Source organism: Oncorhynchus masou, chromosome 22 (genome assembly GCF_036934945.1).
Source record: "Oncorhynchus masou masou isolate Uvic2021 chromosome 22, UVic_Omas_1.1, whole genome shotgun sequence".
In the NCBI taxonomy this organism is placed as follows: domain Eukaryota; kingdom Metazoa; phylum Chordata; class Actinopteri; order Salmoniformes; family Salmonidae; genus Oncorhynchus; species Oncorhynchus masou.
This window is the reverse complement of record NC_088233.1, coordinates 57,071,968-57,144,056: the sequence shown is the minus strand read 5'-3', so window position 1 is coordinate 57,144,056 and position 72,089 is coordinate 57,071,968.

Sequence of the window (72,089 nt, the reverse complement as noted above, 5' to 3'; positions counted from 1 at the left end):
AACAGTAACAACAATAACCAAGGGTCAAAATAACCATACATTCAACAATAACAATAAGCATACAGTAGAGTGCATGTGCAGGTTGATTGGTCTGTCAGACACTGTCCCTCAACATATGGCAGGCAGCAATGTAGTGCGCTGCCAACCCACAGCTCTCTGCGTCCTCCCCCAACAGGACGGGTAGCCTATCCTCATCAAAGAGGTCTTTGAAACCTTGGATAAGGGTTTCAAATTTGGGTAAGTTACATTCTCTAATTGTTTTATATTTTTGACATTTTGTCAGGAAATGCAGCTCCGTCTCAGGTTCTGCTGTTGTGCAGTGGTTGCACAGCCTTTCCTCTACAGGGAGCCAGGTTTTCCTGTGTCTACCATTCTCAATGGCAAGGCTGTGCTCACTGAGCCTGTACTTTGTCAAGGTTTTGATCAGTAACCATGGTCAAATATTTAGCCACGGGGTACTCTCTTTATAATTTATTTATACTATATATATTTATACTTTATTGATATGGCAAGTTAAATTCATTTATTTTCAAAGTACACATATAACAACAATGATAGATCTAACAGTAATAATAATAATCATAATAATAGTAGTAGTAGTGGTAATGATATCATTAACAGCAATTACAAAAACAATAGTAAAGAGAATAGTAATGAAGAAAAGTAATAGTAGCAGGATCCTTTTAACCTCTCTAGGGTATGTGGGACGCTAGGTCCCATCTGGCCAACATCCAGTGAGATTGCACAGTGCCAAATTCAAATACAGAAATACACATTATAAAAATTCAGAAAACAAAACATATTTTACATAATCTTTAAACCTAACTTCTTGTGAATCCAACCACGGTGTCAGATTTTCAAAATGCTTTACGGCGAAAGCATACCTTACAATTATTTGAGAACATAGCCCAGCTGTCAAATTATTACAAACAGTAACCAGCCAAGCAGAAGCGTTACAAAACTCAGAAATAGAGATCAAATTAATCCCTTACCTTTGATTTTCATATGGTTGCACTCAGGAGACATTCAATTACTCAATAAATGTTCCTTTTGTTCAATAAAGTCTCTTTATATTCAAAAACCTCCGTTTTGTTTGCGAGTTTTCTTCAGTAATTAACAAGTTCAAACACAGTCAAAACAGGCAGACAAAAAAATCCAAATTGTATCCGTAAAGTTCATAGAAACATGTCAAACGATGTTTATATTCAATCCTCAGGTTGTGTTTAGCCTAAATGATCTATAATATTTCAACCGGACAATAACGTCGTCAATATAAAAGGTAAACAAGAAATGCACTCTCTCGGGATTGCGCATGAAAAAGCTCTGTGACACGTCAGGGTCCACTCATTCAGACTGGTCTTACACCCTCATTTATAAGAATACAAGCCTGAAACAATTTCTAAAGACTGTTGACATCTAGTGGAAGGCATAGGAACTACAAATTGAGTCCTAAATCAATGGATACTGTAATGGCATTGAATAGAAAACTACAATGGATTACTACAATGGATTTTTTCAGGTTTTCGCCTGCCAAATCAGTTCTGTTATACTCACAGACACTATTTTAACAGTTTTGGGAACTTTAGAGTGTTTTCTATCTATATGCATATAATATCTTCTGGGCCCGAGTAGCAGGCCATTTAATTTGGGCATGCTTTTCATCCAAAATTCTGAATGCTGCACCCTGCCCTAGAGAAGTTAACATGAATGAAAAGCCACATGGCTTGGTATGAAAGCCAAAACAAACTTACATACTACTGTTACATTGTATTTTTCACTGGATGTCACTCAGGTTGTGGCAGGATGCCACATATTTGGCTGCCAAAACTGCAATTTTGTGAAAGAAAGATTATCATAAGTCTGAGTATTTCTAACAGTGTAATAGGAAATGCAACTCTCTATCTCCTCTCAAATCCTCTCTAACCCTGTCTTCTCCTCTCCCTCCTTCTCTGCCTCTACCTCTCCATCAGAATTGTACAGGAATGATTATGGTCAATTGGTTCTATAACTGATTGAAACATTTTGAGCCAGATTCTAATTGGAATTTCGATTTTAATGTTCCTTTTAATGATATAGAATGCTCTTCTTGCTTTGACTCTCAGCTCATTCACAGCCGTTTGAAAGCTACCTGTGTTGCTGATATTTAGTCCTAGATATGTGTAGTTTCTGGTGTGTTCTAATAGAACTGTGTCCAAATATAATTTATATTTGTCATCCTTATTTCCGGACCTTTTTTGGAATATCATTATATTTGTTTTTTGGGGGTTAATGGGCCCAGGTCTGACAGAACCTGTGAAGACAATCCAGGTGCTGCTGTAACCCCTCTTTAGTGGGAGACAGCAGCACCAGGTCATCTGCGTACAGCAGACACTTGATTTCAGTGTTGTGTAGGCTGATACCAGGTGCTGCCGATTCTTCTAATGTTTTTGCCAATTCATTAATGTAGATGTTAAATAGTGTTGGACTTATTGGGCAGCTCTGTTTCACTCCCCTTCCCTGAGAGAAGTATGTTTGCTTGTTGCCAATTTTAACCGTACATTTGTTTTTAGTGTACATTGATTTCATAAAATCATGTTTTCCCTCCAATACCACTTTCTATTAGTTTATAAAAATACCTTCATGCCAAATTGAATCAAATGCTTTCTTGAAATCTACAAAACACGAGTAGATTTTGCCTATGTTTTGGTTTACTTGTTTATCAATTAGAGTGTGGAGGGTATAAATGTGGTCTGTTGTACGATAATTCTTTAGAAATCACTTAACACAGCATGGTTGCAATACAAGGCAATAACATGGTAGCAGCACTAAACATGGTACAAACATTATTGGGCACAGACAACAGCACAATGGGCAAGAAGGTGGAGACAACAATAATCACGCAAAGCATCCACAACTGTCAGTAAGAGTGTCCATGGTTGAGTCTTTGAATGAAGAAATTGAGATAAAATTGTCCAGTTTCAGTGTTTGTTGCAGCTTGTTCCAGTCGCTAGCTGCAGTGAACTGAAAAGAGGAGCTACCCAGGGATGTGTGTGCTTTGGGGACCTTTAACAGAATGTGACTGGCAGAACAGGTGTTGTATGTGGAGGATGAGGGCTGCAGTAGATATCTCAGATAGGGGGGAGTGAGGCCTAAGAGGGTTTTACAAATAAGTGTCAACCAGTGGGTCTTGCAACAGGTACACAGAGATGACCAGTTTACAGAGTACAGAGTGCAGTGGTGTGTTCTATAGGAGCATTGGTGGCAAATCTAAAGGCCGAATGGTAAAGAGCATCTAGCTGCTAGAGAGCACCCTTACGTGCCGCTCTAAAAATTATGTCTCCGTAATCTAGAATGGAAGGATGGTCATCTGAATCAGGGTTAGTTTGGCAGCTGGGGTGAAAGAGGAGCGATTATGATAGAGGAAACCAAGTCTAGATTCAACTTTAGCCTGCAGCTTTGATATGTGCTGAGAGAGGGAGGGTGTACCGTCTAGCCAAACTCCCAACTACTTACTTATATGAGGTGACTACCTCAAGCTCTAAACCCTCAGAGGTAGTAATCACACTTGTCGGGAGAGGGGCATTCTACTTACCAAACCACATGACCTTTGTTTCGGAGGTGTTCAGAACACGGTTGAGGGTTGAGAAAGCTTGTCGTAGAGCATTTAACACAAAATCCGGGAGGGGAAAGCTGAGTATAAGACTGGATCATCTGCATATAAATAGATAAGAGAACTTCCTCGTGCCTGAGCTATGTTGTTGATGTAAATTGAGAAGAGCATTGGGGCCTAGGATTGAGTCTTTGGGTACTCCCTCGTGACAAGCAGTGGATGAGACAGCAGATTTTCTGACTTTATACACCGCCTAAACAATAATGGAATGGTCTACTGCATCAAAAGCTTTGACCAAGTCAATAAAAATAGCAGGACAACTTATCTAAGAATCAAGGGTAATGGTGACATCATTGAGGACCTTTAAGGTTGCAGTGACACAGATTCTTCAAAGTAGCCACCCTTTGCCTTGATGACAGCTTTGCATATTCTTGGCATTCTCTTAACCAGCTTCATGAGGTAGTTACCTGGAATGCATTTCAATTAACAGGTGTGCCTTGTTAATAGTTAACATGTGGAATTTTGTTCCTTCTTACTGAATTTGAGCCATTCAGTTGTGTTGTGACAAGGCATGGGTGGTATACAGAAGATAGCACTATTTGGTAAAAGACCAAGTCCATATTATGGCAAGAACAGCTCAAATAAGCAAAGAGAAATGTCAGTCCATCATTACTTAACACACGAAGGTCAGTCAATCCAGAAAATGTCAAGGACTTCTTCAAGATCAAAAACCATCAAGGTCTATGATGAAACTGGCTCTCATGAGGACCGCCACAGGAATGGAAGACCCAGAGTTATCTCTGTTGCAGAGGATAAGTTCATTCGAGTTACCAGCCTCAGAAATTGCAGCCCGAGGAAATGCTTCATAGAGTTCAAGTAACAGACACATCTCAACATCAACTGTTCAGAGGAGACCGCGTGAATCAGGCCTTCATGTTCGAATTGCTGCAAAGAAACCACTACTGAAGGACTCCAATAATAAGAAGAGACTTGCTTGGGCCAAGAAACACGAGCAATGAACATTAGACCGATGGAAATCTGTCCTTTGGTCTGATTAGTCCAAATTTGAGATTTTTGGTTCCAACTACCATGTCTTTGTGAGACGCAGAGTAGGTGAATGGATGATCTCCGCATGTGTGGTTGGCTACTTTGAAGAATCTAACATCTAAAATATATTTTGATTTGTGTTTCCCTTTTTTGGTACATGATATGTGTTATTTTACAGTTTTGATGTATTCACTATTATTCTACAATGTAAAAAATAGTACAAATAAAGAAAAACCCTTTAATGAGTAGGTGTCCAAACTTTTGACTGGTACTGAATATAAATGCAAAGTGTTGGTCCAATGTCTCGTGAGCTGAAAAAAAAGATCCTAGAATTGATCCATACGCACAAAAAGCTTATTTCTCTCTAATGTTGTGTATAAATGTGTTTACATCCCTGCTAGTGAGCATTTCTCCTTTGCCAAGATAATCCAACCATCTGACTGGTGAATAAACTGATTAAACAGCATGATCATTACACAGGTGCACATTGTTCTGCGGACAATAAAAGGCCATTCTAAAATGTGCAGTTTTGTCACACAACACAATGTCACTGTTGTCTCAAGTTTTGAGGGAGCGTGCAATTGGCATGCTGACTGCAGGAATATCCACCAGAGCTGTTGCCAGAGAATTGAATGTTCATTTCTATACCATAAGCCGCCTCCAACATGGTTTTAGAGAATTTGGCAGTATGTCCAACCGGCCTCACAACAGCAGACCAATTGTAACCACTAAAGCCCAAGACCTCCACATCCGGCTTCTTCACCTGCGGGATCGTGTGAAGCAAGCCATCCGGACAGCTGATGAAACTGAGGCGTATTTCTGTCTGTAATTATGCAGCTTTTTGTGGAAAAACTAATTCATGTGAAATCCATAGATTAGGGCCTAATGAATTTATTTCAATGGGCAGTTGTATGTCTTTTCATGTCTCCACAATGTTTCCTCTACCTAAATAAATGTTTTAGGAACTTTCAAAGAGCATAAAAAATGTGTTCTGGGAACATTCTTGTAACATCAAATGAATGTTTTTTACACCCTAAAATAAACATTTTATAATCATCCGCACAACCGGAAAGTGTTTGTGTTTTGAGAACATATTTTTTGTGATGTCTGTACAATGTTCTCACCAGACTGTTCCCAGAACCTAATGAAACATTCTGGAAACCTTTAAAGAACAGATTAAATGTGTTCTGGGAATGTTCATGTGTCATCGGGTGAGTGTTTTTGCATCATAAAAGAAACATTGTAGAGTCATCTGCACAACTGAAAACGTTTTGTGTTTTGAGAACTTATTTTGTGATGTCCCCACAATGTTCTCACCAGATCTGCCCCACAACCTAATGAAACATTCTGGGAACAGATTAAATTTGTTCTAGGAACGCTCTTGCACTATCAGGCAAATGTTATTTAATCCAAAAACATTCTATGATCATTATCCCAACTCAACAGTGTTTGTGTTATGAGAACATTTGCCGTGACCTAAATAATGTTCTGGGAACCTTCACAGAACCAATTTTGTTTTTCTGGGTTTCTGAGTCAAAATGCAAGCTAAGATCTAAACCTCACAATTTCTTTCAAAAGGCCTAAAGATGGCCTTTTTATTTAACTAGGCAAGTCAGTTAAGAACAAATTCTTATTTTCAATGACAGCCTAGGAACAGTGTGTTAACTGCCTGTTCAGGGGCAGAACGACAGATTTGTACCTTGTCAGGTAGGAGGTTTGAACTTGCAACGTTCCGGTTACTAGTCCAACGCTCTAACCACTAGGCTACCCTGCCACCTAAAGATGACCTAAAGATGACCTAAAGATGTAAGCCTATGCAACATTAACCTATAAAACATGAATTAGGTTTGTGCAGTAGGTCTAATATATTGTTACTGCATATTGGCTATGGTTAAGTTAGCCTGCCATTGTCGTCCTCAGACCATATTTCAATTATATTACAAAACCTGAGCTATATGATAACACTGGAAATAGATCAGTTGTGTTATTACTTGTGAGTCACAGCTAAGCATAAAAACAATCAGCTTTTTTTTTACTGGACTGATAGTACCTGTGTAAAGGATATCACACTGATTACTTAACGAGTACTACTTCCTCCCGATTGAGCCCATACCTGGGCTCAAACTCAGGACCTCTGCCTCACAAACACACATAGCAGCTCTCCTCAAGTGTCTCAGCTGATCACTCCACCTCAAAAGCTAGCTAATGTGACAACGCAAGCGGGACACATAAGGCTGATAAGTCAGTTTCACGCATCCTCATGTGCCACACCAGTATCTACTGGTCAGTCTCAGCAGAGACAGGGGGGGAGAGAGAGCAGCAGAGTCTTTTAACTCACCATCCACCACCCACTCTCTCCATCCATTTAGACTGGCCAGAGAGGGGACACAGTCAGACACAGTCTTCCATCTGATAATGAAATTCAAGTCACAACACAATATTTCTGCCTCATGCACAAATTCTTGTTGTTATTATGACCAGACAAAATACTCCTCCATATTAGAAAAGACAAACAGGAGCCGCCATTAGACCTAAGAAAAAACGCAGGCCTATCGATACACTTGGCTCATTGCATTTGCCGTGTTGATTGAAGCGTGAGTGGGAGTAGCTTAGAGAGAAGTGCATTTTATGGTTTAGAAAAGTGTTAAATAGAAACATTGTTGACAGTCCTGAATAGAAATTAAACATGATCTCTCTCTAGCCATGGGTTTGAAATCTCCCAGCATCTACTTTGCTGTGGGCTTGTGAGAGAGAGAGAGAGAGAGAGAGAGAGAGAGAGAGAGAGAGAGAGAGAGAGAGAGAGAGAGAGAGAGAGAGAGAGAGAGAGAGAGAGAGAGAGATGAGGGATTCAATATGTCTTCTGGCATTAAAGAAATGGGTCAGAGGAGGCAGAGCCACAGAGAGAGTGTTTATGCTGTTTACACATTGTTATTTTAACCACCCACACATGCAAACACACACACTGCCCCAATCAGTTTACCCTACAGAGGAAGTATAATTATTTTATATTAGAAAGACTCACAAACAGGGTTTATGAGTTAGTGAGGGATAATGTATGTTTGATGCACTTTCTCAGAATGTAATGTTTTTTTTAATAAACTTTCTCAGAAGAGCAGTTCGTTTCATCCAGACCCACACAGATGGTAATAGAGAGATCAGGTCTAGCCTAAATGTTTGAAAGTACAGACATGGTCTGACTCTTTCTTGTCTCCTGAGGGCCACACACACACACACACACACACACACACACACACACACACACACACACACACACACACACACACACACACACACACACACACACACACACACACACACACACACACACACACACACACACACACACACACACACACACAACTGCAGGTCCACTGGACTGTGACATGGATCTGTATTCATCACAGGGTCCTCTTACCAGAGAGGTGGATAGTTATGCTTATTTTTTTTATTTTGGGGGGGGAGTGGGAGGTGGACAGTGACACACATAGCAATGAGTGAGAATTGGGGTCTGGGGCTCCCAAATGCCACACACGTGTCATTCTAAAGACCAAAACAGCATGCAATGTCAACATGGCATGTCAACACTTCTCACCTCCATGCAAGAAGACATTGACACTTCACTGTTGACACATAGTTGACACTTCACTGAAACAAATGCAGAGAGTCAAGATGTCCATCCTTTGTTTTATGTACAATTAGAGTCATTGGTCAAAACGAGGTGGAATGGAAAACAGAGCTCAATGTCCAATGCTTCTCTCAGACCGATAGGGCTAAGTTGGGCACATTTTGTTTGATAAATAGTAATGAAAGGACATGCCTGTAACGATGTGCGCTGAGAGTCGGGAAGCAAGTTCAGAAAGTGAGTGATTTAATCAATAAATGAACAAAACAAGAAACACGAACAACGTACAGACAGGAAACTAAAAAGGAAATAATGACGCTTTGGGAAGGAACCAAAGGGAGTGACATATATAGGGAAGGAACCAAAAGGAGTGACATATATAGGGAAGGAACCAAAGGGAGTGACATATATAGGGAAGGAACCAAAGGGAGTGACATATATAGGGAAGGAACCAAAGGGAGTGACATCTATAGGGAAGGAACCAAAGGGAGTGACATCTATAGGGAAGGAACCAAAGGGAGTGACATATATAGGGAAGGAACGAAAGAGAGTGACATATATAGGGAAGGAACCAAAGGGAGTGACATATATAGGGAAGGAACCAAAGGGAGTGACATATATAGTGCAGGTATTCAAGGAGGTGATGGAGTCCAGATGAGTGTCATAATGCGTTGATACGCGTAACGATGGTGACAGGTGTGTGCCATAACGAGCAGCCTGGTGACCTAAATACATTTGATTTGGGATTGGTACAGCACATACAGCCCCATATACTACCCACCTTTGCGACCTGTATGCTCTCGTTGGCTGGCCCTCGCTTCATACTCGTCGCCAAACCCACTGGCTCCATGTCATCTACAAGACCCTGCTAGGTAAAGTCCCCCCTTATCTCAGCTCGCTGGTCACCATAGCATCTCCCACCTGTAGCACATGCTCCAGCAGGTATATCTCTCTAGTCACCCCCAAAACCAATTCTTTCTTTCGCCGCCTCTCCTTCCAGTTCTCTGCTGCCAATGACTGGAACGAACTACAAAAATCTCTGAAACTGGAAACACTTATCTCCCTCACTAGCTTTAAGCACCAACTGTCAGAGCAGCTCACAGATTACTGCACCTGTACATAGCCCACCTACAATTTAGCCCAAACAACTACCTCTTTCCCTACTGTATTTATTTGATTTATTTATTTATTTTTTGAAAGTGTTAGGTCTCCCGGTAAATACAATCACAGGCTACAGTCCAAACCATATGTATTTGGTCAATGAAGCTAAGTTGTACATTTTTGGCTGTGTTCCAGCTATTTGGATTTGAGATCCAATGATCAATATGACACGATAGTACAGAATGTTAATTCATTTTAAATAATACATCTTCTATTCTCGCTTACAGAAAAAGTCTCTCCAAAATTACAACAGACATAATTCACTGATCAGTTACTATTGGGCAAGACATGACCCAAATCAAGCTGCAAATGCACCTTCCTTGACCGTCCCTCTGATTTGTATTACCCTGTTCAATGGGTACTTACTGGTCTTCCCTAGAGCACCAAACCAACCCACAATATTAACAACTAAATGGTAACGAGAAATTGTTGGCTGGGTATTTGGAATATCAAGGCACAAGGTGAGACCCAAATGCAGACACAGGAGACAGATGGTTGGAGTCTTACACTGTTTATTAATCCAAAAAAGGGTAGGTCGTGGACAGGCAAAAAGGTCAAAACCAGATCAGAGTCCAGGAGGTACAGAGTGGCAGACCAGCTCGTGGTCAAGGCAGGCGGAATGGTCAGGCAGGCGGGTACAAAGTCCAGAAACTGACAAGGGTCAAAATCGGGAGGACTAGAAAAAGGAGAATGCAAAAAAGCAGGGGAACGGGAAAACCCCTGATTGATTTGGAAACATACAAGAAGGAACCAAAGGGAAAGGTAACATTAAAAGAGACAAGAGAGAGACAAGAAACACAGGGATAAATACACTGGGGAAAACAAGCAACACCTGGAGGGGGTGGAGACAATCACAAGGACAGGTGAAACAGATCAGGGCGTGACAGGAATCATTTTCAAATACCCAACATTAAATGACCCCTGGAATCGATAGAACATCGATCAGAGATGCACAAAAGTGATATTGGAGCCTTCAGAAGACACTGCTATCAAAGCTGAATCACCAAAACCTTACCAATAGAAGGAATTAAGGAAAGGAATTAATGGCAGGCCTGGCTTCATCTACTCACTGGTAACCACTGAATATAGCTAGTTCTTTGACAGGGTCTGTCACAATGTGGCCATCACTAGACTCCTAGACATTTGGCTTCAACCATCACTAGTCAGTTGGATTGATAACTTCATAACAGGCACCAGGCAGTAAAGTACCATGGCTCCATGTCGGACTGCGTCAGAGCTCTATCTTCATAACTTGACTGCTGACATGCACAGTTTTTGGAGATTGTATTAACAGTAGACAAATGACCAAAATACTCCAAATATAGTTTGAGTGAAATATCCCTTCAAACCCTAAAATGTACAGATTTCTTGTTTCATAGATAAATAGTTTCATTGCTTTTCGGGAGAACACATCTCTTTCCTAAACTCTCCCCAGTGAAACCTCATGTGTACATATAGGAATCACATGTGTACACCACCTCTGGTGCAGATTTCAACATCGTCCAGCGTTGTGAACATTTGGCCATTTGTAGGCTTTTGTTTATGTTTTGACAGGACAAGTATTGTTGTGTAGCAACGGAACCATTTACATAATTTTGCAATCGCGTAAGGCCTTGCATAACGACCCATTCATCTGGATTGAACTGCAGCTCCCTGCATGGCCCCTGGGTCCGGAGACACTGCAGGACACACACACGCACACTGTACACACACAGAGAAGATGTTCTTCACTATGAAAGCACTAGGTTTACTGGAAGTTGGATCCCCCAGAACGCACCAGGGATTCACAAATCAACAGACTGACAAATAAATGAGTCAGACAGAAATAAGTAATAGACACGTTGGAATAAACAATTGAGGAAATATTGTGACCCAGATGGTGCAGATTGCGCAGATGGTTGGGGCAGCTTAATTCTTGTGTGGGACTTACAACTGAGTATATGTTTAAACAAAAGTGTAAAGCAGTGGTTCCCAAACATTTTTGAAGTTGCGCACCTCGATGGGATATAACATTTTGCAGCACACCTAAAATGTTCCAATTCATTTATTTGGTGGTAATTACCTCCATCTCATCTGATCCATACTGCAAATCAACTATTTTCTGTGAGATAAAAAAGAAAGATTAAATAGGGTATATTTGAAGTAGTTCCTTAATCATGATGGTTCATTTGTGTGCACCCTTTTAATAGCGTCCAGCTCCGTTAAAATACTGGTAGGTCTTTAGTTTTGAACTGTTTGGTCTAAAGACGAGCAGTTTTATGCATTGTAAAGGTGCAACCACGGACACAAAGCCATGCTGCGCTTGTTTCTATGGCAGAGGCACCCTGACAGCATCACAACTCCTCCTCCATGCTTCACGGTGGGAACCACACATGCAGAGATCAACCGTTCACCTACTCTGTGTCTCACAAAGACACAGCGGTTGGAACCAAAAATCTCAAATTTTGACTAATCAGATCAAAGGACAGATTTCCACCGGTCTAATGTCCATTGCTCGTGTTTCTTGACCTAAGTCTATTCTTCTTCTTCATGTTGGTGTCCTTCAGTAGTGGTTTCTTTGCAGAAATTCGACCATGAATGCCTGATTCACGCAGTCTCCTCTGAACAGTTGATGTTGAGATGTGTCTGTTACTAGAACTAGCATTTACTCAGCCTACACATTTTTGAGGCTGGTAACTCTAATGAACGTTTTCCTCTGCAGCAGAGGTAACTCTGGGTATTCATTTCCTGTGGCGGTCCTCATGAGAGCCAGTTTCATCATAGCGCCTGATGGTTTTTGTGACAGCACTTGAATAAACATTCAAAGTTCTTGATATTTTCTGGATTGTTTGTCCTTCATGTCTTGCAACCTTCTGGTTTCTAGTCCAACGCTCTAACCACTAGGCTACCCTGCCACCACATGGACCTTTGTTTCTCTTTGCTTATTTGAGCTTGTCACGCCCTGGCCTTATCTTTGTTTTCTTTATTATTTTGGTTAGGTCAGGGTGTGACATGGGGGATTTATGTGTTTCGTCTGGTCTAGGGGTTTTGTACGTTTCCTTTCTAGGTAGTTTTGTATGTCTATGGTGCCTAGATTGGTTCTCAATTAGAGGCAGCTGTCTGTCGTTGTCTCTGATTGGGAACCATATTTAGGCAGCCATGTTCTTTGGGTATTTTGTGGGTGATTGTCTTCTGTCTTTGTGTCATTGCACCAGATAGGACTGTTTCGGGTTTCACTTTCGTTGTTTTGTATTTTGTAGTGTTCTCGTTTATCGTCGATATTAAAGATGTTGAACACTAACCACACTGCATTTTGGTCCTCCCACAATGCAGTGTGGTTAGTGTTCAACATCTTTAATATCGACGATAAACTCCTTCAGTGGAAGAAAGCCGTTATAGAGCTGTTCTTGCCATAATATGGACTTTAACCAAATAGTCTGTATACCACCCCTACCTTGTCACAACACAATTGATTGGCTCAATGCATTAAGAAGGAAAGAAATCCCCAAAATGTACTTTTAACAAGATTCACCTGTTAATTGAAATGTGTTCCAGGTGACTACCTCATGAAGCTGGTTGAGAGAATGCCAAGAGTTTTTGAATAATCTCAAATGTAAAATATATTTTGACTTGTTGAACACTTTCTTTGTTCATGATTCATGATTTTGATGTCTTTACTATTATTCCAAAATGTAGAAAATAGTTATAAAAAATAAAGAAAACCCATTGAATGAGTAGGTGTGTCCAAACTTTTGATTGGTACTGTATGTTCCTACTGTATGTATAAAAATCCTTAATAATTTACATCAAATCTTTAGATTTTTCCTGTCCCATAATTGCATCATTGACCTCATTATTGCTGAGTTCTGTTTAAAAGTGATCTGCCATCATTGATGCTTTTTCATCCCACGACATGAACACTGTTTTATTTGGAGACTGTTATAGCCACACACGTACACACAACACACATGCAGGCACACAGACAAACAAAAAAGTACAATAAAAACGTGTCTCTCAGACAGAGTGAGAAGAGTATTCCTGCTCTGTGGTTTCAGGGTGGAGTGGACTGGACCAAGGCTGATATAAAATTAGAATCATGTCATATAAGAATGACGTCAACCTCAAGTTTAGAAAAACACTGGTAGATACATTGTAACGCAATCCAATTTCCAGTCATATCACTCTAACTTGACCCCTCTGTCATGGGGCCGGCGTGCCATAAGCTATGGTACGTTAAAGTCACTAACCAGTCCCTCCAGGGTTCAGCAATTCTGCGATCGCAAAATTATTAGGAAAATCAATAATTACCTGTTTATTATGCGATGGCTTGCCAATTTGACCAATCACCGCACTATTTCCTCATAAAACAGTAAAATCATTATTGCATAAAGTGGAATCATCGCTGTAGTACAAAAAGGGGGCTCACAATTTCAACCAATTTACTGCATATGGTTCAGTCAAGCCACATGTCAACAAACTTTTTCCTTTTTTCAGCACATTTTTGCAACAAATTGGACAAAATCATTGCACATTGCCACATAAAATATCAGAATTGCAACAGAAAAATCAATCATATTTGCCTGCAAAAATCACAAAAATCCAGAGAAATCCTGAAGGACAGATTAACAGTCAAGACTGGTGCCGTCAGCTTATGTCTAGGGCGAGGGGTTTTTCCTGACTGCGTGGCCTGATCAGGAAAATATCTGGTCCGGAAAAGGTCTACAGTATATAATCTTTATTTTTTAAAGTGGAACAGAATTCCTCTCTCCTTTCATATTTATTGTGAGAGGAGGAAACAGAGTACTTACAGTATAGCTATGTTCCCTATTTAGATTTGAAGAGGTCGAAACAGGGATTGTATTCAGTTCTCTCACTGGGCATGTGTAGCCCAGAGATGGCAAGACCAAACTCCGGCACTATACGGTAATTCTGTGATAATAATAACAGATTCCACAAACTGATGATGTCAGTTTATGACTACATAATTAGAAAAAACATTTCTTCAAGGGATATTTGGTAAGGGGGAAGGTTCTATTGCCCTGCAATGGTTTTTGGCATTCCATAAAAAGGGTTCTTTCCTCTTTTAGTGATAGTAAAAATGTGAAGCAGCAGCTCATTATATTATTTGGGGGGCGTGTGGTTTGCTCACAGCTGTTTTTGTGTCATTCCAGTTTGTCATTCCAGTGTATCTGTTGTGTTATGCCATTAAATGTTGAACATGACTATGGCCATTAACGGTGTCTTGTTGCAAGCTCACGTAAGGTCTTGTGTCAATTAAAGGTGACAGGCAAAGGTCTCCATATAAACTATAACACTTAACCCCCTAAATTCGATGTCCGTGCCCCACAGAAAACTAATTAGCATAAATATCAGTCAGTTTAAGCTCGAGATATTTCCGCCTATGTCGCACTTCCCGATCTGCGGTGAAATGTGACAGAGCTGGAACGGTATTTGTCAGACCTAAAGATAAAAGTATCTGTAGCTTCCGAACGGTGTGGTCTACAGACTAAAGATGAGACTCTCACGAACACGATTGTGTTTTCCGTTTTGCTCTAAGACCCCCACAAGCACCTTGGGCCTTGTCTGAAGTCAGTACAGTCAATCTGCCAACTTCTGTCTGTAGTGTTTGGGCTACATACTAATATGACCCCTCTGTGAAATGGTGAGATTCTCACGAACACGTATAGTACCAGTCAAAAATTTGGACACACCTAAGGGTTTTTCTTTATATTTACTATTTTCTACATTGTAGAATAAAAGTGAAGACATCAAAACTATGAAATAACACATAAGGTATCATGTAGCAACCAAAAAATTGTTAAACAAATCTAAATAAATTTGAGATTTTAGTTTCTTAGACCAGTTGTGGCTTATAGTTAGCCAAGAAGATCCATGATCTCTCCTGGCAAAATTGCTTTGAAAATCATTTTCTTGACCACAAATACACTCACCACAATTCAAATTGCGAAAGGTGTAAAATTAAAAAAAATATCTATAAACTTCTGCATAAAGACTGTTTAGATGGAATATCATCAACAAAAATATAAACGCAACATGCAACAATTTCAATTTTTTGTACTGAGTTTACAGTTCATTTGAGGAAATCAGTCAATTGAATCAAATTCATTAGGTACTAATCAATGGATTTCACGACTGGCAATACAGACATGCATCTGTTGGTCACAGATACCTTAAGAAAATGGGCATCACATTGAGCAATAGGATCTAAACATTATAATTTTTTTTTTCAAATTGTGATTGATAAAATGTAATTGTGTTCGTAGTCCATAGCTTATGCCTGGCAATACCATAAGCCCACACCATTATTTTTAAACCTTTTATTTAACTAGGCAATTCAGTTAAGAAAAAATTCTTATTTACAATGATGGCCAACACCGGCCAAACCCAGACGACGCTGGGCCAATTATGCGCCGCCCTATGGGACACCCAATCATGGCCAGTTGTGATATAGCCTTGATTCAAACCAGGGTGTCTGTAGTGATGCCTCTAGCACTGAGATGCAGTGCGTCAGACCGCTTCGCCACTCGGGAGCACTCTGTTCACAACGTTGACATCAGCAAACTGCTGACCCACATGACGCCATGAACATGGTCTGATGTTGTAAGGCTGGTTTGGCGTTATGTCAAATTATCTAAAACAACGTTGGTGCTTGCTTATGGAAGAGAAATTAACATTAAATTCTCTGGCAATAGCTCTGGTGGACATTCCTGCAGTCAACATGTCAATTGCATACTCCCACAAAACTTGAGACATCTGTGGCATTGTGTTGTGTGACAAAACTGCACATTTGGGGACAATTTATTGTCCCCAGCACAAGGTGCACCTGTGTAATTATCATGCTGCTTAATCAGCTTCTTGTTATGCCACACTTGTCAGGGGGATGGATTATCTTGGCAAATGAGAAATGCTCACCAACAGGGATGTAAACAAATTGGTGCACAAAATTTGAGAGAAATAAACTTTTGTGCGTGATGGAAAATTTTGGAGATATTTTTATTTCAGCTCATGAAACCTGGGACCAACACTTTACATGTTGCGTTTATATTTTTGTTCAGTAAATTGTTAGATTTGTGGAAATATATTGTGCAACCTGCACTTTAACACCGTCAGAAAATACACTCTGTGTTCTGTTTGTCAGGTCGTTTCTAAACCAATTACATGCAGCCTGATTGAGGCCAATTTCGGACAACCTTTGAATTAATAATGAATGGTCAACAGTGTCAAAAGCTTTTGACAGGTCAATGAAAAGGGGAGCACAATGTTGCCTTTTGTCCATACAGTTAACTATATCATTTTTAACGAGTAAAGCAGCAGAGATAGTGCTATGACTCGACCTGAAGCCAGATTGATGAACACTTTTCGTTGATGAACACATTTCGTAGATAAGAAAGATATTAGCTGAGAATTTATTAAAGGTTCTAATATTTTTGCTAGGCAAGAAAATTTAGAAATAGGGTGATAATTATTTAGGTCACAAGGGTCACCACCGTTGTGGAGAGGGAGCACATGCGCCACATTCCAAAACCTGGGGAGAGTACCAGATATAATCGTCAGATTAAAATATGTGTTGAAGATTCAGCAATCATGGGGGCGAAGTGCTGCAGTAGAAATACAGGTCCAGCATATCAACCCCAGTGTATTTTTTTGCTTCAATCGTCAAAAGAAAGGTTTCTTACAGCACCATAAGGGTTCCATAAAGAACCATTCAAAATGTTATATTCAGGAGCAGAAAAGGTTTGTAACCAATATTGTTTTCATTCCAGTCCACTGTTCCGACCAGCAAAATAAAGTTCTGAACCTGTTCGAAAACAAAAAAAGTACAGATTTATGGCGTTCCCTTCCGTTCCTTTTTTAACCTCTGAAATCTACATTTCTTTTACATTCAGCTTGACATTAAATTACTTCACCAATCAGTGCAGATAGAGCAGCTTGCTATGGATTAAGCAATGTAATCTGTATAGGAAAGTCATTAAGAACAAATTGTGTTTTATTGTAACAACATGGTTTAATCATAACGAAAGACAAACACACACACTGTGTGTGCATGAGATGCAACTCAAATTGTGAGGGTGATGAGAGAGCGAGAGAGGATGGAGGAAGCATGCCTTAAAGCACTGGGCATGTTGTTATGGCATGCATTATCTAAATTAGGCCCACAGAATTATACCTACGGAGGAGAGGCTTCTTGAAGGAATTTTGAATGTCTTTGAACTTCTGAGTTGGTTTAACGTTTTGACCAGAGCAAACGTTAAAAACGTTAGCTAGCTAGCTAACAAGCTTGAGTGTGCAGAACAGCACAATACATAAAAACACGTCTTACCTTGTTGTAGTTAAAACCTCAATGTATAAGCCATATGGAATTGTTTTAAGATGGTCATACCATGGAGCTATTTGATTTAGAATTTTAGGACCCCTTTAGGTATCAAAAGCAAAAATGGTAAAATATTGAATATGCAAATACTACCATAGCCAATAAAAAAGGGGCCAAAGGGTGGGCTGCCTTCTGAGAATTCGTAGGCGATTGAATAAACCCCCACTTCCTTCCATTCTGCTAACAAACGTGCAATCTTTGGAGAATAAAATAGATGACCTACGCGAAAGATTAAACTACCAACGGGACATACTGTAATGTCTTATCGAAACTGTAATGTCTTATGCTTCATGCAGTCGTGGCTGAATGATGACACTATCAACATACAGCTGACTGGTTATACTCTCTACCGGCAGGATAGAACAGCGGCATCTGGTAAGACAAGGGGCTGTGGACTATGTATTTTTGTAAATAACAGCTGGTGCACGATATCTAAGGAAGTCTTAAGCTATTGCTCGTCTGAGGTAGAGTATCTCATGATAAGATGTAGACCACAGTTTCTACCTAGAGTCAAACTAGAATTTTTTTGCAGCTGTTTACATACCACCACAGTTAGAGGCTGGCACTAAGACAGCATTGAATGAGCTGTATTGCGCCATAAGCATACAAGAAAACGTTCACCCAGCGGCGGCGTTCCTAGTAGCCGGGGACTTTAATGCAGGGAAACTTAAATCTATCAACATATCAACATGTTAAATGTGCAACGAGAGGGGGAAAAAAACTATGGACCACCTTTACTCCACACACAGAGACGCATACAAAGCTCTCCTTCACCCTTGGCAAATCTGACCATAATTCTATCCTACTGATTTCTGCTTACAAGCAAAATATAAAGCAGGTAGCAGCAGTGACGAGATCAAGAAAAAAGTGGTCAGATGAAGCAGATGAGATGAGGAGTACACCAGATCAGTCATTGGCTTCATCAATAAGTGCATCGATGATGTCATCCCCACAGTGACGGTACGTACATACCCCAACCAGAAGCCATGGTTTACAGGCAACATACGCACTGAGCTAAAGGCCAGAGCTGCCACTTTCAAGGAGCGGGACTCTAACCCAAAAGCTTGTAAAAAATCCCGCTATGCCCTTCGACGAACCATCAAACAGGCAAATCGCCAATACAGGACTAAAATCAAATTGTACTACACCGGCTCTTTTATTTATTTATTTATTTATTTTTTTTTTCAACTTTATTTAACTTCTTCGATATAGGGGGTGCTCTTTTAATTTTTGGATAAAAAAACGTTCCCGTTTTAAACAAGATATTTTGTCACGAAAAGATGCTTGACTATGCCAGCTATTGACAGCTTTGGAAAGAAAACACTGACGTTTCTAAAACTGCAAAGATATTGTCTGTGAGTGCCACAGAACTAATGCTACAGGCGAAACCAAGATCAAATGTCATACAGGAAATGCCCCAGATTTTGAATGCGCTGTGTTCCAATGTCTCCTTATATGGCTGTGAATGCGCCAGGAATGAGCCTACACTTTCTGTCGTTTCCCCAAGGTGTCTGCAGCATTGTGACGTATTTGTAGGCATATCATTGCATATCAAGATTGACCATAAGAGACTACATTTACCAGGTGACTGCTTGGTGTCCTCCGTCGAAATTATTGCGTGCACTTTTCCATTTGGTTCAGAGGAGAAAGGCAACTGCCACGAATGATTTATCATTGAATAGATATGTGAAAAACACCTTGAGGATTGATTCTAATCAACGTTTGCCATGTTTCTGTCGATATTATGGAGTGAATTTGGAAAAAAGTTTGGCGTTGTAATGACTGAATTTTTGGGGTTTTTTCTTAGCCAAACGTGATGAACAAAACGGAGCAATTTCTCCAACACAAATAATCTTTTTGGAAAAACTGAACATTTGCTATCTAACTGAGACTCTCCTCATTGAAAACATCCAAAGTTCTTCTCAGGTAAATGATTATATTTGAATGCTTATCTTGTTTTTGTGAAAATGTTGCCTGCTGAATGCTAGGCTTAATGCAATATTAGTTATCAATACTCTTACACAAATGCTTGTGTAGCTATGGTTGAAAAACATATTTTGAAAATCTGAGATGACAGTGTTGTTAACAAAAGGTAGAGAAGTAGAAGTAGAGAAGTGCAAGTAGAGATACTGGAGTGCAAAAGAGCAAAAAGATAAATAACAATATGGGGATGAGGTAGTTGAGTGTGCTATTTACAGATTGGCTGTGTACAGGTACAGTGATCGGTAAGCTGCTCTGACAGCTGATGCGTAAAGTTAGAGAGGGAGATATAAGTCTCCCGCTTCAGTGATTTTTGCAATTCGTTCCGGTCATTGGCAGCAGAGAACTGGAAGGAAAGGCGGCCAATGAAGGCGTTGGCTTTGGAGATGACCAGTGAAATATACCAGCTGGAGAGAGTGCTAAGGGTGGGTGTTGCTATGGTGACCAGTGAGCTGAGATAAAGCGGGGCTTTACCTAGCAAAGACTTATAGATGACCTGGATCCGGTGTGTTTGGTGACGAATAAGTAGCGAGGGCCAGCCAACGAGAGCATACAGGTCGCAGTAGTGGGTAGTATAAGGGGCTTTGGTGACAAAACGGATGGCACTGTGATGGACGACATCCAGTTTGCTGAGTAGAGTGCTGGAGGCTATTTTGTAAATGACATCGCCAAAGTAAAGGATAGGTAGGATAGTCAGTTTTACGAGGGTATGTTTGACAGCTTGAGTGAAGGAAGCTTTGTTCTGAAATGGGAAGCCGATTATAGATTTAATTTTGGATTGGAGATGCAAAAGAGGTTAATCTTGATACTCCCCATCCCAGATCCGGGATCGTGAATACAGCCTCAGGCTCATTAGCATAACGCAACGCAACGTTAACGATTTCTGAAAATCGCAAATAAAATGAAAATAATGCGCCTGCTCTCAAGCTTAGCCTTTTCTTAACAACACTGTCATCTCAGATTTTCAAAATATGCTTTTGAACCATAGCAATTCACTAATTTGTGTAAGAGTATGCTAAGCTAGCTTAGCATTTTGAGTAGCATTTAGCACGCAACATTTACACAAAAACCAGATAACCAAATAAATAAAATAATTTACCTTTGAAGAGCTTCGGATGTTTTCAATGAGGAGACTCTCAGTTACATATCAAATGTTCAGTTTTTCCTGAAAGAATCTTTGTGTAGGAGAAATCGCTCCGTTTTGTACATCACATTTGGCTACCGAAAACGAACCGAAAATTCAGTCACCAACGACGTCAAACTTTTTCCGAATTAACTCCATAATATCGACCGAAACATGGCAAACGTTGTTTGGAATCAATCCTCAAGGTGTTTTTTCACATATCTCTTCATTGATATATCGTTCGTGGAAGCCTGCTTTCTTCTCTGAATTCCATGGAAAAATACTTGCAGCTGAGATTTGCGCACCAATTTCGGCGCAGGACACCGGGCGGACACCTGGTAAATGTGGTCTCTTATGGTCGATCTTCCAATGATATGCCTACAAATACGTCACAATGCTGCAGACACCTTGGGGAAACGGCAGAAAGGGCAGGCTCATTCCTCTCGCATTCACAGCCATATAAGGAGACAATGGAAAACGGAGCCTCAAAAATCCTGCTGATTTCCTGGATGCCGTTTCATCTTGGTTTTGCCTGTAGCTCACGTTCTAAGGCACGCACAGATAACATCTTTGCAGCTCTGGAAACGTCAGAGTGTTTTCTTTCCAAAGCTATCAATTATATGCATAGTCGAGCATCTTTTTGTGACAAAATATTGCGCTTAAAACGGGCACGTCTTTTTATCCAAAAATGATATAGCGCCCCCAGAGTTTCAAGATTAATGTGAGTCTGATGCTCGTCGGATGTGGCAGGGTTTGCAAACCATTACAGACTACAAAGGGAAGCACAGCCGAGAGCTGCCCATTGACACGAACCTACCAGACAAGCTAAACTACTTCTATGCTCGCTTCGAGTCAAATGGCACTGAAACATGCATGATAACATCAGCTGTTCCGGAAGACTTTTAAACAGGTAAACATTCACAAGGCCGCAGGGCCAGACGTATTGTGCAAAACAACTGGCAAGTGTCTTCACCGACATTTTCAACCTCTCCCTGTCCGAGTCTGTAATACCAACATGTTTTAAGCAGAATACCATAGTGCTTGTGCCCAAGAACACTAATGTAACCTGCCTAAATAACTACCGACACACAGCACTCACGTCTATAGCCATGAATGGCTGGTCATTAATCACATCAACACCATTATCCCAGAAACACTAGACCCACTCCAATTTAAATACTGCCCCAACAGATCCACAGATGATGCAATCTCTATTGCACTCCACACTGTCCTTTCACACCTGGACAAAAGGAACACCTATGTGAGAATGCCATTCATAGACTACAGCTCAGCATTTAACACCATAGCTCCCTCAAAGCTCATCACTAAGCTAAGGACTCTGGGACTAAACACCTCCCTCTGCAACTGGATCCTGGACTTCCTGACGGGCCGCCCCCCAGGTGGTAAGGGTAGGTAACAACACATCTGCCACGCTGATCCTCAACACATGGGGCCCCTCAGGGGTGCGTGCTCAGTGCCTCCTGCACTCGCTGTTCACTCATGGCTGCATGGCCAGGCACGACTCCAACACCATCATTAAGTTTGCCGATGACACAACAGTGATAGGCCTGATCACCGCCAACAACGAGACAGCCTATAGGGAGGAGGTCAGAGACCTGGCCGTGTGGTGCCAGGACAACAATCTCCTCCTCAACGTGATCAAGACAAAGGAGATGATTGTGGACTACAGGAAAAAGAGGACCGAGCACGTGCCAATTCTCATCGACGGGGCTGCAGTGAGCAGGTTGAGAGCTTCCAGTTCCTTCTTGTCCACATCACCAACAAACTAACATGGTCCAAACACACCAAGACAGTCGCGAAGAGGGCACAACAAAACCTATTCCCCTCAGGAGACTGAAAAGATTTGGCATGGGTACTCAGATCCTCAAACGGTTCTACAGCTGCGCCATTGAGAGCATCTTGACTGGTTACATCACTGCCTTGTATGGCAACTGCTTGGCCTCAAACCGCAAGACACTACAGAGGGTAGTACGAATGGCCCAGTATATCACTGGGGCCAAGCTCCCTGCCATCCAGGACCTCTATACCAGGCGGTGTCAGAGGAAGGACCTAAAAATGGTCAAAGACTCCAGGTAGCCTAGTCATAAACTGTTCTCTCTGCTATCGCACAGCAAGCGATACCGAAGCTCCAAGTCTAGGTCCAAGATGCTTCTAAATAGCTTCTAACTCCAAGCCATAAGACTCCTGAACACCTAATCAAATGGCTACACAGACTATTTGCACCCCCCCCTCTTTTTTATATACATATTACCTGGACCAATGCCCCCGCACATTGACTCTTTACTGGTACCCCCAGAGTCAACCTAGGCCAACTGAATTGAACAAGGGAAGTCGAGCTGTCAGCCAGAACCACCACCGGAGGGGTCGAAAACAACCGAATGCATCCGGTTTTCAAGGGAAATAGAAAGAGAGCCTGTGACTTCCACTTCTGGACGTAACAAGGCAACTCCTCCACATTTACATGAATGGTTCATCAGTGCGGAAAATAACCTTCCTGACAGTTTTATTTCTCGGCAGGATCAGAAAGAAATAAACTCTTCTTTTACACCTACTATGTTACTGTAAGATAGCCTGAACAAAGGTGAAGTGAATTTGCCTAACATAAATTGAATCATAAGCAATTCACCTTTACTTAACTTAATATAACAATTCAATTATAACAAAAGTCCCCTAAATAGAGGACTTAATGTATACGAGGTAAAAAAAAGAACAAATCAAATCCAATTTTATTTGTCACACACATGTTTAGCAGATGTTATTGCGGGTGTAGTGAAATGTAATGAGATGGTGCTTGGACATGCTTGGGCCATCAGAAAGTATTCATACCCCTTGTCTTATTCAACATTTAGTTGTGTCTCACCTATCTACACACGATACCCCATAATGACAAAGTGAAAACATGTTTTTAGAAATGTTTGCTCATTTTTTGAAAATTAAATATAGAAATATCTAATTTACGTAAGAATTCACACCCCTGAGTCAATACTTTGTAGAAGCACATTTGGCAGCGATTACCGCTGTTAGTCTTTCAGGGTAAGTCTCTAAGAGCTTTACACACCTGCATTTTGTAACATTTGACCTTTGTCACGACTTCCATCGAAGTCGGCTCCTCTCCTTGTTCGGGCGGCGTTCGGCGATCGACGTCACCGGCCTTCTAGCCATCGCCGCTCCATTGTTCATACAGTGGCCAAAAAAGTATTTAGTCAGCCACCAATTGTGCAAGTTCTCCCACTTAAAAAGATGAGGCCTGTAATTTTCATCATAGGTACACTTCAACTATGACAGACAAAATGGAAAAAAAAATCCTGAAAATCACATCGTAGGATTTTTTATGAATTTATTTGCAAATTAAGGTGGAAAATAAGTATGTTCAGGTGTAGAAAACATACACATAGTTGCCAAATCTACAAAAGAGCTAAATGAGATCATCTGAAAATAAATAGGTAAGATATTAAACCTCTTGATACTCCCCATCCCGAATCCGGGATCGTGAATAAAGCCTCAGGCTCATTAGCATAACGCAACGTTAACGATTTCTGAAAATCGCAAATAAAATGAAAATAATGCGCCTGCTCTCAAGCTTAGCCTTTTCTTAACAACACTGTCATCTCAGACTTTCAAAATATGCTTTTGAACCATAGCAAATCACTAATTTGTGTAAGAGTATGCTAAGCTAGCTTAGCATTTTGAGTAGCATTTAGTACGCAACATTTTCACAGAAACCAGATAACCAAATAAATAAAATCATTTACCTTTGAAGAGCTTCGGATATAATATTGACCGAAACATGGCAAACGTTGTTTAGAATCAATCCTCAAGGTGTTTTTTCACATATCTCTTCATTGATATGCAGTTCGTGGAAGCCTGCTTTCCCCTCAGAATCGCATGGAAAAATACCAGCAGCTGAAAAAGACACACCAATTTCGACGGAGGACACCGGGCGGACACCTGGAAAATGTAGTCTCTTATGGTCAATCTTCCAATGATATGCCTACAAATACGTCACAATGCTGCAGACACCTTGGGGAAACGACAGAAAGGGCAGGCTCATTCCTCTCGCATTCACAGCCATATAAGGAGACAATGGAAAACGGAGCCACAAAAATCCTGCTGGTTTCCTGGATGCCGTTTCATCTTGGTTTTGCCTGTAGCTCCCGTTCTAGGGCACCCACAGAGAATATCTTTGCAGTTCTGGAAACGTCAGAGTGTTTTCTTTCCAAAGCTATCAATTATATGCATAGTCGAGCATCTTTTTGTGACAAAATATTGCGCTTAAAACGGGCACGTCTTTTTATCCAAAAATGAAATAGCGCCCCCATAGCATCAAGAGGTTAATCCTGGTTGATGCGTCAACAATCATCTGCAAGCTAATAGCATTCAGCAGTTGACACACCAAGTAGGCTACTGGGAAGACAGGCAGCACGTAAAGTGGATGACCCTAGCTAGCAAAAAGACAGCACTAGACAACAACAGATAAAGACAACATTATACTTCTCACTCCTGGAGAAAACAGGAGTCCTCTGGCTATAGATTGGAACATTCTCATGTAACCTGCCTAAAACATTAATATCTTAGGTTCTGAGAACACGGTTCTATGTATGTTTAAAGGGACTTCAATGGAATATTCTCCTAACCGACAGAAAACTGGACACATAAATGTTCTTGCAACGTTCCCATTAAACGTGTCTACAAATATTAATATCTTAAGTTCGGAGTATATGGTAAGCACGTTCTGGGAAAATTCTATTTGACATTAAGGGACTGGTCTGTAGGAAACATTCCTTGCAAATCACGGGAACATTCCTATGAAAAAGTTAGTTAATGACCTAATGAGACTCTTGCGGGAACATTCTCTAAAGTTGTGGGAACTTTTGTTGTTATCTGGGCCAACTCTGGCCTAATACTGACTCTAATCAAAATTATCCTTTATAAAAAAAATGGTAACATTTTGACTGTGGTATCAAATCATTTTTAAACACACTTTTGCATTTGAGCCATTAATTCTTGATACTACCCATCCCACATGCGGGAGCGTAATCATCGCCTCAAATTAATTAGCATAACGCAGCAGACATAAATATCCCTAGAAAATGTTCCTATTCATGAAAATCACAAATGAAATATATTGAGACACAGCTTAGCCTTTTGTTAATCACACTGTCATCTCAGATTTTCAAAATATGCTTTACAGCCAACGCTAGACAAGCATTTGTGTGAGTTTATCATGGCATAATGCTATGCTAGGCTCTGCTAGCAGCAGGCAACATTTGCTGGGAAAATAAGAAAAGCAATCAAATTAAATAATTTACCTTTGAAGAACTTCAGATGTTTTCACTCTGGAGACTCCAGGTTAGATAGCAAATGTTCCTTTTTTCCAAAATTCTTATTTTTGTAGGCAAAATAACTCTGTTTGTTCTTCACGTTTCAGCTGAGAAATCGACCGGAAAATGCGGTCACTACAACGCCAAACTTTTTTCCAAATTAGCTCCATAGTATCGACAGAAACATGGCAAACATTGTTTAGAATCAATCCTCAAGGTGTTTATCACATATCTATTCGATTAAATATCCACGGGGACAATTGGTTTCTCATAAGAAGCGATTGGAATAATGGCTACCTCAGTACTTTAAGCAAGATTTTCTGCGGGAGCCATCATGTGACCACTTGCTCAATGTGGTCCCTTACTGCTATTCTTCAACATAAATGCGTAAAAAGACACAATGCGGTAGACACATTGGGGAATACGTAGAAAGTGTAAGCTCATTCGTAGCCCATTCACAGCCAAGGAGTCATTGGCATGCAGGGCTTTCAAAATATGGGGGCACTTCCTGGTTGGATTTTTATCTGGGTTTCGCCTGTAACATCAGTTCTGTTGCACTCACAGACAATATCTCTGCAGTTTTGGAAGCGTCAGAGTGTTTTCTATCCAAAGCTGTCAATTATATGCATAGTCGAGCATCTTGTCGTGACAAAATATCCCGTTTAAAACGGTAACGTTTTTTATCCGAAAATGAAAATACTGCCCCCTAGTTACAAAAGGTAGTATTAGTAAAGTTATCAGTACTGGTGCTGTCCGTTGGTGCGGGCATAGAAAAAAATGTTGTGCAGCAAGTTATTGGAGGGAGGAAGTTAAAAGAAATCCTGGCATATTTAATAATGGAATGCAAAACATACTACTCTGGCTACCATGTAGAGACCTAGGCTAATCTTATTTCAAAGTTTATCTATGTTTTTTTGTGCATTTTAACTAGCTAGCTACCTACCAAACATAGAGCTTTAAAAAATTAAATGCTCTGCACTCGGCTGCGCTATCCTTTCCCATTTCTCCCGTCCAAGGGGGGGGGCTGTCGTTTGCCTTTGACTGAGGAGTGGCTTCCGTCAGGCCACACTACCATAAAGGCCTGATTGGTGGAGTGCTGCAGAGATGGTTGTCCTCCTGGAAGGTTCTCCACAGATGAACTCTGGATCTCCATCAGAGTGACCATCGGGTTCTTGGTCACCTACCTGACCAAGGCCCTTCTCCCCAGATTGCTCAGTTTGGTTGGGCGGCCAGCTCTAGGAAGAGTCTTGTTGGTTCTAAACTTCTTCCATTTAAGAATGATGGAGGCCACTGTGTTCTTGGGGACCTTCAATGCTGCATAATTTTTTGGTATGCTTCCCCATATCTGTGCCTCGACACTCCTGTCTCTGAGCTCTTCAACCTCATGGCTTGGTTTTTGCTCTGACATGCACTGTAAACAATATAGACAGGTGTGTGCCTTTCCAAATCATGTCCAATCAATTGAATTCACCACAGGTGGACTACAATCAAATTGCAGAAACATCTCAAGGATGATCAATGGAAACAGGATGCACCTGGATGCACAGGATGCACCTGAGTCTCATCGTAAAGGGTCTGAATACTTATATAAATAAGGTATTTCTGTTCTTGATTTTAAATACATTTGCAAACATTTCTAAAAACGTGTTTATTATTTAAACTTGTTTAAGAATAAAGCTGTAACATAACAAAATGTGGAAAAAGTCAAGGGGTGAATACTGAATACTTTCTGAATGCACTGTATGATAAACTATTCACACTGACGCGTAGCATCAGCGACAGAATGAAAAACCTGTGACATTTTTAGAACGATACTTTTTGCATTTTAATTGCATTTTAATGTAGGCCTAAAAGGACGTTCCTATCTTGTTGAGTAAGATTAGTACAGATTTTCTCAGGAGACGCCTCCAACCCCAAGTTTGGGAACCACTGTACTAACTGCTGTATCTGCTTGCTTCGTCTCTCTCTCTGTCTCTGCTTCCTCCTGCATACACTTAGCATCACATTACTTCCTGTCTACTCTGTAGCCTACTCTTTAAAGCAAAGTTATGAGAACTTAGTAGCGTATTTTTTGCTCTTACTGAGATAGTCTCCGTTTAACGTTAGCTTCTTACATCGTCCTTCTAGCTGGTACTGAATTATCTATAAGCGACTATTTAGCAAATTCAGGGAATGCAAGCGAACATAAACAAACAACGGTTCATGATTCCACTAATTTGAAAATAGCAAGGTGGGAATATTTAGATGTTGACACATAATTGATGTTCTATATTGTATACAAAATATATATTTTTATTGTTACAGTTGTTACAGCCATAGTTCCTTGTCATGTTCCTGTTGACATGTCTAAAAACGACCAATTGGAGTCTGTCATATCAATTCTAAATGCTATTATTTATTCTGTTGGATATTTATCGTATGTAACACCTGATTCATATATCAATGATACACCGAGCCCTTTGTTAGTTGAATCGGGTTAGTGCTGGGCTACAACAAAACTGTGCACCCTGGGGGGATCCCCTGGGATTGGATGAGAAACACTGTTCTAGGTCAGAATGACAGCCAGTAGCTGGACACCACTCTGGCTTGGTGGGATTGTCACCGCCATGTTGTCTCCCTACAGCCGACTGGCTGGTGCTCTGCAGGGAGGATCCCTCCCTCTTCCCCATCCCTGGAGAATGGAGTTAGCAGAATGCTTCAGGATACCTTAGTGAATGTTCCTATCCTTGACCCTATCATCCAGCCATGGTAGTACATCATTCATTGTGGAAGTCGAAATCAGCGGCCTTTGGCCATAGAAGGCTCTTTGGCGTTGGGAAGCCCGGACCGGATACAGACTTTAAACAGCTTTGCCGCTCTGGATCCAGAGGTTCCAGAACCTTCATCCCTGGGGGCTTCCGCTTCGAGATTGGATCCTGAGGTACCTGTGCCTTCATCTCCTGTTCTGTCCCCCTCTGCGGTGGCTTCTATGGTGAATGAGGCTTTGTTGGTTATGCGAGATTCGAACAGGGTACCAAAAATTGCGGCCGTGCGAGATTCTGGCTCTCACAAGTCCTCAACGGGTCTCCCAAATCATGCGAGGCGTAGGAATGGCCACAATGGGCGGATCTTGACGGCTGTTGTTTTAGGCAGCTCTATGGTAAGAAACATCTTGGTTCCTGAAGCAAAAACCCTGTGCTACTCCGGGGCTCGAGTACTGGAAAATTCTCAGCTGATCACGTAACCCACTCGGATGAATTTAAAAAAACAAGTCTTATCCTGACTAACTGTCCCCATAAGTATTTCGCTAGTGGTGTTTCTGCAAATCATATCACCGACTACTGCCCTATTGCTTGCATTAGAGATATCAAATTTAAAAAACATCTGATCCTCGTACAATTGCAAAAAAATGTAAGAAAACATTTCATAATCTACATTATAAGGGATTTGTTTCTACTAGCTGCATGCCAGTCCCTGCTTTGGCACTGTATTTTTCTCATCCATTTTAACCTCTCTGGTTGATAAACATGCCCTGTACAAGCAACTCATAGTCAAAAAACTAACTCATCCATGTACTCTCAGACCTCCTTTTGATAACAAATCAATCCTGGGCCAAGGCTAGACAATCTGGCTCGTTAGCTGATTGGCACCTATTTAGCCAATTGAGAAATAGGTGCACTGTCTCCTTTAAACAGGCCAAATCAAACTACTTCCTTAGCGCTATGGCAGACACTCTTGGTGATCCCTCTAAATTCTTGGAAACTGTTAATACACTGAAGTGGGGGTAATTCTTCTAAATCCATGTCTAAGCAAGTTGTTTTAGACTCCTGCATCATTAAATTCATTTGTAAGGACTTGTTTGGACAGTACACAAATTGATTGAGTTCCTTCCTACAAATATCTTGGTATTTTGCTTGATGACAAACTGTCATTTAAAATACATGTCACTGGTTGGAGGTTGTTTTTTTTACAGAAACAAAGCATGTCTGGATTTTGTTAATAGGAAGAAAAGTGTCCAGGCCGATTTGATCTATTTTAGATTATGGGGCAATGATAGATATGCATTCAGCAGCATCTACCACTAGATGCTGTTTTCCATTGTGCCCGTAGGTTTATTACTGGTGATGGATGTAGAACTCGCCATTGTGTTTTGTATCAAAAAGTTGGTTGTGCCTCTTTCTATGTAAGGAAAGAGCAGCACTCTCTTGTATTTATTTACAAATAACTCATGCAGAAACTTCCTATGTGTCTATCATCATGAATTCAATTTAGACGCCCAAATGGCCAAACTCCCAGAGATCTCTGAAATTAGATGTGCTGGTCCCCCTTGGTCAGTTCAGAGAAATTATCAGAGACCTCTATGTTGATAAATGTGTCTGTTTCTCTTAATGTTTTGTAATTTTGTATATATGTTCGATGTACTTATAACGACACAGGGCAAGACCCAGATGCAGACACCGGAGGCAGATGGTTTGAGTCTCTGATATTTATTGAACAACAAGGAGCAGGTCGAGGACAGGCAGAAGTTCATAAACCAGGTCAGAATGCAGGAGGTACAGGGCGGCAAGCAGCCTCGAGGTCAGGGCAGGCTGAATGGGCGGGCAAGTGGTTACAGGTAGGACGCCACCTGGTGTCCTAACTGGCTGACCGTGTCGGTGGTGTGTCGGTGGTGAAAGTCGGCAATGAGGGCCGGGTCCAGGATGTCTTTATCGGGGACCCAGCACCTCTCCTCCGAGCCATAACCCTCCCAGTCAACCAGATACTGGAAACCCCTGCCCTGTGGATGAACACTCAGGAGGCCTCTCACGTTGCACACCGGATGGCCATCTATGACACAGGAAGGAGTGGTGGGCCTGGAAACAGAAGACAGAGGGCTGTGAGACAAGGGCTTAATCCTGGACACATGAAAAGTGGGATGTACACGGAGAGTACGGTGTAACAGAAGACGAACAGCAGCGGGACTAAGGAAAGGACCAATAAAACGGGGGGAAATTTACAGGACTACACCCAGAGGGACAGGTCCTGTGCAGACAGCCATACCCTCTGCCCGAGACGATATCGGGGAGCCAGAGTCCGCTGACGGTCTGCTTGTCGCTGATACCTTGAGGTGGTCTTGAGAAGAGCAGACCAAGGTCTTTTCAGGGTACGCCGACAGCGGCGGACGGACATCTGGGCAGAGGATATGTTTCCTTCTTCTTCTTGCTTCGGGAAGAGGCTGATACCCCATGTAACACTTGAAAGGAGAGAGCCCAGTGGCCGAGCAGAGAAGAGTGTTCCAAGCATTCTCCACCCAGACCAGGTGGTGGGGTTTGGCTCCAGGTGGTGGGGTTTGTCGAGACGAGGCACCAAAGTGTCGTTTTCAGGTCTTGATTGGCGCACTGACTGACCGGTGGAAGCCCAGTGACAAAATCTAGGGAAACATGGTACCAGGGATGATGAGCAATAGGGAGTGGCTGAAGGAGGCCAGACGGAGCTTACTGCACAGTCTTATTCTGAGCACACACTGTGCATGCAGCGATGAAGGCCAAGATATCAGGAACGATATTGGGCCACCAGAAGCGTTGTCGGAGGAAGACCAGGGTTCGATAGGAGCCTGGGTAACAGGTAAACCTGGATAAATGAGCCCATTCCAAGACCTGAGACCGGGCAGAATCAGGGACAAACATCCGGGAACGTTGTGCCTTGTGGACCAGGGTCTCAATACCCCAGAAAACTGATACCGCAAGACATGAGGTAGGATGTTCTTAGAGTCAGAGGGTGTGGCAGCAGAACTGTACAGGCGAGAGAGGGCGTCCAGCATCACATTCTTGGACCCTGGGCGGTAGGAGATGGTGAAGTTGAACCTGGTGAATAACAGAGCCCAACGGGCCTGCCTAGAGTTAAGGCACTTAGCTGTGCGGAGATATTCAATATTTTTATGGCCTTCAATCCAATACCGTCATCTTGACCACCAGAGGTTCCCGGTTCCCTATGTCATAGTTTCTCTCTGAGGAGTTGAGACGATGGGACAGGAAGGCACAGGGATGAAGCTTTTGGTCCAGGGCAGACCGCTAGAACAGGGTTGCTCCCACTGCAATGTCAGAAGCGTTAAACTCAACCACAAACTGACGGAACAGGTCCAGATGGATGAGGATGGTGGCTGTAGTGAACCAATGCTTGAGGTCCATAAATGCCCTGCCAACAGCTGGGGACCATGTGAACAGAACCTTGGGAGAAGTAAGTGCAGAGAGAGGAGCAGCCAGGGTGATGTAGCCCCAAATTAAATGGCGGTATAAATTTGCGAACCCAAGGAAACGTTGCACCCTGGATGTGGGTTGGGGCCAATCCACCACAGCTCTCACATGTTCAGTGATGACGTATATCAGAAAGGACATAGTAGAGCAGTGAAACTCGCACTTCTCTGCTTTCACAAACAACTGGCACTCCAAGATGTGCTGAAAGACTTGTCGGACTTGAATGACGTGTTCTGGGGCAGAACGGGAGGAAACAAGGATGCCGTCGAGGTAGACAAACACAAATTGATTCAACATGTCATTTAGCACATCGTTGACCAGGGCCTGGAAAACAGCGGGATTGTTGGTGAGCCCAAACGGCATGACCAGATACTCAAAGTGTCCACTGGCAGTGTTGAAGGCCATCCACCACTCGTCTCCTCGAACAAGGTAGGCATTGTCAAATTGGAAAAATGGTTCCCCCTGGAGAGGTTCAAAAGCCGAGGAGAGGAGTGGTAGGGGGTCATGATTCTTAACATTAATGTCATTGAGGCCTCGGTAGTGGATACATGGATGCAGGGTCTTGTCCTTCTTTTCCAAAAAGAAGAACCCTGCGCCGGCAGGGGAGGCAAAAGGGCGAATGCTCCCAGCAGCCAGAGAGTCTTCATTGTACTCCTCCATGGCCTTGGTCTCAGGGCCAGACAGGGAATATAGCCTGCCTCTAGGCGCTGTGATGCCCGAGAGGAGGTCAATAGCACAATCGTAGTGACGATGTGGAAGAAGGGAGGTAGCCTTGCTGATAACCTCCAGGAGGTCCGGGTACTCTGCGGGAACGGCAGAGAAATCAGAGGCTTTACCTAAACCAGTAGGAGGACGTCCTGGGGGAGGCTGCGCCTCCTTCAAGCTATGTGAGTGACAGAACGGGCTCCAACCCAGGATGGAACCAGTGGTCCAATCAATAATGGGGTTGTGCCTCTACAAAACAACAGGGACGAGGGGAGATGTAATCCCGGGAGGTTCCAGGATCCCCAGCATAATGCTCCATATGAGTTTAAGCGCTGTTCTTTGGAAGCCGGGGTAGGCTGTACAAACCCACCACTGATAGGGGGATTACTGAGCATCTGGGAGGTCTCCGTTGTGGCCTGCTGCCTGTGAGAACGTCCACAAAATTGCTCCAGTAACGTCTTGAAACCCTGATCGTGGCGTTCCACCAGCGAATGGAGCCCTTCCATTAGGTTCTGAAGTAGCTCCTCATGTTTTCCAATGGAGGCTCCCTGCTGGGAGACAGCGTGATGGAGCCGGTTCGAGTCTGCTGGATCAGTCATGGCCAGTTTGTTCTATAATAACACAGAGTGAGACCCAGATGCAGATGGTTCGAGTCTCTGATATGTATTGAAAAACAAGGGGCAGGAAAGAGGCAGGTTGAGGACAGGCCACAGTTCATAAACCAGGTCAGAGTCCAGAAGGTACAGGGCAGCAGGCAGGCTCAAGATTAAGGAGAGGCTGAATGGTCAGGCAGGTGGGTACAATGTCAGGGCAGGCTAAGGTTCAGAACCAGGAGGACTAGAAAACAGACTAGGAAAAACAGGAGCACGGAAAGACACGCTGGTTGACTTGACAGGACAAGACGAACTGGCAAAAAACAGACAGATTACACCGGTATAAATACATACAGTTAAGGTTGGAAGTCTACATACACCTCACCTCAGTTTTTCAAATTTCCTGACATTTAATCCGAATAAAAATGGCCTTTTTTCGGTCAGTTAGGATCATCACGTTATTTTAGGAATATGAAATGTCAGAATATGTCACGTTCTGACCTTAGTTCTGTTGTTACAGTATGTCTTTGTTTTTGTATGGTCAGGGTGTGAGTTGGGTGGGTTGTCTGTGTTCCTTTTTCTATGTTTTGGGATTTCTGTGTTTGGCCTGGTATGGTTCTCAATCAGAGGCAGCTGTCAATCGTTGTCTCTGATGAGAACCATACTTAGGTAGCCTGGTTTCACTTTTGAGTTGTGGGTGATTGTTTCCTGTGTCTGTACCATATGGGACTGTTTAAATTTTCATTTGTTCATTCACGTTGTTATTTTGTATTTTTGTAGTGTTCAGTTTTATATATTAAAATGGACACTTACCAAGCTGCACATTGGTCCGACATCTCTTACTACTCGTCAGAAGAAGAGGACAATCGTTACAGAATAATAGTGGAGAGAATGATTTATTTCATCACATTCCCAGTGGATCAGAAGTTTACATACACTCAATTAGTATTTGGTAGCATTGCCTTTAAATTGTTTAACTTGGGTCAAGCTTTCTCAGTTATAGGATTGAGGTCAGGGCTTTGTGATGGTCACTCCAATACCTTGACTTTGTTGTCCTTAAGCCATTTTGCCACAACCTTGGATGTATGCTTGGGGTCATTGTTAATTTGGAAGACCCATTTGCATCCAAGCTTTAACTTCCTGACTGATGTCTTGAGATTAAGATTCAATATAATTTTCCTATCGCATGATGTCATCTATTTTGTGAAGTGCACCAGGCCCTCCTGCAGCAAAGCACCCTCACAACATGATGCTGCCACCAGCGTGCGGCACAGTTGGGGTGGTGTTCTTCGGCTTGCAAGCATCCCCCTTTTTCCTTTAAACATAACGATGGTCATCGTGGCCAAACAGTTCTATTTTTGTTTCATCAGACCAGAGGACTTTTCTCCAAAAAGTACGATCTTTGTCTCCTTGTGCAGTTGCAAACCGTAGTCTGTCTTTTTTATGGCGGTTTTGGAGCAGTGGCTTCTTCCTTGCTGAGCGGCCTTTCAGGTTATATTGATATAGGACTTGTTTTAATGTGGATATAGATACTTTTGTATCTGTTTCCTCCAGCATCTTCACAAGGTCCTTTACTGTTGTTCTGGGATTGATTTGCACTTTTCGCACCAAAGTACTTTCATCTCTGGGAGACAGAATGCGTCTCCATCCTGAGCGGTATGGCAGTTGCGTGGTCCCATGGTGTTTATACTTGCGTACTATTGTTTCTACAGATGAACATGGTACCTTCAGGCATTTGGAAATTGCTCCCAAGGATGAACCAGACTTGTGGAGGTCTACAATGTTTTTCTGAGGTCTTGGCTGATTTATTTTGATTTTCCCATGATGTCAAGCAAAGAGGCACTGAGTTTGAAGGTAGGCCTTGAAATACATCCACAGGTACATCTCCAATTGACTCAAATGATGTCAATTAGCCTATCAGATGCTTATAAAGCCATTACATAAATGTCAGTATTTTTCCAAGCTGCTTAAAAACTCAGTCAACTTAGTGTATGTAAACTTCAGACCCACTGGAATTGTGATACAGTGAATTATAAGTGAAATAATCTGTCGGTAAACAATTGTTTGAAAAAATACTTGTGTCATGCACAACTATAGTTTGATTGTTAACAAGAAATTTGTGGAGTGGTTGAAAAACTAGTTTTAATGACTCCAACCTAAGTGTATGTAAACTTCCAAATTCAACAGTATGTCACATCCTGATTTATTTCACCTGTCTTTGTGATTGTCTCCACCCCCCTCCAGGTGTTGCCCTTCTTCCCCATTATCCCCTGTGTATTTATACCTGTGCTCTCTGTTTGTCTGTTGGCAGTTTGTCAAGTCAAACAGCGTTTTTTTCACAGCTCATGCTTTTCCACAGTCTCTCTTTTTCTTGCCCTCCTGGTTTTGACCCATGCCTGTCCTGTCTCTGAGCCCGCCTGCCTGACCACTCTGCCTGCTCCTGACCCTGAGCCTGCCTGCCGTCCTGTACCTTTGCCCCACCTCTGATTTACTGACCTCTGCCTGACCTGAGACTGCCTGACGTCCTGTACCTTTGCCCCACTACTCTGGATTGTCGACCCCTGCCTGCCTTGACCTGACGTTTGTCTGCCCCTGTTGCTGTAAGAAACATTGTTACTTTGACACATTCTGCATCTAGATCTTACCTTCAAACCTGATAACACAGGGAATGACGGGAACAAATGGGAGACACCTGGTGGGGGGTGGAGACAAGCACAAGACAGGTGAAACAGATCAGGGTGTGATAGTATTATGCATGTCTCATCTGAAAAAGAGACCCTAGTCTCAATACGACTTCCCTGTCAAAAATAAATAAAGGTTCTCTGTAGCTGAAACGTGTCCTTGCGAGAGCCGTTCTGGAAAAAACCCATGGCAATAATCAAAAGCTATAACCATATTTGTGTGTGATCTTGGGCTTAATTTGATGAATTGGTGCCAAGTTAAAAGCTGTGCCTGGATAAATATTTGCTGAGTGTTGAGTCACATTGACAAGACAAATCCCAATAACTAACTTCACATCCAAACATTAGGCTTGTGATGGAAGTGAACCAAACAATGTTTAACTGCCACGCTCATCAAACTAGGTTCCCCCTACTCCCTCTAACCCAGCAGCCCTGAACACACTAAACTTTAATTCACTCTCCCCACACCCCCAACAGACCCCACCGGGGTAGGGGGCTGGTGTGGTGCATGTAGCCCAGGCTAAGGAGCCCTGTGGCGGGCTGTGTAGATTCAGCCTACTGCGGGAAACCGCCCTGCTGCTGGTTTGATGTGGGGAAACCCTGTTAGTTAATGGCAGAAAAGGAAAAGGGCCTCCTTAAGGTTAGGCTGGAAAACCCATGACATCATCATTCCAAAAGAGAGCTAGGGATGGAGGGAGAGAGAGAAAGTGTGTGAGAGAAAGGGCGAGAGAGAGGGAGGAGGGGGAGACAGTATATATATTTTTTTATGTTGTGACTGATTAGCAACCGTTTCCAATTAGAGCAACAGAGGGCAGTTAAACCACACACACACACACACACTGAGTAGAGTTTTCCAGGAGTAGCCTAATTTGTGTCAGTGTACACTTACAGCACAATATTGGTCCAGTATGATCTCAGCTCAGACAGCGAGACCTGAGTGTTTGAGCGTGCTTACGTGTCTGTTTTTGTTTGTGTCTGTTTTTGCCAGTCCATGTGTGTTTGACAGTCTATGTGTGTGTATGTTTATGCGTACCTGCGTTAAAAAGTATGTGTGTGTGTTTGTGGCAGTCTGACAGCAGAGCAGGAGAGCAGAGGTCAGGCTAAGGTTGGGATGAAGTCAGCGTGTAATTATGCTTCAATGAACCAAAGGGGAAGTAATAAAGACCAGCTGCATGTTGTGGGACTCGCAAAGTTTGGGTTAAAAAACAGGCTGCACATTTTCTCTCTCTTCGTCTACCCTCTCTCTCCCTCTGTAAGCCACTCCCTCCATCCCTCTCTATCCCCCTCTCATTACCTTCTACCCCAGTCCCTCCCTTTCCCTCCTACCCTCTATCCTGAGATGTGGAATATGCAGTACAATAACACAAAATGGGAGGTAAGAAAAAAAAGACAAGAATAGGAAAAGTTGGATAACTGGCGAGCAGCCAATGACAGAGATGGTCACTGAGTGCATATGGGGAGTGTGGAGGTGGGGGCACACACCAGGTGGTTTCACTCGGGTGATCCAACCACTGCCTGTGTAAAAAAGGAAAGAGAAAATAAAAACTGTCCTGTCAATAACAAGAGTTGGAACATTTTTGAAAAACTATCTACCTCTAGTTCTCTCTCATTTTTCTTACTCTCTGTCTCATTCACTCTCTTAATATCTCTCTCTCTCTCCCACTCTCTCTCTTTCTTTCTCATCATCTACTCCCCATCAGTCTCACTCAGAACTGTTTTCCAGTCTGTGACAGCCATAGATACTTTATCCACCAACAGTAGCCCAGTGATGCCTTGTGGGAAGCCTCGGGGGAAGGGTGGGAAGCCTAACAGGTGAGGAAGGGAGGGAGGGTACGGGGTGATACGAGTGATCCGAAGGGAGGGCTCTAGCACGTGCTCCCTACTCTAATAACGACACCAGTGCATGTCTGTCTGGAAACACAATTAATTGGAAACATACTGCCCTACATGCAACAGGCAGGGAGAAATGTGTCAAACTTTCTTCTTTTCTTTAAACAACTGTTTATAGGGATTGTCTGAATAGAATAAACAATCTAGGAGGAGGGCTCAGTTTTTCGAGACTATGTAACCTGACCAGGAAAAACTCTGGGCCTTAGTTCTGACATGGAAGGGAGAACTGATGGAAGGGAGAACTGTTTTTCTGAAGTCTTGGCTGATTTCTTTTGATTTTCCCATAATGTCAAGCAAAGAAGCACTGAATTTGAAGATTGTCCTTGAAATGCATCCACAGGTACTCAAATGATGTCAATTAGCCTATCAGAAGCTTCTAAAGCCATGACATCATTTTCTGGAATTTTCCAAGCTGTTTGAAGGCACAGTCAACTTAGTGTATGTAAACTTTTGACCCACTGGAATTGTGATACAGTGAATATTCTGTCTGTTAACAATTGTTCGAAAAATTACGTGTCATGCACAAAGTGAATGTCCTAACCGACTTGCCAAAACTATAGTTTGTTAACAAGAAATTTGTGGAGTGGTTGAAAAACGAGTTTTAATGACTCCGACCTAAGTGTATGTAAACTTCCGACTTCAACTGTGTATATTTAATGAATTGTGGCAATGTTGCGGATACTATAATGTTGTTGTCCAAGTATGTATTTAAAATAGAAGGCAAAAAGTATATACAGTAACAAAGACTACAAATGTATTAGAGCGATACCTTGGAATCGCAGTATTGTCTTTTCTTTATCACATAAAGCACAATAGAGGTCTGTAACGAGGAGAACAGTGGCTTTCCGGCTCAGTCCAGTTCACGCACACTTACACCGTTGTGTAAAATGTGCTTTTAATAAATGGCTTTTGGGACCTCATGAAAGTTTTTATATAAGTTTTTATAAGTTTTATATTTTTATGGGCACCTTACATAAAGTGTAGGCTTGGATGTACAGCTGAGCTGGGAAAGGCCTCAATTCCTCAAAATGAAATGAAGCCTTCTACTGAGAAACAAGTTTAAGTGAAGTGGAGCCTTAGAGTGAAAAGGTTTATTGAGGAAACTCAGAGTCACCCGTCAGAACTTCTCCATGTTAACAGATACTCTGCATTCACCAGTCATTACCCCAAACATGTGGGTCCTTTAAAAATAACTCTCTCTCCTAGCCCCCCCCCCCCGCCCCCCACCCAACCCTCTCAGCCTGTCTCTCTGCCTCATCACAGAGAAGGATATGTTTTTTCCTGAAGGTTTCCTCTGTGTATGTGTGTGTGCGTGCATGCGTGAGTGAGTGTTCCTGCCCTTCATTGTAATTGGTGTGTGTGTGCGCATTTGTTCATGCATGTGCATTCATGCAATCCCTACTGCAGTGGGATTCTCTAACCTCTCCTCGGAGAACCCTCAGACATTTCACCATTTTGTTGAAGCCCTGCACCAACTCCCCTGATTCACCTATTCAAGGGCTTGATAATTAGTTGACAAGTTAAATCCGGTGTTATAGCTCTAGAATAGTTCAAATACACGGAACGGCTAGGAGTCCCTGAGGAGAGGCTTGAGAACCATTGCCCTACTGTACTAAATGGGCATTACGGTTTTCATGACCCAAAAATCTATTTGATTCATTTACATGATGTACATGATAGAGAACAGTGTGTGTGTGTTTGTGTGTGTGTGTGTGTGTGTTTGTGTGGGTGTTTGTGTGTGTGTGTGTGTGTGTGTGTGTGTGTGTGTGTGTGTGTGTGTGTGTGTGTGTGTGTGTGTGTGTGTGTGTGTGTGTGTGTGTGTGTGTGTGTGTGTGTGTGTGTGTGTGAGATTATGGAGTGTGTTGTCCTTTTAATCAGGAAGTGTGGTGCAGTCTGTAGATTATGGAGTGTGTTGTCCTTTTAATTAGGAAGTGTGGTGCCGTCTGTAGATTATGGAGTGTGTTGTCCTTTTAATTAGGAAGTGTGGTGCCGTCTGTAGATTATGGAGTGTGTTGTCCTTTTAATTAGGAAGTGTGGTGCCGTCTGTAGATTATGGAGTGTGTTGTCCTTTTAATCAGGAAGTGTGGTGCCGTCTGTAGATTATGGAGTGTGTTGTCCTTTTAATTAGGAAGTGTGGTGCCGTCTGTAGATTATGGAGTGTGTTGTCCTTTTAATTAGGAAGTGTAGTGCCGTCTGTAAATTATGGAGTGTGTTGTCCTTTTAATTAGGAAGTGTGGTGCCTCTGTAGATTATGGAGTGTGTTGTCCTTTTAATTAGGAAGTGTTGTCTGTAGATTATGGAGTGTGTTGTCCTTTTAATTAGGAAAGATTATGTGTGTTGTCCTTTTAATTAGGAAGTGTGGTGCCGTCTGTAGATTATGGAGTGTGTTGTCCTTTTAATTAGGATTAAGTGTGTTGTCCTTTTAATTAGGAAGTGTGTTGCCGTCTGTAGATTATGGAGTGTGTTGTCCTTTTAATTAGGAAGTGTGGTGTCGTCTGTAGTCCTTTGTAGATTATGGAGTGTGTTGTCCTTTTAATTAGGAAGTGTGGTGCCGTCTGTAGATTATGGAGTGTGTTGTCCTTTTAATTAGGAAGTGTGGTGCCGTCTGTAGATTATGGAGTGTGTTGTCCTTTTAATTAGGAAGTGTGGTGCCGTCTGTAGATTATGGAGTGTGATGCCGTTTTAATTAGGAAGTGTGTTGCCGTCTGTAGGTTATGGAGTGTGTTGTCCTTTTAATTAGGAAGTGTGGTGCCGTCTGTAGATTATGGAGTGTGTTGTCCTTTTAATTAGGAAGTGTGGTGCCATCTGTAGATTATGGAGTGTGTTGTCCTTTTAATTAGGAAGTGTGTTGCCGCCTGTAGATTATGGAGTGTGTTGTCCTTTTAATTAGGAAGTGTGGTGTCGTCTGTAGATTATGGAGTGTGTTGTCCTTTTAATTAGGAAGTGTGGTGCCGTCTGTAGATTATGGAGTGTGTTGTCCTTTTAATTAGGAAGTGTGGTGCCGTCTGTAGGTTGTGGAGTGTATTGTCCTTTTAATTAGGAAGTGTGGTGCAGTCTGTAGATTATGGAGTGTGTTGCCGTTTTAATTAGGAAGTGTGTTGCCGTCTGTAGGTTATGGAGTGTGTTGTCCTTTTAATCAGGAAGTGTGTTGCCGTCTGTAGATTATGGAGTGTGTTGTCCTTTTAATCAGGAAGTGTGGTGCCGTCTGTAGATTATGGAGTGTGTTGTCCTTTTAATCAGGAAGTGTGTTGCCGTCTGTAGATTATGGAGTGTGTTGTCCTTTTAATCAGGAAGTGTGGTGCAGTCTGTAGATTATGGAGTGTGTTGTCCTTTTAATCAGGAAGTGTGGTGTCGTCTGTAGATTATGGAGTGTGTTGTCCTTTTAATCAGGAAGTGTGGTGCCGTCTGTAGATTATGGAGTGTGTTGTCCTTTTAATCAGGAAGTGTGGTGCCGTCTGTAGATTATGGAGTGTGTTGTCCTTTTAATCAGGAAGTGTGGTGCCGTCTGTAGATTATGGAGTGTGTTGTCCTTTTAATTAGGAAGTGTGTTGTCGCCTGTAGATTATGGAGTGTGTTGTCCTTTTAATTAGGAAGTGTGGTGTCGTCTGTAGATTATGGAGTGTGTTGTCCTTTTAATTAGGAAGTGTGGTGCCGTCTGTAGATTATGGAGTGTGTTGTCCTTTTAATTAGGAAGTGTGGTGCCGTCTGTAGATTATGGAGTGTGTTGTCCTTTTAATTAGGAAGTGTGGTGCCGTCTGTAGATTATGGAGTGTGTTGTCCTTTTAATTAGGAAGTGTGTTGCCGCCTGTAGATTATGGAGTGTGTTGTCCTTTTAATTAGGAAGTGTGTTGCCGCCTGTAGATTATGGAGTGTGTTGTCCTTTTAATTAGGAAGTGTGGTGCCGTCTGTAGATTATGGAGTGTGTTGTCCTTTTAATTATGAAGTGTGGTGCCGTCTGAAGATTATGGAGTGTTTTGTCCTTTTAATTAGGAAGTTTGGTGCCGTCTGTAGGTTATGGAGTGTGTTGTCCTTTTAATTAGGAAGTGTGGTGCAGTCTGTAGATTATGGAGTGTGATGCCGTTTTAATTAGGAAGTGTGTTGCCGTCTGTAGGTTATGGAGTGTGTTGTCCTTTTAATTAGGAAGTGTGGTGCCGTCTGTAGATTATGGAGTGTGTTGTCCTTTTAATTAGGAAGTGTGGTGCCATCTGTAGATTATGGAGTGTGTTGTCCTTTTAATTAGGAAGTGTGTTGCCGCCTGTAGATTATGGAGTGTGTTGTCCTTTTAATTAGGAAGTGTGGTGCCGTCTGTAGATTATGGAGTGTGTTGTCCTTTTAATTAGGAAGTGTGGTGCCGTCTGTAGATTATGGAGTGTGTTGTCCTTTTAATTAGGAAGTGTGGTGCCGTCTGTAGATTATGGAGTGTGTTGTCCTTTTAATTAGGAAGTGTGGTGCAGTCTGTAGATTATGGAGTGTGTTGTCCTTTTAATTAGGAAGTGTGTTGCCGTCTGTAGGTTATGGAGTGTGTTGTCCTTTTAATTAGGAAGTGTGTTGCCGTCTGTAGATTATGGAGTGTGTTGTCCTTTTAATCAGGAAGTGTGGTGCCGTCTGTAGATTATGGAGTGTGTTGTCCTTTTAATTAGGAAGTGTGTTGCCGTCTGTAGATTATGGAGTGTGTTGTCCTTTTAATTAGGAAGTGTGGTGCCGTCTGTAGATTATGGAGTGTGTTGTCCTTTTAATCAGGAAGTGTGGTGCCGTCTGTAGATTATGGAGTGTGTTGTCCTTTTAATTAGGAAGTGTGGTGCCGTCTGTAGATTATGGAGTGTGTTGTCCTTTTAATTAGGAAGTGTGGTGCCGTCTGTAGATTATGGAGTGTGTTGTCCTTTTAATTAGGAAGTGTGGTGCCGTCTGTAGATTATGGAGTGTGTTGTCCTTTTAATCAGGAAGTGTGGTGCCGTCTGTAGATTATGGAGTGTGTTGTCCTTTTAATTAGGAAGTGTGGTGCCGTCTGTAGATTATGGAGTGTGTTGTCCTTTTAATTAGGAAGTGTGGTGCCGTCTGTAGATTATGGAGTGTGTTGTCCTTTTAATTAGGAAGTGTGGTGCCGTCTGTAGATTATGGAGTGTGTTGTCCTTTTAATTAGGAAGTGTGGTGCCGTCTGTAGATTATGGAGTGTGTTGTCCTTTTAATTAGGAAGTGTGGTGCCGTCTGTAGATTATGGAGTGTGTTGTCCTTTTAATTAGGAAGTGTGGTGCCGTCTGTAGATTATGGAGTGTGTTGTCCTTTTAATTAGGAAGTGTGGTGCAGTCTGTAGATTATGGAGTGTGTTGTCCTTTTAATTAGGAAGTGTGGTGCCGTCTGTAGATTATGGAGTGTGTTGTCCTTTTAATTAGGAAGTTTGGTGCCGTCTGTAGATTATGGAGTGTGTTGTCCTTTTAATTAGGAAGTGTGGTGCCGTCTGTAGATTATGGAGTGTGTTGTCCTTTTAATTAGGAAGTGTGGTGCCGTCTGTAGATTATGGAGTGTGTTGTCCTTTTAATTAGGAAGTGTGTTGCCGCCTGTAGATTATGGAGTGTGTTGTCCTTTTAATTAGGAAGTGTGGTGCCGTCTGTAGATTATTATGGAAAATTAGGAAGTGTGGTTGTCTGTAGTCTGTAGATTATGGAGTGTGTTGTCCTTTTAATTAGGAAGTGTGGTGCCACCTGTAGATTATGGAGTGTGTTGTCCTTTTAATTAGGAAGTGTGGTGCCGTCTGTAGATTATGGAGTGTGTTGTCCTTTTAATTAGGAAGTGTGGTGCCGTCTGTAGATTATGGAGTGTGTTGTCCTTTTAATTAGGAAGTGTGTTGCCGTCTGTAGATTATGGAGTGTGTTGTCCTTTTAATTAGGAAGTGTGGTGCCGTCTGTAGATTATGGAGTGTGTTGTCCTTTTAATTAGGAAGTGTGGTGCCGTCTGTAGATTATGGAGTGTGTTGTCCTTTTAATTAGGAAGTGTGTTGCCGCCTGTAGATTATGGAGTGTGTTGTCCTTTTAATTAGGAAGTGTGGTGACGTCTGTAGATTATGGTGTGTGTTGTCCTTTTAATTAGGAAGTGTGGTGCCGTCTGTAGATTATGGAGTGTGTTCTTTTTTTAATTAGGAAGTTTGGTGCCGTCTGTAGGTTATGGAGTGTGTTGTCCTTTTAATTAGGAAGTGTGGTGCCGTCTGTAGATTATGGAGTGTGTTGTCCTTTTAAAATTAGGAAGTGTGGTGCCGTCTGTAGATTATGGAGTGTGTTGTCCTTTTAAATAGGAAGTGTGGTGCCGTCTGTAGATTATGGAGTGTGTTGTCCTTTTAAATAGGAAGTGTGGTGCCGTCTGTAGATTATGGAGTGTGTTGTCCTTTTAATTAGGAAGTGTGTTGCCGCCTGTAGATTATGGATTGTGTGTTGTCCTTTTAATTAGGAAGTGTGGTGCCGTCTGTAGATTATGGAGTGCGTTGTCCTTTTAATTAGGAAGTGTGGTGCCGTCTGTAGATTATGGAGTGCGTTGTCCTTTTAATTAGGAAGTGTGTTGCCGCCTGTAGATTATGGAGTGTGTTGTCCTTTTAATTAGGAAGTGTGGTGCCGTCTGTAGATTATGGAGTGTGTTGTCCTTTTAATTAGGAAGTGTGGTGCCGTCTGTAGATTATGGAGTGTGTTCTTTTTTTAATTAGGAAGTTTGGTGCCGTCTGTAGGTTATGGAGTGTGTTGTCCTTTTAATTAGGAAGTGTGGTGCCGTCTGTAGATTATGGAGTGTGATGCCGTTTTAATTAGGAAGTGTGTTGCCGTCTGTAGGTTATGGAGTGTGTTGTCCTTTTAATTAGGAAGTGTGGTGCCGTCTGTAGATTATGGAGTGTGTTGTCCTTTTAATTAGGAAGTGTGGTGCCGTCTGTAGATTATGAAGTGTGTGTTGTCCTTTTAATTAGGAAGTGTGTTGCCGCCTGTAGATTATGGAGTGTGTTGTCCTTTTAATTAGGAAGTGTGGTGCCGTCTGTAGATTATGGAGTGTGTTGTCCTTTTAAAATTAGGAAGTGTGGTGCCGTCTGTAGATTATGGAGTGTGTTGTCCTTTTAATTAGGAAGTGTGGTGCCGTCTGTAGATTATGGAGTGTGTTGTCCTTTTAATTAGGAAGTGTGGTGCCGTCTGTAGATTATGGAGTGTGTTGTCCTTTTAATTAGGAAGTGTGGTGCCGTCTGTAGATTATGGAGTGTGTTGTCCTTTTAATTAGGAAGTGTGGTGCCGTCTGTAGATTATGGAGTGTGTTGTCCTTTTAATTAGGAAGTGTGGTGCCGTCTGTAGATTATGGAGTGTGTTGTCCTTTTAATTAGGAAGTGTGGTGCCGTCTGTAGATTATGGAGTGTGTTGTCCTTTTAATTAGGAAGTGTGGTGCCGTCTGTAGATTATGGAGTGTGTTGTCCTTTTAATTAGGAAGTGTGGTGCCGTCTGTAGATTATGGAGTGTGTTGTCCTTTTAATTAGGAAGTGTGGTGCCGTCTGTAGATTATGGAGTGTGTTGTCCTTTTAATTAGGAAGTGTGGTGCCGTCTGTAGATTATGGAGTGTGTTGTCCTTTTAATTAGGAAGTGTGGTGCCGTCTGTAGATTATGGAGTCCTTTTGTGTTGTCCTTTTAATTAGGAAGTGTGGTTGCCGTCTGTAGATTATGGAGTGTGTTGTCCTTTTAATTAGGAAGTGTGGTGCCGTCTGTAGATTATGGAGTGTGTTGTCCTTTTAATTAGGAAGTGTGGTGCCGTCTGTAGATTATGGAGTGTGTTGTCCTTTTAATTAGGAAGTGTGGTGCCGTCTGTAGATTATGGAGTGTGTTGTCCTTTTAATTAGGAAGTGTGGTGCCGTCTGTAGATTATGGAGTGTGTTGTCCTTTTAATTAGGAAGTGTGTTGCCGCCTGTAGATTATGGAGTGTGTTGTCCTTTTAATTAGGAAGTGTGTTGCCGCCTGTAGATTATGGAGTGTGTTGTCCTTTTAATTAGGAAGTGTGGTGCCGTCTGTAGATTATGGAGTGTGTTGTCCTTTTAATTAGGAAGTGTGGTGCCGTCTGTAGATTATGGAGTGTGTTGTCCTTTTAATTAGGAAGTGTGTTGCCGTCTGTAGATTATGGAGTGTGTTGTCCTTTTAATTAGGAAGTGTGTTGCCGCCTGTAGATTATGGAGTGTGTTGTCCTTTTAATTAGGAAGTGTGGTGTCGTCTGTAGATTATGGAGTGTGTTGTCCTTTTAATTATGAAGTGTGGTGCCGTCTGTAGATTATGGAGTGTGTTGTCCTTTTAATTAGGAAGTTTGGTGCCGTCTGTAGGTTATGGAGTGTGTTGTCCTTTTAATTAGGAAGTGTGGTGCAGTCTGTAGATTATGGAGTGTGATGCCGTTTTAATTAGGAAGTGTGTTGCCGTCTGTAGGTTATGGAGTGTGTTGTCCTTTTAATTAGGAAGTGTGGTGCAGTCTGTAGATTATGGAGTGTGATGTCCTTTTAATTAGGAAGTGTGGTGCCGTCTGTAGATTATGGAGTGTGTTGTCCTTTTAATTAGGAATTGCCGTCTGTAGATTATGGAGTGTGTTGTCCTTTTAATTAGGAAGTGTGGTGCCGTCTGTAGATTATGGAGTGTGTTGTCCTTTTAATTAGGAAGTGTGGTGCCGTCTGTAGATTATGGAGTGTGTTGTCCTTTTAATTAGGAAGTGTGGTGCCGTCTGTAGATTATGGAGTGTGTTGTCCTTTTAATTAGGAAGTGTGTTGCCGTCTGTAGATTATGGAGTGTGTTGTCCTTTTAATTAGGAAGTTTGGTGCCGTCTGTAGGTTATGGAGTGTGTTGTCCTTTTAATTAGGAAGTGTGGTGCCGTCTGTAGATTATGGAGTGTGTTGTCCTTTTTAATTAGGAAGTGTGGTGCCGTCTGTAGATTATGGAGTGTGTTGTCCTTTTAATTAGGAAGTGTGGTGCCGTCTGTAGATTATGGAGTGTGTTGTCCTTTTAATTAGGAAGTGTGGTGCCGTCTGTAGATTATGGAGTGTGTTGTCCTTTTAATTAGGAAGTGTGGTGCCGTCTGTAGATTATGGAGTGTGTTGTCCTTTTAATTAGGAAGTGTGGTGCCGTCTGTAGATTATGGAGTGTGTTGTCCTTTTAATTAGGAAGTGTGGTGCGTCGTCTGTAGATTATGGAGTGTGTTGTCCTTTTAATTAGGAAGTGTGGTGCCGTCTGTAGATTATGGAGTGTGTTGTCCTTTTAATTAGGAAGTGTGGTGCCGTCTGTAGATTATGGAGTGTGTTGTCCTTTTAATTAGGAAGTGTGGTGCCGTCTGTAGATTATGGAGTGTGTTGTCCTTTTAATTAGGAAGTGTGGTGCCGTCTGTAGATTATGGAGTGTGTTGTCCTTTTAATTAGGAAGTGTGGTGCCGTCTGTAGATTATGGAGTGTGTTGTCCTTTTAATTAGGAAGTGTGGTGCCGTCTGTAGATTATGGAGTGTGTTGTCCTTTTAATTAGGAAGTGTGGTGCCGTCTGTAGATTATGGTGTGTGTTGTCCTTTTAATTAGGAAGTGTGGTGCCGTCTGTAGATTATGGAGTGTGTTGTCCTTTTAATTAGGAAGTTTGGTGCCGTCTGTAGGTTATGGAGTGTGTTGTCCTTTTAATTAGGAAGTGTGGTGCCGTCTGTAGATTATGGAGTGTGTTGTCCTTTTAATTAGGAAGTGTGGTGCCGTCTGTAGATTATGGAGTGTGTTGTCCTTTTAATTAGGAAGTGTGGTGCCGTCTGTAGATTATGGAGTGTGTTGTCCTTTTAATTAGGAAGTGTGGTGCCGTCTGTAGATTATGGAGTGTGTTGTCCTTTTAATTAGGAAGTGTGGTGCCGTCTGTAGATTATGGAGTGTGTTGTCCTTTTAAATAGGAAGTGTGGTGCCGTCTGTAGATTATGGAGTGTGTTGTCCTTTTAAATAGGAAGTGTGGTGCCGTCTGTAGATTATGGAGTGTGTTGTCCTTTTAATTAGGAAGTGTGGTGCCGTCTGTAGATTATGGAGTGTGTTGTCCTTTTAATTAGGAAGTGTGGTGCCGTCTGTAGATTATGGAGTGTGTTGTCCTTTTAATTAGGAAGTGTGTTGCCGCCTGTAGATTATGGAGTGTGTTGTCCTTTTAATTAGGAAGTTTGGTGCCGTCTGTAGGTTATGGAGTGTGTTGTCCTTTTAATTAGGAAGTGTGGTGCAGTCTGTAGATTATGGAGTGTGATGCCGTTTTAATTAGGAAGTGTGTTGCCGTCTGTAGGTTATGGAGTGTGTTGTCCTTTTAATTAGGAAGTGTGGTGCAGTCTGTAGATTATGGAGTGTGATGTCCTTTTAATTAGGAAGTGTGGTGCCGTCTGTAGATTATGGAGTGTGTTGTCCTTTTAATTAGGAAGTTTGGTGCCGTCTGTAGATTATGGAGTGTGTTGTCCTTTTAATTAGGAAGTGTGGTGTCGTCTGTAGATTATGGAGTGTGTTGTCCTTTTAATTAGGAAGTGTGGTGCCGTCTGTAGATTATGGAGTGTGTTGTCCTTTTAATTAGGAAGTGTGTTGCCGCCTGTAGATTATGGAGTGTGTTGTCCTTTTAATTAGGAAGTGTGGTGCCGTCTGTAGATTATGGAGTGTGTTGTCCTTTTAAAATTAGGAAGTGTGGTGCCGTCTGTAGATTATGGAGTGTGTTGTCCTTTTAATTAGGAAGTGTGGTGCCGTCTGTAGATTATGGAGTGTGTTGTCCTTTTAATTAGGAAGTGTGGTGCCGTCTGTAGATTATGGAGTGTGTTGTCCTTTTAATTAGGAAGTGTGGTGCCGTCTGTAGATTATGGAGTGTGTTGTCCTTTTAATTAGGAAGTGTGGTGCCGTCTGTAGATTATGGAGTGTGTTGTCCTTTTAATTAGGAAGTGTGGTGCCGTCTGTAGATTATGGAGTGTGTTGTGTTGTCCTTTTAATTAGGAAGTGTGGTGCCGTCTGTAGATTATGGAGTGTGTTGTCCTTTTAAATAGGAAGTGTGTTGTCGTCTGTAGATTATGGAGTGTGTTGTCCTTTTAATTAGGAAGTTTGGTGCCGTCTGTAGATTATGGAGTGTGTTGTCCTTTTAATTAGGAAGTGTGTTGCCGTCTGTAGATTATGGAGTGTGTTGTCCTTTTAATTAGGAAGTGTGGTGCCGTCTGTAGATTATGGAGTGTGTTGTCCTTTTAATTAGGAAGTGTGGTGCCGTCTGTAGATTATGGAGTGTGTTGTCCTTTTAATTAGGAAGTGTGTTGCCGTCTGTAGATTATGGAGTGTGTTGTCCTTTTAATTAGGAAGTGTGGTGCCGTCTGTAGATTATGGAGTGTGTTGTCCTTTTAATTAGGAAGTGTGGTGCCGTCTGTAGATTATGGAGTGCGTTGTCCTTTTAATTAGGAAGTGTGTTGCCGCCTGTAGATTATGGAGTGTGTTGTCCTTTTAATTAGGAAGTGTGGTGCCGTCTGTAGATTATGGAGTGTGTTGTCCTTTTAATTAGGAAGTGTGGTGCCGTCTGTAGATTATGGAGTGTGTTGTTTTTTTAATTAGGAAGTTTGGTGCCGTCTGTAGGTTATGGAGTGTGTTGTCCTTTTAATTAGGAAGTGTGGTGCCGTCTGTAGATTATGGAGTGTGTTGTCCTTTTAATTAGGAAGTGTGGTGCCGTCTGTAGATTATGGAGTGTGTTGTCCTTTTAATTAGGAAGTGTGTTGCCGCCTGTAGATTATGGAGTGTGTTGTCCTTTTAATTAGGAAGTGTGGTGCCGTCTGTAGATTATGGAGTGTGTTGTCCTTTTAAAATTAGGAAGTGTGGTGCCGTCTGTAGATTATGGAGTGTGTTGTCCTTTTAAATAGGAAGTGTGGTGCCGTCTGTAGATTATGGAGTGTGTTGTCCTTTTAAATAGGAAGTGTGGTGCCGTCTGTAGATTATGGTGTGTGTTGTCCTTTTAATTGGGAAGTGTGTTGCCGCCTGTAGATTATGGAGTGTGTTGTCCTTTTAATTAGGAAGTGTGGTGCCGTCTGTAGATTATGGAGTGCGTTGTCCTTTTAATTAGGAAGTGTGGTGCCGTCTGTAGATTATGGAGTGCGTTGTCCTTTTAATTAGGAAGTGTGTTGCCGCCTGTAGATTATGGAGTGTGTTGTCCTTTTAATTAGGAAGTGTGGTGACGTCTGTAGATTATGGTGTGTGTTGTCCTTTTAATTAGGAAGTGTGGTGCCGTCTGTAGATTATGGAGTGTGTTGTTTTTTTAATTAGGAAGTTTGGTGCCGTCTGTAGGTTATGGAGTGTGTTGTCCTTTTAATTAGGAAGTGTGGTGCAGTCTGTAGATTATGGAGTGTGATGCCGTTTTAATTAGGAAGTGTGTTGCCGTCTGTAGGTTATGGAGTGTGTTGTCCTTTTAATTAGGAAGTATGGTGCCGTCTGTAGATTATGGAGTGTGTTGTCCTTTTAATTAGGAAGTGTGGTGCCGTCTGTAGATTATGGAGTGCGTTGTCCTTTTAATTAGGAAGTGTGTTGCCGCCTGTAGATTATGGAGTGTGTTGTCCTTTTAATTAGGAAGTGTGGTGACGTCTGTAGATTATGGTGTGTGTTGTCCTTTTAATTAGGAAGTGTGGTGCCGTCTGTAGATTATGGAGTGTGTTGTTTTTAATTAGGAAGTTTGGTGCCGTCTGTAGGTTATGGAGTGTGTTGTCCTTTTAATTAGGAAGTGTGGTGCAGTCTGTAGATTATGGAGTGTGATGCCGTTTTAATTAGGAAGTGTGTTGTCGTCTGTAGGTTATGGAGTGTGTTGTCCTTTTAATTAGGAAGTATGGTGCCGTCTGTAGATTATGGAGTGTGTTGTCCTTTTAATTAGGAAGTGTGGTGCCGTCTGTAGATTATGGAGTGCGTTGTCCTTTTAATTAGGAAGTGTGTTGCCGCCTGTAGATTATGGAGTGTGTTGTCCTTTTAATTAGGAAGTGTGGTGACGTCTGTAGATTATGGTGTGTGTTGTCCTTTTAATTAGGAAGTGTGGTGCCGTCTGTAGATTATGGAGTGTGTTGTTTTTTTAATTAGGAAGTTTGGTGCCGTCTGTAGGTTATGGAGTGTGTTGTCCTTTTAATTAGGAAGTGTGGTGCAGTCTGTAGATTATGGAGTGTGATGCCGTTTTAATTAGGAAGTGTGTTGTCGTCTGTAGGTTATGGAGTGTGTTGTCCTTTTAATTAGGAAGTATGGTGCCGTCTGTAGATTATGGAGTGTGTTGTCCTTTTAATTAGGAAGTGTGGTGCCGTCTGTAGATTATGGAGTGTGTTGTCCTTTTAATTAGGAAGTTTGTTGCCGCCTGTAGATTATGGAGTGTGTTGTCCTTTTAATTAGGAAGTGTGGTGCCGTCTGTAGATTATGGAGTGTGTTGTCCTTTTAAAATTAGGAAGTGTGGTGCCGTCTGTAGATTATGGAGTGTGTTGTCCTTTTAATTAGGAAGTGTGGTGCCGTCTGTAGATTATGGAGTGTGTTGTCCTTTTAAATAGGAAGTGTGGTGCCGTCTGTAGATTATGGAGTGTGTTGTCCTTTTAATTAGGAAGTGTGGTGCCGTCTGTAGATTATGGAGTGTGTTGTCCTTTTAATTAGGAAGTGTGGTGCCGTCTGTAGATTATGGAGTGTGTTGTCCTTTTAATTAGGAAGTGTGGTGCCGTCTGTAGATTATGGAGTGCGTTGTCCTTTTAATTAGGAAGTGTGTTGCCGTCTGTAGATTATGGAGTGCGTTGTCCTTTTAATTAGGAAGTGTGTTGCCGCCTGTAGATTATGGAGTGTGTTGTCCTTTTAATTAGGAAGTGTGGTGACGTCTGTAGATTATGGTGTGTGTTGTCCTTTTAATTAGGAAGTGTGGTGCCGTCTGTAGATTATGGAGTGTGTTGTCCTTTTAATTAGGAAGTTTGGTGCCGTCTGTAGGTTATGGAGTGTGATGTCCTTTTAATTAGGAAGTGTGGTGCAGTCTGTAGATTATGGAGTGTGATGCCGTTTTAATTAGGAAGTGTGTTGTCGTCTGTAGGTTATGGAGTGTGTTGTCCTTTTAATTAGGAAGTGTGGTGCAGTCTGTAGATTATGGAGTGTGATGCCGTTTTAATTAGGAAGTGTGTTGCCGTCTGTAGGTTATGGAGTGTGTTGTCCTTTTAATTAGGAAGTGTGGTGCCGTCTGTAGGTTGTGGAGTGTGTTGTCCTTTTAATTAGGAAGTGTGGTGCAGTCTGTAGATTATGGAGTGTGTTGCCGTTTTAATTAGGAAGTGTGTTGCCGTCTGTAGGTTATGGAGTGTGTTGTCCTTTTAATTAGTAAGTGTGGTGCCGTCTGTAGATTATGGAGTGTGTTGTCTTTTTAATCAGGACGTGTGGGGCCGTCTGTAGATTATGGAGTGTGTTGCCGTTTTAATTATAGTGTGTTTTGCTGTCTGTTCGCTGTCATTCAAATTGCGCAAATGTTATTTGATTCAATCAAATCAGTGTAACCCGTGGTAACTGAAAATCGCATAGCATATAATTGTTTTTGTTTAGGCGCTGTCACAGGTGAAACTTGTGTTGTATCTGTAAAATCCACACGCGAAGCCCGGCCATTATACCAATCACTGACATTTACTTTGGATGTCGCCTTAGTAGAAATCCCATGCAGCTGTGTTACAAGTTTGAACACTGGCATGTGCGATGTAATTTTCACTGATATAAATCCTTATTCCTTAATCCATTATTTTGTTGAATGATTTTCAATTTGAATGTCATTATATCTATAACGTTATCGTTCTGAACTTCTAACGCGTGTGGGACAGACATAGCTTTGTGACAATGACCACAAGAGCAGTCACAGTAACACCTCTGACATTGCCTAAACAAAAACAATTTTATGCTATGTGGTTGTCGGTTACCGCGGTTTAACACTGATCTGATTGTACATCTCATACCAAAATCTTTCAAAACCAAACAATCTATTGGCCAAACACAAATTTCATGAAAAACTATCTGACCAACATGATAAAAACACATCCTTTTCCAAAGGAAAATGAACATCCTGCGAAAAACAGATGGACAATGTCAGGGCTGAAAAATAAAACATGTATTCTCTGACACTTTTGAATGCTCCTCAGGTTTATAGAGTGCAGCAGTCAGGCTTGGGTGCGGCACCTTCAAAAAAGTTGCACTTAATGAAACAGCGATCAACAGTTTCTTTCATTACTTTACTTTTTGTACCCTGAACCTGAAAATAAATGTGTGTCATCATTGTAAATACTAATTTGTTCTTAACTGACTTGCCTAGTTTAATAAAGGTTAAATTGTGGATGGTGGGCAAACGGACACAGCTGGACCAAAGGTGGGCCTCTGCCCCTCCAGGCACCCCCAGCCAGAGAGAGATATCTGTTGAGTGGAAATGCTCTTTAATACTCACAGGAAATCAGACAGTCTGGGTAAAAATATGAGGATACAGTCAGTTTGCACACACACACACACACACACACACACACACACACACACACACACACACACACACACACTGACAGGACATGCAGAGAGAAAGGACATGATTCACATTTTACGTAGTGAAATGGCTAGCTAGTTAGTGGTGGTGCATGCTAATAGCGTTTCAATCGGTGATGTCACTCGCTTTGAGACCTTGAAGTAGTGGTTCCCCTCTGCAAGGGCCGCGGCTTTTGTGGAGCGATGGGTAACGATGCTTAGTGGGTGACTGTTGTCTGTGTGTGCAGAGGGTCCCTGGTTCGCGCCCGGGTAGGGGCGAGGGGACGGATTAAAGTTATACTGTTACGGTTGATGCTGTTGACCCGGATCACTGGTTGCTGCGGAACACGAGGAGGTCAAAAGGGGGGTGAGTGTAACGGATGTGAAATGGTTAGCAGGCTTGCGCACTAATAGTATTTCACTCGGTGACGTCACTTGCTCTGAGACTTTGAAGTAGTGGTCCTCTTGCTCTGCAAGGGCCGTGGCTTTTGTGGAGCGATGGGTAATGATGCTTCGTGGGTGTCAGTTGTTGATGTGTGCAGAGGGTCCCTGGTTCGAGCACGGGTATGGGCGAGGGGATGGACTAAAGTTATACTGTTACACATGCAGACACAACAGAAACGATACATGGAAAGAGAGACAGACACAAAAGCAGAAATATAATTATGCATACACACACATCTGGCAGATAAACATACTGTATATGGTGCACATGCAGATACAGTACATGGAAACACAAACAAGCAAACACATATACACGCATACACACACTTCTCTTTCTCTCTCCAACTTCACTCCTCTGCCTACTCCCACCCCTCTCTCTGGACAGGCCCTCCAGGCTGTTGTAGAGTTAGGCTGAGGACACATAGGGGCCTGGTCGAACATGCGTATGTGCGTGCCTGTGTGCGCGTGCGTACCCTATATTTTTGGATAGTTCTGCTCAATCCATGTAAGGTCATTAACCCACCTCAGCTGGCTCTGCTTTCTGTCTCAATGGCAACTTCCCAAACATTGGAATGTTTTCCTCACATCCTCCTTAAACACACACACTCAGAGAGACACACACTCACACACTCACACAAACACAGTATGGACTGGGAGCTATAAGGCAGACCTATTGTGGACCACAGTGTTCTATAAATGGTCTGCTCTGCCATAGGCTCTGTCTCAAATGACACCCTATTCCCCAATGACCTCACAAGGAAAAAACTGTGTGCCCGAATCAAAGACTATAATTGGGCCCCAAGTTTTTCCTGTTCAGGTCAGCCAGTATTTGGAGCCAGCATGTGTGTGTGGTTTAGAACAGTGGTTCCCAGTCAACTTCGGTACAACATACTATGGGGAGTCGCACTCTCGCGACTTTGGTTGAAGGACCTACAATCACGTCTGACAAGGCCAATGAAATCCGTGTCTCGCTGGAAGCCCCGCCTTCCACAGGGGATAACGCGATGCTTGGTTTCATTCCTTCAATTATTGCGTCCTCACCTTGGAACAATTCACGCTACTAAAAAAAACAATTGGAACACGAGACTGTCTGTCTTACGTTACACCAACCAAACTGTCCCTTAGTGGAAAGAGAGAGTAGAAAACGGCAGGTCTTGGACAAGGTAGCACATACGGTGAACAGGTCAGGATTCCATAGCCCCAGGGAGAACAGTTGAAACTGGAGCAGCAGCACGACCAGATGGACTGGGGACAGCCAGGAGTCATCAGGCCAGGAGGTCCTGAGGCAGGGTCCTAGGGCTGAGGTCCTCCAGGAGGGGAGGGAGAGAGGGAGAGAGAATTAGAGGGAGCATACTTAAATTCACACAGGACACCAGATAAGACAGGAGAATTACACCAGATATAATAGACTGACCCTAGCCCCACGACACATAGACTATTGCAGCATAGATACTAGAGTCGGGGGGGGGGGCGGTACTGTGGCCCGTCCGACGATACCCTTGAACAGGGCCAACCAGGCAGGATATAACCCCACTCACTTTGCCAAAGCACATCCCCCACACCACTAGAGGGATATCAACATGCCACCAAATTACAACCCTGAGATAAGGCTGAATACAACCCACCAAGATCTCTTCCACCGCACAAGTCAGAGGGGGATAAACCGGACAGGAAGATTATGTCAGTGACTCAACCCACTCAACCTTTGCACCACTGGGCCAGACTACACTCAATCACAGGAACTACTGAAGAGATGAGTCTTCAGTAAAGACTTAAAGGTTGAGACCGAGTTTGCGTCTCTCATATGGATAGGCAGACCACTCCATAAAAATTTAGCTCTATAGGAAAAAGCCCTACCTACAGCTGTTTGCTTAGAAATGCTAGAAACACTGGTCACTATGAGGTGTGTAGTGATACAGGTTATAGGCCCTTTAGACGATTGGTGGTTGGTAGCGGGTGGTACTGCCACTTGGAGAACATCACTGATCGCCGGAGAGGCTTTAGGCAGACTTTGGCACATAAACAGAGTATTTTTAAACGCAAAGTGTCAAAAGTGTTGTGTCTTCTGCATGTGAGTTTGATGAAAGTGTCCCTTTCCCATGTTCAGACACACGGTTGTCAAGAGTGGTGGAAATCGAAGAAGAACCAATATCTCCCAGTCCGCAAGATGGCATCCCGCCCCTTCATATAGCACTTCACGGGAGTCTCGCTGTCTTCTCCTACCAATGGCGGGCATGCACAGTGTAGCCCTAGATCATGCAAACAGTGATTTTTTTTGTGCGTCCTCCACACTTCTGCAGCGTCATTCCGTCGACTGTTCCAGAGGCCTCAGCACCTGTTTTGACGAAGGAAATTTTATCTCGTCTCCAGTAACAGACAATCCAAATGGTTCCTATGTCTATATCTATTCTACCCTGATTTTCTAAGGTCTTTGAAAGCCATGTTGACAAACAGATTACCAACCATTTTGAATCTCACCGTACCTTCTCCGCTATGCAATCTGGTTTCAGAGCTGGTCATGGGTGCACCTCAGCCATGCTCAAGGTCCTAAACGATATCATAACCACCATCAATAAGAGACATTACTGTGCAGCCGTATTCATCGACCTGGCTAAGGCTTTCGACTCTGTCAATCACAACATTCTTATTGGCAGACTAAACAGCCTTGGTTTCTCAAATGATTGCCTTGCCTGGTTCACCAACTACTTCTCCGATAAAGTTCAGTATGTTAAATCGGAAGGCCTGTTGTCCGGACCTCTGGCAGTATATGGGGGTGCCACAGGGTTCAATTCACGGGCCGACTCTCTTCTCTGTATACATCAATGATGTCGCTCTCGCTGCTGGTGATTCTTTGATCCACCTCTACGCAGATGACACCATTCTGTATACCTCTGGCCCTTCTTTGTACACTGTGTTAACTAACCTCCAGATGAGCTACAATGCCATAAAACACTCCTTCTGTGGCCTCCAAATGCTCTTAAATGCAAGTAACACTAAATGCATGATCTTCAACCGATCCCTGCCCGCACCTGCCCGCCCATCCAGCATCACTACTGTGGACGGTTCTGACTTACAATATGTGGACAACTACAAATACCTAGGTGTCTGGTTAGACTCACATTAAACATGTCCAATCTAAAATTAAATCTAGAATCGGCTTCCTATTTTGCAACAAAGCATCCTTCACTCATGCTGCCAATCAAACTGACCATCCTACCGATCCTCGACTTCGGTGATGTCATTTACAAAATAGCCTCCAACACTCTACTCAACAAATTGGATGCAGTCTATCACAGTGCCATCCGTTTTGTCACCAAAGCCCCGTATACTACCCACCACTGCGACCTGTATGTTCTTGTTGGCTAGCCCTAGCTTCATACTCGTCACCAAACCAACTGGCTCCAGGTCATCTACAAGTCTCTGCTAGGTAAAGCCCCGCCTTATCTCAGCTCACTGGTCACCATAGCAGCACCCACCCGTAGCACACGCTCCAGCAGGTATATCTCACTGTTCACCCCTAAAGCCAATTCTTCCTTTAGCCGCCTCTCCTTCCAGTTCTCTGCTGCCAATGACTGGAACAAACTGCAAAAATCACTGAAGTTGGAGACTCTTACCTCCCTCTCTAGCTTTCAGCACCAGCTGTCAGAGCAGCTCACAGATCAATGCACCTGTACATAGCTTATCTGTAAATAGCCCATCCAATCTACCTCATCCCCATACCGTATTTATTTATTTATCTTGCTCCTTTGCACCCCAGTATCTCTACTTGCACTTTCATCTTCTGCACATTCTACCATTACCGTGTTTAATTGCTATATTGTAATTACTTCGCCACCATGGCCTATGTATTGCCTTACCTCTCTTATCCTACCTCAATTGCACATGCTGTATATAGATTTTTATACTGTATTATTGATTGTATGTTTGTTTATTCCATGTGTAACTCTGTGTTGTTGTATGTGTCTAAATGGTTTACTTTATCTTCGCCAAGTCGCAGTTGCAAATGAGAACTTGTTCTCAACTAGCCTACCTGGTTAACTAAAGGTGAAATAAAATAAATAAATAATAATGTTGAAGCTGGTACAGCCAGTATTTTCTTGCTTCTATTCATCTACAAAATCATTACTGAGGTTAGGCACGGATGTTGGGTGATTAGGCCTGGCTCATAGTCGGTGTTCCAATTCATCCCAAAGGTCTTCGATGGGGTTGAGGTCAGGTCTCTGTGCTTGCCAGTCACATTTTTCCAAACCATTTCTGTATGGACCTCGCTTTGTGCACTGTGGCATTGTCATGCTTAAACAGGAAAGGGCCTTCCCCAAACTGTTGACACAAAGTATAGAAGCACAGAATCATCTAGAACGTCATTGTATGCTGTAGCGTTAAGATTTCCCTTCACTGGAAATAAGGGGCCCAAGCCATGAAAAACAGTCCCAGACCATTATTCCTCCTCCAACCAACTTTACAGTTGGCACTATGCATTTGGGCAGGTAGAGTTCTCCTGGCATCCACCAAAACCTGATTTGTCCGTCACACTGCCAGATGGTGAAATGTGATTCATCACTCCAGAGAGTGCGTTTCCACTGCTCCGGAGTCCAATGGCGGTGAGCTTTACACCACTCCAGCTTACATGTGGCATTGCACATGGCGATCTTAGGCCAGTGTACAGCTGCTCGGCCATGGAAACCCATTTCATGAAACTCCCGAAGAACTGTTCTTGTGCTTACGTTGCATCTAGAGCAGAGTATTCGAGTGGATTGGAGCTGTAGCGGAGCCAATTTGACTGGAGCATGCAGCGAGATTCCCGAAGGCAGGAACATTGGCCTTCTTGGCCGTTACAGTAGCTCTCACTTCACAAACTCAGGGCATGCTTGGCCCAGCATACATTTGTAGTTTACTTGTGTGTTGCTATAGCCCGCTGCTTCAGCTACTGTCATGGAGTTTGTAAACACATCTCACAAAGAAACTGACGACAACACAGGTGCTAAATCAAGGTGACTTGGTGACAAAGATGAGGACCAGGATCAAGAGATGGAGTGAGGTGATGTAGTGTGGAATCTGAAAAGATACTTATCCCAAAAGCATGATGTTGTTCTTACTACGTGCACATGTTAAAAGAAATGAACAAGGTGGGTAGATAGCTAAGTGTGTCATTGTAGCAAATTATTTATAAACAAAAAACCTGATATCTTAACAGTTTGAATCATTTTTGTTCTATTATTAATACAATAGGCCATAATTGATTTTGGCCCAATAGGCCTGGCATATTCAAGGAGCTTTCCATTTTGATTGGGTTATTTTGCCTAAAAACCTTCAGGCCTACCTATTGAGAAATTTAAAAAACAACTCTGCCTCTCTGCCCAGCCTGGCAAGAGTGGCCAAAAGGGGTGTGTATCATCTCCAGTTGCTCTACAAGTGTGGATAGAATATTCTCCTCTGCTGGCCTGCTCTCCGGGTACCATCACATAAGCCTGAAGCCACAGACTGGCCAAACTCTTGTTTCTAAAAATGAATTCAAAGTCACTAATAAGTAATTTTTTGTTTCATTTAAATTTAATTCTAAGTAAGTCACAGCCTATATGCTCAATTTAGAGACCTTAATGATTTAATACAACAAAATGTTGTTTGATTAGCCTAAATAAGTTATTTTCATTCCTTCTTAGGCTCCTTGTCTGGCTCCTGACCTATTTTGAGTGTTAATTAGCTGTTTAATATGACCTGAAAGGATGTGCACTTTCACCTTATCAAGTTTATTCAAATATACTTTTCATTCAAATCCATATGGTTTGGTGTTTGTTTTCAATACTTCCAAACCAAATGGCAGGCCCATTGTGATTTTAACAAATGGACCGAATTTGGAGCATCATTTTTTTTTGCGGAGCCATTTTTAGCAGAGCGGTTGGAAAGGACATGGAGCTCAACTCCGTTTAGAACTTCATAGTGAGTGTTGCAACCACGTATAGATGATTTTTAAGCATGATGCGCTTCAGCACTCGTGGTCGCGTTCTGTGATTTTATGTGGCCTACCACTTCACGGCAAGATGTTTCCACTTCACAATGACAGTACTTACAGTTGACCGGGGCAGCTCTAGCAGGGCAAAAAGTTGACAAACTGACTTGTTGTAAAAGAGGCATCCTATGATGGTGCAATGTTCAGTAAGGCCCATTCTACTGCCAATTTTTCTCTATAGTGATTGCATGTCCTTGCGCTCGATTTTATACACCTGTCAGCAACGGGTGTGGCTGAAATAGCTGAATCCACTAATTTGAAGGGGTGTCAACATACTTTTGTATATATAGTGCATGTATGTTGCAGCAAGCACCCCAGAGCCTACAAACTCAGAATACTCACAAGCAGCTGGCTATTACAGCTGATTGGCTGGTGGCGGTGAAGTCGAGGGGGCAGGTGGTGTTACACACATCCATGCTACTGTCCCTCATTCAGTCTCTAGGCTTCATAGGAAAACAGGCGCTCAGGCGCTTTGCCCTACTTTTGTCGGGCCAACTTGTGCTAGTAAGAAACGACAATATATATCCGTGGTGGCATGCATCAACAGATGGGGAAAGAATTTGTCTCTCTCCCTTCTAACATTGGCTCGCTCCCTATTGCTGGGAAGCAGTGCGCACATTCTCTCGCTTTGGGCGATAAATCCCTGGTTTTGCCTCAACTCGGGTGCAGATCTTTTATCCAGGTGGGACCCTCTCAGGAGCGTAGGCTTCACTACTGTGTGGTCTCCTAGGTATGGGACATTTTCGTCAGGGCCGACGTAGATCGCAGTGGCGATGTAAAACGAGCAGTGTCATCTATTTTTTTGTGATGAGGGACCCAAGTGCCCCATTGGAAACGGACACCCTGGCACACCAGTGGCCTCTAACCCTCCTTTACATGTTTCCACCATTGGTTCTGATTCATCCCATGTTGTCATTCATTCTTGTAGCTCCGTGTTGGCCCAGGCAGCCTTGGTTGCAAAAATCATTCGCCTTTTAGTCTGGGACCCGTGGCAACCCCTATTGCCCAGGGACCTGTTCTCTCAGGCGCACAGGCTGGTTTGGCAAGCGAGGCGCCTGGCCCCTGAGAGGCCCAATCTGATGCCTAGAGGTTTACCTCAGAATGTTACTAATACCATTCAGTCTGCAAGGTCGCCCTCCATGAAAGGGATGTATGCTTATAAATGGCAAGCATTTGTGCTCTCGTGCCAAGATAGAGGACTTATTCCTTTTCAGTGCTCTGTGAGGGACATACTTATGTTCCTACAGGAGCTTTTCGAGCAGGACTCTGCATTCTCCACATTAAAAGTGTACATGGCCGCTATCTCAGCGGGTCATGTGTGACTTAACAGAGCCTCACTGGGCGCCCACCCCTTTGTTGGGTAGTTCCTGAAAGGTGTACATCGTCTCACACCGGTCTCTAAACCTCTCAGGGCTGTGAGTCTCAGGCTATGCACACTCTTGGATTGCATACTAGCTGGCAGGCCACTCCTACCAGGTGACGCGGAGAGGATCTGTGTCTGCACCATGTACTCTCACGACTGGTGCCCCTCAGGGCTCCGTTCTAGGCCCTCTCCTCTTCTGTCTATACACCAAGTCACTCAGCCTCATTACATGCTCTCTCCTATCATTGCTATGCGGACGACACTCTACTTTTCTCCTTCCCCCCATTCTGACACACAGGTGGCAACACGTACAGTATCTGCGTGCCTGACAGATATCTCAACTTGGATGTCGGCCCACCACCACAAGTTCAACTCGACAAGACAGAACTGATTTTCCTCCCGGGGAAGGCCTGCCCACTCAAAGACATCTCAATCACTGTTGAAAAGTCCACAGTGTCGCCCTCCCAGAGTGCAAAGAACCTTGGCTTGAAACTGGACAACACCCTGTCGTTCTCTGCAAACATCAAAGCAGTGACCCGCTCCTTCAGGTTCGTGCACTACAACATCCGTAGAGTACAACCCTACCACACACAGGAAGTGGCACAGGTACTAATCAACGGACTTGTCCTCTCCCGTCTGGACTGCTGCAACTCACTGTTGGCTGGGCTCCCCGCTTGTACCATCAAACCCCTGCAACTTATCCAGAATGCAGCAGCCCGCCTAGCAGAGACCATGCCCATCTTTCGAAAGCATCTCAAACCCAACCTCTTCAAACAGTATCTTAAATAATCCTCCTCCTCACCTCGACCACCCATCCTCACGAAAAAAAGCACTTCACCCCCCCTTCTAATTCTGACTCTACTAATGGCTACGTTATTGAGGGAAAATGTACTTTCTATGCCCGTGATATGTGGTTGTCCCACCTAGCTATCTTAAGGTGAATGCACTAACTGTAAGTCGCTATGGACATACTGACATAACAGATCCCATCAGGGAGACAGAAGCCTGCCTTTCCTCACATCTGATTATTATTGTTTTAATTCCAGGATCTCCATGCTTTCTCTTAGGAGGACGCCAGCGTCCAGGATTGTTGCTTTTCATCCATTGATGAAAGAAAATCATTCCCAAAGCATAAAGCTATGGTTGGGAATTCAGATGTGGAGCCGTTGTTAGGGTTGAACAGAAACATCACAGGAATCACAGAGACATCATGTTTAGATATAATGGAATATAATACATGTTGGTCACTTAGAATAGAATAGAATATCCATAATGGAGGTGTGTTCTACCGGCTCGGGCAGCAGACAGGACACATTCTAGAGTTAAATATGTTACTGTATTGATGCTCAAAACCATTTTGAATTAAGAATTTAAAAATCAATGTGAGCCCTGAATAATTAATGTGCAATTTAAATCTTGAGCTTAGTATTATTATACTGTTGGGTATACCGGGGCGGCAGTGTAGCCTAGTGGTTAGAGCATTGGACTAGTAACCGAAAGGTTGCAAGTTCAAATCCCCGAGCTGACAAGGTACAAAATCTGTCGTTCTGCCCCTGAACTGGCAGTTAACCCACTGTTCCTAGGCCATCATTGAAAAAAAGAATTTGTTCTTAACTGACTTGCCTAGTAAAATAAAGAAATAAATAAATACAGTGCATTCAGAAAGTATTCAGACCCCTTCCATTTTTCCACATTTTGTTACATAACAGCCTTATTCTAAAATAGATATTTCCTCTTCAATCTTCAAACAATAACACATAATGAAAAACAGAAACAGGTATTTAGACATTTCTGCACATTTATAAAAAACAGAAATATCTCATTTACATAAATACTCAAACCCTTTGCAATGAGACTCGAAATTGAGATCAGATCCTGTTTCCATTGATCATCCTTGAGATGTTTCTACAACTTGATTGGAGTCCACCTGTTGTAAATTAAATTGATTGGATATGATTCAGAAGGCACACTCCTGTTTATATAAGGTCCCACAGTTGACAGTGCATGTCAGAGCAAAAACCAAGCTCCAAGACAGTATATGGTCGAGGCACAGAACTGGGGAAGGGTACATAAAAATTTCTGCAGCATTGAAGGTCCTCAGGAACACAGTGGCCTCCGTCAAGCCTCCATCATGGAAGAAGTTTGGAACCACCAAGACTCTTCCTAGAGCTGGCTGCCCGGCCTAACTGAGCAATCTGGGGAGAAGGGCCTTGATCAGGGAGGTGACCAAGAACCCGATGGTCACTCTGAGAGAGCTCCAGAGTTCGTCTGGGGAGATGGGAGAACCTTCCAGAAGGACAACCATCTCTGCAGCATTCCATAAATCAGGCCTTTATGGTAGTGTGGTCAGACGGAAGCTACTCCTCAGTAAAAAGCACATGTAGGCCCACTGAGTTTGCCAAAGGGCACCTAAAGGACTCTCAGACCATGAGGAACAAGATTCTCTGGTTTGATGAAACCAAGATTGAATTATTTTTCTTGAATGCCAAGCATCACGTCTGGAGCAAACCTGGCACCATCCCTACAGTGAAGCATGGCAGCATCATACTGCAGGGATGTTTTTCAGCAGCAGGGACTGGGAGACTAGTCAAGATTGAGGGAAAGATGAATGGTGCAAAGTATAGAGAGATCCTTGATGAAAACCTGCTCCAGAGCACTCAAGATCCTAGACTGGGGTGAAGGTTCATCTTCCAATAGGACAACGACCCTCAGCACACAGCCAAGAAATTAAGGAGTGGCTTTGGGACAAGTCTCTGAAAGTGCTTGAGTGGACCAGCCAGAGCCCAGACTTAAACCCAATCTAACATCTCTAGAGAGACCAGAAAATAGCTGTGCATCGAAGTTATGGATTCAACATGACAGAGCTTGAGGAGAGCTGCAGAGAAGAATGGAAGAAACTCCCCAAATACAGGTGTGCCAAGCTTGTAGCATCATACGCAAAAAAGACTTGAGGCTGTAATAGCTGCCAAAGGTTCTTCAACTGTCATGTTCAGACCTTAGTTCCTTTGTGATGTCTTTGTTTTAGTATGGTCAGGGCATGAGTTGCGTGGGCAGACTATGTTCTTTTTTCTATGATTTGCTATTTCTGTGTTTGGCCTGGTATGGTTCTCAATCAGAGGCAGTTGTCAATCGTTGTCCCTGATTGAGAACCATACTTAGGCAGCCTGTTTTCACCCTTGAGTTGCGGGTGATTATACTTTCAGTTTAGTGTGTTTTGCACCTGACGGAGCTGTTTCGGTTGTGGTTTTTTGTTTCTTTGTTTGATGTTGTTCAGCTAAAATAAATAACATGAACAAGTACCACGCTGCACTTTTGTCCTCCGATCCTTCCTATTACACCCCGTCATCGGAGGAAGAAGACCGTTACATCAACAGAGTACTGAGTAAATCAAATGAAAACTTAAAGTTCCAGTCAAAAGCTTGGACATACCCTCTCATTCTAGTGTTTTTCTACATTTTAGAATAATAGTGAAGACATCAAAACGATTAAATAACACATACGGAATCATGTAATAACCAAACAAGTGTAAAAAAAATATATATATTTTATATTTGAGATTCTTCAAAGTACCTAACCTTTAACCTGATTACAGCTTTGCACCCTCTGCATTCTCTCAACCAACTTCATGGGGTAGTCACGTGGAATGCATTTCAATTAACGGGTGTGCCTTGTTAACAAAAGTTAATTTTTGTTCCTTATTGCATTTGAGCCAGTCAGCTGTGTTGTGACAAGGTAGTGGTGGTATACAAAAGATTGCCCTATTCGGTAAAAGTCGAGTCCATATTATGGCAATAACAGCTGAAATAAGGAAAGAGAAAACACAGTCAGTCAATTAGGAAAGGTTTCTTCAAGTGCAGCCACAAAACCATCAGGTGGTTGATCAAACTATAATGAAACTGGCTCTCATGAGGACCGCCACAGGAAAGGAAGACCCAGAGTTATCTCTGCTGCAGAGGATACGTTCATTAGAGTTGCCAGCCTCAGAAATTGCAGGCTAAATAAATGTTTTACAGGGTTCAAGTAACACGAGCAATGGACATGGAAACACGAGCAATGGAGCATTGGACATTAGACAAGTGGAAATCTGTCCTTTGGCCTGATGAGTCCAAATTTGAGATTTTTGGTTCCAACCACCATGTCTTTGTGAGACGCAGAGAAGGTGAACGGATGATCTCCGCATGTGTCGTTCCCACCGTGAAGCACGGAGGAGGAGGTGTGGTGGTGCTGTGCTGGTGACACTAGCAGCAATTTATTAGAATTCAAGGCACACTTAAAACGAGTTGAAAAAAATCTGAAATACTATCTGACATCCCCAAATTGTAACTTTTACAGGCCAGGTACTTCTTGACACACCCAGTTCAAAGCCACTTAAATTTTTTGTCTTTCCCATTCACTCGCTGAATGGCACACATACACAATCCATGTCTCAATTGTCTCAAGGATTGGTCAGTCTATGTCATGGAAAGAGCAAAAGTTTTGTACACTCAGTGCATATCAGTACACTCATAACAACCAAGCATTACGAAACTTCTACTAAGCCTGATGTATCTAAATAGCAATACATTTTTATCTTGACTAAATTTGACACTCTCTCATGACACCCATACAAGTCTCCTCACTTGCTTAATAATTCATGATCTGCTTCATGTGGAGAGATTTTGGGCGGAGTAACACTCTCGCTTTGCCTCTTCCTCTCTGGTGACAGTGATGTAGTCTCGGACATCCCAGACCTTGGAGCATCGTAAGCTAGGCAATCAAAAGATCTATCTAGAAGAGAGAGACTAATGTGATGCACAAACTAGTCGTATTTAAAACATCGCCATCTCCTGGCAGCATTTACCTGCCAGTGTCACGACTTCCACCGAAGGTGGTTCCACTCCCTGTTCAGGCGGTGCTCGGCGGTCGGCGTCGCCGGCCTACTAGCCATCACCGATCCATTTTTCCTTTTCCTTTTGTTTTGTCTTTGGTTCATTCACACCTAGTTTTATTTGCTCTAATTTCTGTGTGTATAATTACCCCTGTTGCCTGCTTAGGTTTGTGCAGGATTATTCGTGCCATGTTGCTCATTGAGGTTGTGCCTCAGTTATTTTCACATATATACCGATTGTATATCAGTTTAAGGAGCGTTGTTTTTCCTCCTTCCGTGAGTAACTGTGTTCTCTTTTGTCGTGGGCGTTTATTTGGTATTGTACCTGACCCTATTGTTGTGGACATGCCTATTAAAAGACGCTACTTGGACATCTCTGCTCTCCTGCGCTTGACTCCTTCACCGACCTCTAAATACAATATCGCAACAGCCAGATTAAGTAGCTTGAAACTCAGCAAAAAGCTTGAAAATCCCATACAATTTTGCCCTAAATTCGTAACAAAAATGATAACTGAACATGATTCATATATTTTTTTTGTTCGTTTTGGAGTCAAATATAATCGTTTCTGTATAGTTTTATTTTTCAAAATGGGTTGGTCAAATATTGAATTTACTTTTCCTCAATCATTTTTTCATGATTAGTTTAAAAAAAGTTTCTGCTATGGTTTACTATAATAACCTTGGTGTGTGCTGGGGCCAGAGTGACAGGGCTATGACAGTTTGGGGGTAATTTTCCTGCAGCCAGGCAGACAGTCATCATGTTATCCATCTTATTTCATGTCTGGAGCTTCCAGCTGAGACCTAAGCAGGCAACACACAGTGCAAAGCGCTGACTCATAGTGTGCGTGTGTGTCTGTGTATCACAGTTACTGGAATACCCCACATATCAATACTCTTACACATGTTAAACTCTGTCTTGCTCGAGCCACTGTAGCAGCTTACTCTTGAACCAAATGCCAGATCAGTAGCATACCTGTACCCTCACAGATTTTCTTATAATATATTAGCGGATTTACTATTTATTCAGCCTTGTACATTATGAAGAATAATCTTTTACAATAACAACAAACACTACATGACCAAAATGTGGACACTGCTATAACAGCCTCCATTCTTTTGGGAAGGCTTCCCACTAGATGTTGGAACATTGCTACTGGGACTTGCTTCCATTCAGCCACAAGAGCATTAGTGAGGTTGGGCACTGATGTTGGGTGATTAGGCCTGGCTCGCAGTCGGCGTTCCAATTCAACCCAAAGGTGTTTAATGAGGTTGAGGTCAGGGCTCTGGGCATGGCAGTCAAGTTCTTCCACACCGATCTCAAGAAACTATTTCTGTATGGACCTCGCTTTGTGCATGGGGGCAATATCATGCTGAAAAAGGAAAGGGCCTTCCCCAAACTTGTCACAAAGTTGTAAGCACAGAATTGTCTAGAATGTCATTGTATGCTGTAGCGTTAAGATTTCCCTTCACTGGAACTAAGGAGTCGAGCCCAAACCATGAAAACAGCCCCAGACCATTATTCCTCCTCCACCAAACTTTACAGTTGGCACTATGCATTCTGGCAGGTAGCGTTCTCCTGGCATCCGCCAAACCCAGTTTCGTCCGTCAGACAGTGAAGCGTGAGAAATTACTCCAGAGAACACGTTTCCTCTGCTCCAGAGTCCAATGGCGTTGAGCTTTACACCACTCCAGCCAGGAACTTGGCATTGTTCATGGGGATCTTAAGCTTGTGTGCGGCCATGAAAACCCATTTCATGAAGCTTCCGACTAACAACCCTTGTGCTGACATTGCTTCCAGAGGAAGTTTGGATCTCGGTAGTGATTTGTTTTAGGAATGTTTTTTTACACCTTTTTCGTTTTGTCTCATCGCTGCAATGCCTACACGGATTCGGGAGAGGCAAAGGTCAAGAGCCGTGCATCCTCCGAAACACGACCCAGCCAAAACAGAGCCTGGACTCGACCCAGGATTTCTAGGGACACAGCTAGCATTGCCATGCAGTGCCTTAGACCACTACGCCACTCGGGAGGTCACCGGCAATCCTTTACTGTGAGCTTGTCTGGCCTGCCACTTCGTGTCTGAGCCGTTTTTGCGCTTCGACCTTTTCACTTCACAATAACAGCACTTAAAGTTGACCGGGGCAGCTCTATCTAGCATGGCAGAAATTTGACTAACTTATTTATTGGAAAGGTGGCAACCGATGATGGTGCCACATTGAAAGTCACTGAGCTTGTCAGTGAGGCCATTCTACTGCCAGGGTTTGTCTATGGCGATTACACGGCTGTGCGCTCGATTATAAACACCTGTCAGCAACGGGTGTTGCTGAAATAGCCAAATCCACTCATTTAAAGGGGTGTTCACATACTTTTGTATATATAGTGCAGTTTTATGTGCAAGATACCTTACAGTTTGTTCAGAAAGAATTCAGATGCTTTGACTTTTTCCACTTTTTGTTATGCTTCAGCCTTATTCTAAAATGTATTAAAAAACAAAAATTCACTCATCAATCTACACACAATACCCCAAATCTTAAATACCAAAATGTACATACAGTACCAGTCAAAATTTTGGACACACCTACTCATTCAAGGGTTTTTCTTTATTTGTACTATTTTCTACACTGTAGAATAATAGTGAAGACATCAAAACTATGATATAACACATGGAATCATGAAGTAACCAAAAAGTGTTAAAATATATTTTATATTATAGCCACCCTTTGCCTTGATGCCAGCTTTGCACACTCTTGGCATTCTGTCAACCAGCTTCAACTGTTAATGCTTTTCCAATACTTTGAAGTTTGTAGAAATATGAAAGGAATATAGGAGAATATAACACAATAGATCTGGTAAAAGATAATACAAAGAGAAAACCAAGCGTTCTTTTGTTTTTAAAAATGTACCATCATCTTTGAAATGCAAGCGAAAGGCCATAATAGTATTATTCCAGCACAGGTGCAATTTAGAATTTGGCCACTAGATTGAAGCAGTGTTTGTGCAAAGTTTTAGACTGATCCAATGAACCATTGCACTTATGTTCAAAATGTTGTATCAAGACTGCTCAAATGTGCCTAATATGTTTATTAATAACTTTTCATGTTCAAAATAGTGCACACTCCTCCAACAATAGCATGGTATTATTTCACTGAAATAGCTACTGTAAATTGGACAGTGCAATTAGATTAACAAGAATTTAAGCTTTCTGCCAATATCAGATACATGTATGTCTATGTCCTGGGACATGTTCTTGTTACTTACAACCTCATGCTAATCGCATTAGCCTACGTTAGCTCAACTGTCCTGTGGAAAGGATACCGATCCCAAAGAAGTTTTGCACTTATAAACTGCACAGATTCTCTGAGTATTTTTAAATCCCCTAACACAAAAAGTCAACATAGTGTCTTACATCAAAAACCTCCCTGGTCTTTGTGGTTGACTCTGCTTGAAATTCACTGCTCTCGAAGGGGCCTTACAGATAATTTTATGTGTGTTGTATAGAGATGAAGAAGTCATTCAAAAATCATGTTAAAGACTATTATTGCACACAGAGTCTTACCTTGTTAAGTACATTTTGACTCCTGAACTTATTTAGGCTTGCCATAACAAAGGGGTGGAATACTTATTGACTCAAGACATTTCAGCATAATTCCATTGACATTATGGGGTATTGTGTGTAGGCCAGTGACACAACATCTCAATGTAATCCATTTTAAATTCAGGATGTAACACAACAAAATGTGTAAAAAGTTAAGGGGTGAGAATACTTTCTGAAGACACTGTATATTCTTAAGGAATCAATGGGTCCATATAATTAATTTCTAAGTCCAAAAATGAATGTAGCAACTGCTGACTTCCTTTAAACGTAACCTAACCTAACCTAACCTAACCTAACCTATGAGCTGGGTATTCAGCTTCAGTAAGCTTCACAATCCAACTCAGGCTTCATCAGTATTGCGATAGTGGATATTGCCTGTCCGCCTGCAGCTAACTCTACCAGGCTTGTAACTGTGCATGTCGGACATGGCTAGTCAAACACCAAATTCTTCATTGAGACAATGCTGAAACATCAACCCATCGGCGAGTCAGTGCCACATTTTCATTTGTGCCGATATCAAAATTAAACAAAAGTTATCTTTAGCAGGCTATGGTAACTTTATTTTATTACTAATTGTTAGTGCTGTTTTCGGTGTGCTATGGTGTGCTTCTCAATGCAGAAGGACCTTACTTCCCACTCCTATTGATAAAATATTTTTACAAAAGTTTTACTGTGCGTCAAGAAGAAGTCTTCAGGGATATACCTTAACCCGATTACTCGAGATCCGACCCGGTATCCGAACAGGTCGATCCAAAATTCTGTAGTTAACCCTCGGATTCCAGATTGGATCATGCTCGGTGGCCACGGACCTCGGATCTGTCTGAAAATACGTGAAATACTGACCAGATTAGAAATTATATTTGAAGAATAAATATTGTGATGAAAATAAATATCCTCTATGAATCACACATGGCAGTTTGCTACACATGCTACACATGGCAGTTGGTTCAGTCAAAAGCATTAATCTCTCTTCTCCGCCTGTCTGCCTCTCTCTCTCTCTTTCTGAGCTTGAGCTCTCTCTCTATAGCTAACTTGCAAAAAAAATTCAACTGGGCCCTCACTGATTCCCGTGCCAATGAACAGATACAGCTGTATTTGTGTGTTCAGGTAGCCTATTTGATTATGTTTCCCCTGGAGATATGGGATCAGCAATATGTTGCTATTTCACACCAAGGCTCAGTGGTGACATGCACCTATCGAGAAGGAGAGTGTGGGAAAGATTTTTTCAGATACAGTGAGAAACTATTGTCATTCGCAATGGATGTTTCCAATGCCTTACAAAGAAGGGAACCTATTGGTAGATGGGATTTATTTATTATTTAAATAAAAGCAGACATTAAATATCCCTTTGAGTTATTACTTACACTTTCAATGGTGTAGCAATACACTTAGTCACAACAAAGATACTGGTGTCCTACCTAAATTGCTGGAGAGGAAGGAAACCGCTCAGGTTACAGTTTAATGGCTTTAATAGGAGAAAACTGAGGATGGATCAACAACATTGTAGTTATCCCACAATACTAACCTAAATGGCAAAGTGAAAAGAAGGAAGAAGAAGAAGGAAAGAAGAATAAAAAATATTCCAAAACATGCATCCTGTTTGCAATAAGGCACTAAAGTAAAACTGCAAAAATGTGGGAAAAAAATTAACTTCATGTCTGGAATATAAAACGTTGTGTTTGGAGCAAATCCAACCCAACACACAACTGAGTACCACTCTTCATATTTTCAATCATGGTGGTGTCTGCATCATGTTATGGGTATGCTTGTCATCTTAAAGGACTGGAGAGTATTTGGGGGGATAAAAATAAACCAAATAGAGCTAAGCACAGGCAAAATCCTAGAGGAAATTCTGGTTCAGTTTGCTTTCTAACAGACACTGTGAGACAAATTCATCTTTCAGCAGGACAATAACCTAAAACACAAGGCCAAATATACACTGGAGTAGCTTACCAAGATGACATTGAACGTTCTAATTACAGTTTCGACTTAAATTGGCTTGAAAATCTATGGTAAGACATAAAA